The following is a 72,089-nucleotide window of genomic DNA, read 5'->3' as shown; positions in this document are numbered from 1 at the left end:
GATGTCTTCCAACACCTTAGATCTTTTTGTGCACACATTAATAGATTTCTAGGGCTCATCACTATAAATGTGTTAAAACAGCCTTAAGACCTTCCCGAAGGTCCATGATTAGTCCTTTTGGGCCTTTAATAGTTGATCTACCTACTTACATGCATCATAAAGAAATCCTAAATTGGTGTTCACGCAGATCTACTTAAGTCGCCACTAAACATAAGATAAATCACCATAGTCTTGGCAAAAGTGTTTAAACATGCATTTTGTACATTATTAAGACTCATTTAAGATAATTGTGTAACTTTCAATCAATATTTCATAAAACAAGTCATTTATCAGCATCATATAACATAAACAGATATAAACAAAAATACTCAATAATTCTTCGAACGGTGCCTTTTATTGATCTTCAATTCATGAATTTATAGACTAAAACTACCCTTCTCATACAACTGTAATGGTGTGTGCACTCAGCTGTGGACTCCTCCTAGGCCTCTGCGCATGCACCTGCGAAACCTTTCTTTCCCTATCTAAGCGCATGAAGCAAAGCCTTCCTGCCTTAGCTTCTGCCCAAGACTCTTCCATCCACCCAATCCGTTATCTTAGTTCTATTTAGTGACCTCTTTCTTTCACTAAGACTCAACTATTTATAGACATTTTTTCATAAAATGCCATGGTTCGCAGACCATTGGTGAATCTTAAAACTCACTCAGAACTTTACTTAAAACAAGGGGCTAAGCCTCTTTGACTTTTATACAACTTCGTGCTCCGCATCCACAAATCATGGAGACTTTACATCTCTTACAGAATTTGTTACAAAAAAAACTTCTAATTAATTCCTTTCTGCCCCTGGGGACCCCATCCCAATAGGACCCCAACACAAAAGATCATGACTCACCCTTAAGTCACTCAGTTGGTTGATCTACTTTCTCGCGAAGTTCGTTGAAAGCTTTAGTCAGTCCTTGGAGCTCCGTTGTACTCTTCACCGCCACCTGCTGCACCTCCTAGACCATCTTCTCCATGGTTGGCCCCTCTACTAGCAACTGTGTAGTCCTCTGTGTTTGGTGCATAGCCTTCATCTTCTCAATAATGGTCTCTGAGAATTGGCTAACTTCGTCTTACCTTCCTGTAAGCGCACGAAACACTAGACTAACGTCAATTTCCACGTTGTCGTGCTGATTTCATCATATTATTGTTGTGCTTCCCTAAGCTTCGTGCTTAATTGTTGCAACGTACGATCCTCCTGCAATGTATCTCAAAGGCTCAGTGCCTGAGTGAAGAGGTTGTCGCACACTTGAACAACGACATCTAGCCAAGCCATGAATTCCTTAATTGCCATGTTCCTTTGTTCATGAATCTCTCGCGGTGTGGTCGGATGCAACTTTAACTGCAGCTCTTCTATCTACATCCTGAGGTTGAGAGTCACCTTATTGACCTTCTCCTTTGAAGCATGCACTGCAACAACCAATTTTCTTACCTTGGTTGAAGCCTATTCATCATGAGGTATACCCAACTCAAGTACAGATCTGTAGGCTTGCTCAATTGCTATGACCCGATTCTGACGTTGTATGTGCAACTCCTCCTGCTCCTCTAGGGCTTGAGTTTTTTCCACGAAAAGTTGTTGATTGTTAACTTTGAACTCACTGACGATAGTGAGTGCATGTTGTTCTCTAATCTTGAGCTCCTCCATGACCCCGTGATGTAGCACATTTAGAGACTCAAGCGGCAATGCGATAAGGTTTAGCCCCATGTTTTTGACTGTGTGAGATACTGCACGCTGCTCCTCCATCTTCGTGCAGACTGACCCTTCAAGCAGAGGAAATACTCTGACGTCCTAAGGCCTGTCTATCTCTAATATTGCGCTCCTTCCCTATGTCAAGCTGTCTTGCGCGTGGCTCGCCTTCCCTACATCTTTCTGAACTATTCTTGCTTGGATCTGCAGCTCGCGAAGATCCTTGCAGATGCCCCCAAGGGTTTGCATATATTGCTGCTCGAATTGTTGCAACGCCTATGTCGTGGTGTCCTGAATTTTTTCGCCGATCTTGTCGAGATCACCCTCTGTCAGCACCATGGGATCCATATGCATTTTCTTGTCAGAATTTTGTTTCCTTCATTGCCCACTCCGTTTCTCCTTCGTGTGCTTCTTCAAGATAAAAGGAGTTGTTTTCTCTTCACTGCTATGTCCTCCTTACTCGAACAGTTCTTGTTCATGAGTGTGGTGGGAAGAATATTATTCGCTGTCCTCTGCATCCTTCTGCTTGTGCTCTGCCTGGGCCTTGGCATCGCACTCCTTTTTAAGACGATCATTCTCTACAGCTGTTGTAGCAAGCTCCCTCTTCTATTGCGCAGCTAAGGCTTGCACAACTTGCTGAGTAGTGTCCTTCCGCTTCTGTGCAACCGAGCTCTCTATGCCTATGCTTGTGCCTCCATCTAACTCTGTATGCGTGCACCATTCTTGCGGCCATAGCCCCATGCCTTCATGGATGTGTGTATGTGTCACCATATAAGGCAACGCGTGCCATTTCAACTAAAGGTATTTGTGTGCTTTGATCAAGAACCTTGGAAGATCGGCTTTGAATTATGCATAAGTGGAGAGCTGCACGTACAAGGTGGGGGACAATCTTGGACATTGGCTAATCACCATGTGCATGTACATATCCATGAACACCCAAAAGATATTTGTCACCTTAACGGATTTCGGATCTTTTGATGCCCACAACGAGGCAAACTGTGCTCCCTCGGGAAATTCCACTTTGTCCGGAGGGAACTGGATATTGTCTCGTAACCGCCAAGAAACCAAAACAGTGGATAGTAACAACTAGGAATAATGAAATTTTGGTTCTCCTCCTAGGCCTCGCTGCAGTTCACGAGGAACTCGTGGCATAGATACTTGGCCCAATTGTATTGAACCACCTTTGCGCACTGAGATGCAAGTGAAATGACTAGTGTGAGAACTTCATTCGTGCGACATTTTCTCATTACCTTGCCTCCTAGGATCTAAGCAGCCAACTTCACTCTCGGGTCTGATATGGATGTGATAGAATACCCTCACGAATTTTTATCAGCCCAAACTCCTTCTTAACCTTTTCTGCCAATTCTTTCTCTCCAGTTTTTCCCCCAAACTCCTTGGTAGTGTTCATGCCTTTATAAGGTAACTTTGTGATCCTATGGATCAACATGTCGGTGACAGGTATAGGCTCTCCAAGCCATAGACACCCATCATGCGCCATTATGAGGAGCTGGTGCGCATGGACCGTATTAATGCGGGTGCGGTGATAATGCAACACCAACAACAGATTGAGAAACCCTGCCTGCTCAAAACTGCATACCCACTTCATGGGGTCCAGAGTTTTAACCCCATGTCTTCAAAGTAGACTTTTTGCATGTACTTGTGAGTCACCAAGGGCACACAATTTTTGTGGTCTGTGAGGTCCCAATCTTCCATTTGAGTAATGGAATGCACGTGAATTTAGTACCCTCAGTCCCAATCTTCCATTTTTAGTAATGGAATGCGCGTGAGATTAGGACCCTCGAACACAAGTTGCTCAGGTAGCAAAGTTGTTGACATTGAAAATTTTCTCGTATCAGGATCCTTCATGACCTCAGCGTTTCCCTTACATGGAGGGATATACTCAGTCAGTCTCGTCATTTGTCCTCCTCCAGGTCAACTACTCTTTCTCGCTGCTTAACCTTTTGCTGCTTTGTCTGTGTTTCAGTATGCTTCCTCGGTGACGTGCGCACTCGCAATGACTTCTATAACTTTCCCTTTGAGACTCGTTGGTTTTCCTTCATAGCAGGTTTCTTTTCTTTAGCCCTAGTCTTCTTTGGCCTAGGTGACCTTGGTGCTGTTGGCACTGGATGCGTAGCTTCTATAGTAGACACTTCTATTCTTGGCGCATGGGACACAGCTGCTCCTGAACTCATGGCTTCGGTGCGGTTAGTGGTAGTCATTCTCACCATAAAGAAAACTCGGGCTACATGAGAACAATTTTCTTGTGACAGGAATTCTGCCCAGAACGTTCAGCTTATAGGCGACAGATAGCAAAATTCAACAACAAGTCTAAAAGCGCAATGTGTTCTTTGTTGGACCAACATGCATAATTTATAGGGTTTTTGAACTCAAATATAACCATTCCCCCCAAATTCTAAAAATAAATGTTTTTTTGGCGGCAGATCTTCAAATATTTTTACCTTAATTGCCGCCATCTCGCTCCACTTAACCCTATTCTAGCCTTCAAGTCATGAACAATAACTCCAATGATCATTTTCCTTCTAGGTTGCATGGTAACTTCCCCTTGGCGCAACTTCCTTACTGTAGCTTCACTCATTGCATCTTCGTCACTCTCCACACAGCTTGCTTGCTGCGTTGTCCGCCAAGCTCGGCAATATGGTTTATAGTCCCGCTCTCCCTTGTGACTACCTGGAGCACTAAGACTATCCTTGTTGGGAACGGGATCCCCCAACGATAGTTTTGGGGCTAAAAGCCCATGTTTTGGTCAAATTTTGTAATAAAATTGTAAAGACTTCGCATTTTTTGGTCGTAGAGCACAAAGGTGTCATAAGTCATAAAGGGTTGTCTGCCCTTATTTTTGTAAAATAAAGTCGGCTGTAAGAGATCTACCCATGGTCCGCGAACCATGGGAATGTATAAAAAGAGCTAAGCTCTAAGTAGTTATGAGAGAAGTGAGGGAAGATAAGTCTTAGAGAGTCATAGCTCTGAAGCAAGAAGTCTAAGTTTTGGGTCATAGTGTAGGTAGAGGCTCTGCAGCTGAGTGCGTAGAGGCCTAGGGTGGAAGTCCACAGCTGAGTGCATGGACCACTATAGCTATGTGCGTAGGGTGGACAGAGTTTGTAATTGCTTAAATATATCAATAAAGAGAAGTATTCTGCGATATCTGAGTCTTTGTTCTGATTAATGAATCTTGTCATTTTATATATGAATTTCCTTTATAACACTTATATGATGTGCGAATGAGTGCAATTACATTGGATAATTGAACACCATTAAGGATATATATTTACATGGTACCGGTTGTGATTATCTAATAAGATAAGTAAAACACCTAAGCTAGTTTGGAATCTGCATGGTATGCTACCGTAGCAACACGAAAGTACATGAGCTACAGGTTAGGGCTGCGTGAAGACCAATCGTACCCTTTTGAAGAGGTATTGAAGGGTGAATAAAAGGCTAGTCTGGCAAGCCCTAGAGCTAAGAGACCTGCGTCAGGACAGGAAAAGAAGGAATAAACCGACATCACAACCATCTTAGGGTGTGGGAACTTGATTCCAGCATCCCCCCATACTTCTTCAGGTGAGAATTCGGTTCGTGCTTCGCAGGCTGATGCCGAAAGGGCGAGTAGTGTAGGGATTTGTTTGGCTCGTTAATGTTGAACCTCGATCAGGCCCCAAAATGTCAGCAAATGGTTCCGTTACCGGGACTGGAATCTGCATAAGAGATGTGTGATGTCGTATCACTGGAATCCAGCTAAAAAAGAGATGAGAGACTGGTTGGATAGGAAGATCCACGAATTCGCGGCGCAAGAGAACAGAAACCCGCGACTAACAAAGGAACAGTGGCCGGACAGGTACCTATATACAGAGATTCACAAAATATTTTTGTGTTCCTTTTTATTTGAGCTATACAAGTGGATCACAAAGCTAGCATATAGCCAAGGAAGGTGGAAACTTGATGGTCCTATTGTTTGGACCCCAGAGCTAGTACAAAAAATGGAAGCATCTGAGGACAAGATTTCCTACATTGTCGATCATTGGATCAATCGCACAATAGGAGGATTTGTGACTGAATTCGTGGTCGATATATCAATCAACTACAACGAGGTGGAGCGACGTTTTTTCAAATGATTTCGAGGTAAGTACTTGAAATCTTTGAATACTAGGATTAAAATGTTATTGTGTGAAAAGCGGGGTATGCAACTACCTTGATGTTTGGAGCCACGCGAAGTAGAAAAACTTACAGAAACGAAGGGAAAAAGGGTCTTGAATATAGTCCATTGATTTCACCTCTGCTAGGCGATGACGAGGGAGTAGCACAGGTTTCTCCGCAAAGTGCTATTTAGTTGATAAGACAAGGATTCCCGCGATTGCCACCTCCATCCACACCACCTCCAACTTCACCACCATCACCTGCAACTTCACCTCTAACACCTCCACCTCCACTACAGTTCAGTATGGCAAATTCAGTGAGGCTACCTTTGTTCAAAGGCTTAGGGAATGAGGACCGAGACCAATTATGTTTTGTCGTGAAAGCTATATGGGAAGGTCATGGCGTTACAGATGATCACATGAAGAAGGCAACACTAGTTAGTGCTCTATAGGATCACGTGATAACCTGGTATGTCAAGTACTCTAATGATAACCCGAATGTTGGAGTGGCAGACATCTAGACAACACTAAATATTATACAAATATATAGTTGGATTGAGATCCACAAATATTATACAAATATATAGTTGGATTGAGATCCAATTAATTCCAAATATGAATGTGGAAGTTGCGATATTCTCTCAACCAAATCCCAAGCCATTTCTAAATTTACTATGTAAGCATTATCTCCAAGTGCCTCCCTTAATGCTTACATGTCAAAATTAACGTAAATTACAATATAGAGAATACATAATACAACAATATAACATCGCTCTTTCTTTTTCCACTACTTCGAGCTCTCACTTGACTCCGTTTAACACATGCTAATTGCCTCAAACCATCATTGATGAACTTTGCAAGATCAACAATATTGACAACTCCGCTCATTAGGGCTTCCGCTATAAGAGGTGTAAAGTAATTAACCATCCTATAGACCAATCACCATCTGTCGGATATTTTGCTTTCGGCTATCTATGAGTTGCTATGCAAACCATCTGAACAAACAACTTGACATGTTTCACACACATGAATCTCACATTGTAAGTTGTTGTAGTTTGTAAGGGTTTTTGAGTGCCGAAGACAACAAACCATAACAATATGTAAAGACAATTAAACCAATAATATATTCAGGGATTTACAAGCACCAAAAACCATCAATTTGAACAACAATTAATTGTGCACCTAACTAAAGAATAGGAAAAGAGTTCTCCACCTAACTAAAGAATACGAAAACAAACCCTTTAACGAAAAAAAACAAAACCACTCTCTCTTCCAAATAGAGACTTTCTATTGGCTCATGTTGACATTCTACTCGAGAATCCCCACACACACCTTATTGAAAAGATTGAAGAGACTCTATCTATTAGCTCATGTTGGCATTCTACCCAAGAATCCCCACACACCTTATTGTAAAGAATAAAGTATAGCATGAGGTGATGTATGCGTCATTAAATCTAAAAACGGACCCAACTAATATATACAGCTAGCAAGACGACACGTGAATTGATGGCCATTATTAAAGTATACACGGAGCATACACGTATTACGTCATATTAAAGAAGAATGCATGGTGGCATTCAGATAACAAGGTGCTTTGACGGCGGAATTTTCTTGGTTGATCGAAATCCTTGAAACGCAACAATTAGGATGACGGGGCAGGGTTCGATGTCCGATTACAATGGCCTGAGAGAGACCTGCAGGTCTACTTGAAGAAAAGTTGGGAAACTCATTTTAACCACTGAACTCCTTCGCACCAGATCTGAGATCGATATTTTTCCACACCAAAAGTAACTGTAGCCATTGCTGTCAGATGGAAGAGCTGTTGAAAATATAATTTCAACTGCTGTGCAGTGCATTTAATTCAGAAAACCGTTGTTTCCATCGCACCGCTTTTCACCAAGTTGTGGTATTCTCTGGAGGGGTAGCGATACAATCACCATTTGACGCGTGTCCACAAAATTTTTTGAAAACCACTTTTTTCCCGGAACGTAAATCTCGTTTCGTTTGTCTGAGCATCACTTGTCCGATTGAAAGGATGGTGGATGTCGGTTGATTGAAGCCAAAGCTACGTACAGTCCAGCACATGGAGCTTGCATGAAGTTTTATGTTTGACCGCTAGTTCTCCACGTGAAGTAATTAATAGAATTTACTGCGGATAGTAAAAGTTGGTAGAATTCTAAATTTTAATGTTTTTTTTAATCCACGGCAGTATGGGGCAAGAAAATGTATATGTTATATTTTTTTGTTTTGTTTTTTGTTGACTTTTGTAATGGAATGAAAAACGCACAGCAGTGCGAATATAGAAGAACAGGGGCAGCGTGGATTTTTTTTTTTGAATGTAATGCAATATAGCGCAATAGCACATGTATGTTTTTTTGTTGTTTGAAGTATAATGTAACGCACAACAATGCGAGGGTAGTTTTGTTGATTTTTTGTTGAATGCAATATGCGTAGCAACGCGAAGGGTATGTAATAGTTTTTACAGCAGTAAATGTAAGAAATATTTTTACACATAGTAGTGTAAAATTCCTACAAGAGACAGAGTAACTTTTTTTGTATGGAACTGGAAGTTCTTGGTGAATCCCTCTGTTAAGAGGAAGATCCTTTTGTAACAGGTTGTTTTATTAATTAATACAAAAGGTTTTTATGTGTGTTGAAAAGCTCTGTTCTTCTTCAGCAAACAATTTTAAGCTTCCCTGTGCAAAAACAGAGCATTGTTCTCTGTTCTTTTGTTTTGGAATTAAACAGAAAATTCCCAACAGTGGTATCAGAGCTTGTCCAGGCTCTTTGAAGGTGTTAAAGAAGCTGAAGGAAGGGTTTCCTTTCTACAATAGCTTCTCTAGCAGAGTGAAGAGTCAGTCAAAAATCCAAGGTATTTCTCAAGATTTGTTTTTTTGCTGTTGAAGACACTGAGTGATTTTTAATACACAGTCAAGTATTTTTAAGAGTGCAAGAATGGCTGGCTCTTGCACCAGCACTAGCATGGGTATCTGTAATACCCATCTCCCATAATTTAATGGGAAAAACTATGACTATTGGGCAATAACCATGAGAGCCCTGTTTGCTTCCCAAGACCTATGGGAATTTCTTGAGGATGGATTTGAAGAGCCAGCAGATGAAAATGAGGTTCATAGGTTAACTCAGGCAGAGAAAGATGTGTTGAAGAGCTATAAGAAGAAGGATTCAAAAGCCCTAGTATTTTTGTATCAAGCAGTGCATGAGAGTGTGTTTACAAGGATAGCAGCAACCAAGACATCCAAAGAAGCATGGCAAACTCTCAAGACAGCCTATCAAGGCATGGAGAAAGTGAAGACAACAAAACTACAGTTGCAGAGGAGAGAGTTTGAGAATCTTTGCATGAAGGAGTCAGATAGTATTGACTCATTCTTCACACATGTAATTGGTCTGGTCACACAGATAGGGTCTCATGGAGAGATTCTTGAATAAAGGAGGATTCTGGAGAAACTGTTGAGGGTCCTACCCTCAAGGTTCGATGTGATTGTCACCACCACAGAAGAGACAAAGGATCTCACAAATTTCTCAATTGGTGAACTACATCCATCACTGATAACACATGAGCAGAGATTGAGTAGAAATGAAAACTCATCTCTAGAGCATGCCTTCAAGACCCAAATGTCCTTTGGAAGAGGAAGAGGTCAAGGCAGAGGAAACAAGAGAGGAAGAGGTAGAAGTCAAAACAGAGGTGGAAGAAACAGTCCAGCAAATGCTCAAGGAAGAGGCAGCAATCCAAAGCATAACCAAGGCCAAGGAAACAGCCAACAAAGTTGACAACATCATGCTCAAGGACAAAAGTATGAAAAATCCTCAATGTCCAATGCTACTACTGTAAAAATATGGGCATTATGCAAATGAATGCAGGAAGAAACAACATGATATGAGTAATAGAACTAGTGCAAATTTCACTAGAGAAAATATCAACCAAAATAATTTGTTTTTACCATGTAATATGGCTAAAGAAAAGAGTGAAGATATATGGTTCCTAGACTCCAGTTGCACCAACCATATGACAGGAAACATAGCCCCTTTTTCCATGTTAGATCAGAATGTGAAGTCACAAGTCACACTAGGGACTGATAATAAAGTTTTTGTTATTGGGAAAGGAGAGGTAAAATTTTTAACAAAAAAAGGTAAAAAGAAAACCACACGAGATGTTTATTATGTTCCTGGAATGAAATGTAACTTCTTAAGTATTGGATAGCTTGTGCAAAAGGGTTACAATGTTTTCTTTGTGAATGATGTATGCACCATCATGGATAGAGCACCCAGCAAACAATGTATTGCTGAAGTGAAGATGACAAGGAACAGGATGTTCCCTCTCAGAATGAAGGCAGATTTAGAAAATAAAGAAGTAATAGCAGCAGTGACTCAAGAGGGTTACCAAAGCGAACCAAAATATGAAAATTGGTGGTGGCACTTGAGATTTGGACATCTCAATTTTGGAGGTCTTAATTTGTTGAGTAGAAAAGGAATGGTAAGAGTATTACCACTGATAAAGAAACCAGATAACCTTTGTGAAGGTCATATCTTGGGGAAAAAACATAGAGAAAGTTTTCCATCAGGGAAAAGCATAGGGCAAAAGCACCCTTAGAGATTGTCCACTCAGATTTATGTGGACCGATGGAAAGTCCATCACTTGCAGGCAGCCACTACATATTAACATTCATTGATGATTTTACATGAAAAACTTGGGTTTATTTCTTGAAGAACAAAAGTAAGGTGTTTGAAAGATTTTGCAATTTCAAGGCACTTGTAGAAAACCAGAGCGGGATGCATATCAAAGTTTTGAGAACTGATAGAGGAGGTGAGTATATCTCCAAGGAATTTCTACGTTTTTGTAGAGAAAATAGAATTCATAAGCAGTTTACAGCTAGGTACACCCCACAGCAAAATGGAGTTGTTGAAAGGAAAAATAGGACAATCATGGATATGGCGAGGAGTATGTTGAAGGCAAAGCATTTTCCAAATGATTATTGGGCTAAAGTTGTACATTGTACAGCGTACATTTTGAATAGATGCCCTACAAAAGCAGTGATGAACAAAGTGCCGGAAGAAGCATGGAGTGGGAGAAAGCAAGGAGTCACCCACATGAAAGTTTTTGGATGTGTGGCTTATGCACACATTCCAGATCAGCTAAGGAAGAATTTGGACAACAAGGGGGAGAAATGTATATTCATTGGATACAGTGACGAATCTAAAGCTTACAGATTGTATAACCCATCCACCAAGAAGCTCATTGTGAGTAGAGATGTTCAGTTCCTTGAGGAGGAAGCTTGGGATGGAAACATAGAGAAAATAGTGAATGTTAAAGGCTCTTTGTCACATGATGAAAATGATGAGGAGATGGTTGAAATACATCCCCCAATAGCAACACCAACACAAGGACAGCAAGGGACACCCTTGAGAAGAAATGAAAGTGGTTCTCCAAGCACACCACAAGGAGGAAATTGAAGTGCTTCTTCAAGCACGTGCACACCAAATGAAAGAGGTAAGAAGTTCAAAAATTTAAGTGATATTTATGAACAAGAGACAACAAATGAAGGTATGAATTCTTTGTTTGCTTTATATTTTCATGTTGATGACCCTGTTCATTTCGAAGAAGCGATTAAGGATAAGAAATGGATAGAAGCTATGGATGAGGAGATCAATGCCATAGAAAGAAACAAGACATGGGATTTAGTTGAACTACCAAAAGGAAAAGAAGTCATTGGAGATAAATGGGTCTACAAGACCAAGAGTAATGCTGAATGCAAAATAGAAAGACACAAGGCAAGATTAGTTGTGAAAGGATATAAACATCAGTATGGAGAGACTATGAGCAAAATTTTGCACCGGTTGCTAGAATGGAAACCGTGAGAGCAGTGTTGTCCATAGCAGCACAAAACAAGAGGAAAGTTGACCAAATGAATGTGAAGTCAACATTCCTAAACAGAGTGTTAAGGGAAGAGGTCTACATTGAACAACCTCTAGGCTACGAAAAGAAAGGGCGAGAACACAAAGTGTGAAGATTGAAGAAAGCTTTTTATGGGATGAAGAAAGCACCAAGAGCATGGTACAATAGGATAGATTCCTATCTACTAGAAAATGGATTTGAAAAATGTGAGGGAGAACCCACCCTCTACATCAAAGAAAACGATGGTAAATTACTGATTGTTGTGTTGTATTTTGATGATGTTATTTTCACAGGCAATGATGTTTATCTTATTGAAAATTTCAAAACAGTCATGAAAGAAGAATTTGAAATGAATGACATGGGTTTGCTGAGATACTTCTTAGGAATAGAAGTAGAACAAAGTGGAAATGGGATTTTTATCTCACAAGAAAAATATGTTAATGAAGTGTTGGAAAGATTTAACATGCAAGAGAGCAAGGTAGAAATCACTCCCACAATGATGGGATTAAAACTCAGCAAAGAGGACAGCAACAAGGATTTTGATCCTAGGTTGTACAAGAGCATAGTTGGCAGCCTCATGTATTTGACTGCAACTAGGCCGGATATAATGTATGCTATTAGTTTAATTTCCAGATTCATGGAGAGGCCAATAGAAGCAGATTGGCAGGCAACAAAAAGGATTCTGAGGTATGTTAAAGTTACAAAAGGGTATGGAATTTTATATGCTACTTCAGAATGTTCAGATTTGATTGGATACACTGATAGTGATTGGGCTGGAAGTGTAGATGATCGGAAAAGCACATCTGGTTATGTTTTTCACATGGGTTCAGGAGCCATTTCATGGGATTCTAAAAAACAGCCTATTGTATCATTGTCTACAAGAGAGGAAGAATATGTGGCAGCTACAGCAGCAAAAAGTCAAGCAGTTTAGATGAGAAGGATGTTGAGGAGCTTATGCCAAGAGAAAACAAAAGGAACTGTGATTTTTTGTGATAATAGCTCAGCTATTGCATTATCCAAGAATTCGGTGTTTCATAAGAGAACGAAACACATTGACACAAAGTTTCACTACATCATAGAATTGGTGAACAATGGAGAAATTGTCTTAGATCATTGCAGAACTCAGGAGCAGGTTGCTGACATTCTGACCAAACCATTAGGATAGAAAAGTTTTGAATTTTTGAGGAAATGTCTCGGTATGACTCATAACTCAGCAGTTGAAATTAAAGGGGAGTCTTGAAAATAAATTTCAATTGTTGTGCAACGCATTTAATTTAGAAAACTGATGTTTCCATCGCACGGCTTTTCACCAAGGAGTGGTATTCTCTGGAGGGGCAGCGAAACAATCACCATTTGACGCATGTCCACAAACTTTTTTGAAAACCACTTTTTTCCCGGAACGTAAATATCGTTTGGTTTGTCTAAGCGTCAGTTGTCTGATTTAAAGGATGGTGGATGTCTGTTGATTGAAGCCAAAGCTGCATACAGCCTAGCACATGGAACTTGTGTGAAGCTTTATGTTTGACCACCAGTTCTCCACGTGAAGTAATTAATAGAATTTACTGCAGATAGTAAAAGTTGGTAGAATTTTAAATTTTAATGTTTTTTTCTATCCACGACAGTATGGGACAAGAAAATGTATATGTTATATTTTTTTGTTTTGTTTTTTGTTGACTTTTGTAATGGAATGAAAAACACACAGCAGTACGAATATAAAAGAACAGGGGCAGCGTGGAATTTTTTTTTGAATGTAATGCAATATAGCACAACAGCGCATGGATGTTTTTTTGTTGTTTGAAGTATAATGTAATGCACATCAGTGCGAGGGTAGTTTCGTTGATTGTTCGTTGAATGCAATATGCTTAGCAACGCGAAGGGTATGTAATAGTTTTTACAATAGTAAATGTAAGAAATATTTTTACACACTGTAGTGTGAAATTTCCAGAAGAGACAGAGTAATTTTTTTTGTATGGAACTAGAAGTTCTTGGTGAATCCCTCTGTTAAGAGGAAGATCCTTTTGTAACATGTTGTTTTATTAATTAATACAAAAGGTTTTTATGTGTGTTGAAAAGCTCTGTTCTTCTTCAGCAAACAATTTTAAGCTTCCGTGTGCAAAAACATAGCATTGTTCTTTGTTCTTTTGTTTTGGAATTAAACAGAAAATTCCCAACAAGAGCTAGAGTGATTTGGGCATTAAAGAATTTTTCGCAAGCGCTAGGCATCAAAATAGAGTTCAACAAGGTTGATTCTTCAAGAAAAATTTCAAGGTGAACATGGAACTTGCTTCAGCTGACAAAAATTAAATAATTTCATTAATCCACTGATACTACAGTGTCTCGAAATCATGCTTCACTAGACCCTGTTTCACTCAACCTCCTAAACAATATATCTCGATGTGCAATAGAAATCGAAATAGAGATCTCTGCCTCCAATCAATTCTACGTTAATACTTGAACTGGCTTTTGGAGCTTGCTGCCCAAAGTAAATACTTCAATCTTAGCTAATCGATCAAATTTGCAAAGTTGAATTTGGCGCCCTTCATTGACACACACAATTTATGACTCAATCCCTGAGAAGGAAACTTGTCCTCTACTAATGTTAGATTTCTATGAAATGCTAAGGACAATAAACTTCATGTGAACTTATCTGCGGACAAGTATAGTTTATCTCTAAAGGAGAAAGTGACCCATCTTATGAGAAAAATCGGCCCTTTCACTCATCTTAGCTTCCTATGAGTGTTTGTCTGAAGAAAATTTTGAAATTTAAACTTTGTATAATTGAGCTATAATAATGAGGAAGAATTATAGTTTGAAGAATCACATCAATATCTGTTATTTCAAAAATATGTTCACTTATAATGTGTCACAATAAATGAATACTCAAACTATTATATTCTTATAGTGAAAACAAATGTAATACTGCCAACTCCATTCTCTAAGAATATTCTTTTAGTGCAAACAAATGTAATACTCCCAACCCCATTCTCAAAGAATTCGTCATACCAAAATCCTTACACTGCAAACAAACATGCTAGACCACATATCATATGACACATATCACATGATAGAGTGAAACAACCTCTTTGTAAAGGATCAAAGGAATGAGAAACTTTGGCATGGCACCTTAGTCAAATGTTCACAAACCCATGAAACTCAAGCTAACCTAGAGTCCTTGAAGAGATCCTAGTTAGTGAGAAGAGTATTACAATACAAAAGTAGATGAAATGTGGAAACACACCAAGCCTAGTTAAACAACATATCGAACTAAATTAAGCCAAGATAAATCTTCAAATAAAGATTCAAACTAAGAGAGTGTCCAACAAATAAAGACATTATAGAGAACTCAAATTAAGAGATTACATAGAACTCAAACTAACATTCTGTGCAACAAATAAAAACATTACATAAAACTCAAATTACTAAGAGAGATTACATAGAACAGTCACATATCTATTGAAATCAAAGTCTTTGAGATAGCAACATCCAAGATCCAAAATAGACAAACAAGTATATGTAACACCCAAACATTTAAAATCAAAATTATGCTCACAACTCTCAAACACACAAACCTCCATATCACTATCACTCCCCAATCATTTGTAATATATCTCTATATCACAATTTTTATTTTTATTTTTTTATACATCCACATTCTTTCAGTAACTTTTGTCTTAAATTTTAAGCCTAGCCCAAAGACAATTGATGTTATTTTCATTGTACTCATACTATGAGCAACCTTCATATAAATTTTAGTTTTAACGTTTAATTCTATGATCCCATTCCCTTATGTTACAAGTTTTAGCTTCTATATAACAAGTAATAGATTCATATATAAAATATATATTACCAATTACGCTTTCTACAATGGTTTTGGTTATAATTTCGATACAACTATATATTCCTAGTTTAATATGATGTATCTTATAATCCGTTGGCAGATATGATTGCTCTTACCTATATTTATGGTATTTAAATTTTAAATCAGGGCTTCTTTTGTATATTAGGACAGCATTATTAACTTATTTAAAATATTTTTTCCTTGCGTTTGTCACTATGGTCGTATGAATGAATATGTAGTAATTTCTATTTTGTGTGGAGCACTGGCATTCCTCTAGGTGTGCTTTGGCATGTGATAATCACATGGACACGTCTGTATTTGTGACTACAGAGCACTTTACTATGGATGGTTCTGATCTTCCATCATAAGATAGACTGTTCTAGAAAATAGGGTTTACATTAGATTATACAATGTATTCTTTCGCGTTTTCTATTCAGACATTAGGCCGAGATCCTCGGTCCGGTATTTTCTTCAACTAAAACTCTATCAGATTGCCATGTCATTCTTTTTATGACTATTTCATAGTGCTGCAAACATCCACTGATATAAATGAATGCTATATACTGTTTTGTTGCAGGTGGTTGAATGGCTAGCCCTTCGTCCAATTTAATACCTCCATGGTCTTTGCGGAGATGAAATGATTTCTTTTCAACTCCTCGAATTACATAAAAAGAAAAGTGGTCGAATGGCTACCCCTTGGTCTAATTTAAGACCTCTAGGGTCTTTGTGGAGATGAAATGGTTCCTTTTCAACTCAAAATACAGGAAAAAGAAGAAGAAGTAGGTTTGTTTGTTTGTTGGCAAGGTTTATTGTTTTCCAGCCGCTCAAATAGGCAATTTCTTCCTAAATCATTTTTGTCCGTGTATTACCCTCGCGATTTTGGTTTCTATGAAAACGGTACTGAAAGTTATTTTTTTTGGCACAGGAACTAAAATTATATTTGACATGGATTTTTCCACTAATTCTCAAGTAGTTTAAGCTTTTCGGGTTGGATGGTTTCCACCTTTACCAAATAGGTAATAACTAATAATTTAACTTTATAGCACTCAAACTTGTTTCATACTTTACCGTGTAGCTTAATTGTTATTCTTCTTAGAGAATTTGAATCTAATTTTATTACTTTTGTGGCCATATATTGCTTGCTCTTGGTCTTATTCAAGTGTTATTCAAGTGTTAAGTGAACTAAAGAATGTTTGGGACAAAACTCTGGAATACACAGGTAATATTAGAAAAATAAAACCATGGCTAATTTTACAACTTTGTTGTTCACCATTGTTATTACATGCAACTCACGGTTGCTACCAAAAGTGGTACTGTTTGTTTTAATGGACCCTGTATGATATTTGTAACATCCTCTTTTGTAACTCTTAGTTACTTACAATCCCATTTATGGAATTTAAATTCCACTCGATAGTTATAGGGAGAATTTAGGTTTAAAACTTTTGAATAAATATTTATCATGGTTTTTTTTTTCTTTTCTTTTTTCTACTATATGAATTTTGCTTTGTGTTTTTTTTTTAATTTTCTACCATATGACTTTTGTTTTGATTTTTTGGTTCTCTATATAAGGACTGTTCTGGTCCCAATCTTGTATATCTAAAGATTACTTACCATATTCATCTTGTAACTATTCAGTCATACCTTTTATTATTCTAAAAATATTTAGATTAACGGTTCTTTACATTTTATTGACATGTAACCTTAAGGAAAACCTCATTCACTTAGCATTACAGTTTTACAGAACTTTCGAGTTTTACTGAACTGACTCTGTCAATTTGAGTAACTCGGGGACTCTAGTTTCCACGTTGGAAGCCCAGTACTCATTTCTTAAGTTCTATGCTGGTCTCTTAGCAAAGCGATCGTTCCTCCGTGAAGAAAGCTATAGTCTGTTGTCATATTAAGACACTTTTTAATGGTGCAGCTTATCTCTACTTTAGACATATTTATTTTAATGGTGCAATAACACTATAATCTTAATGTGTATGTTTTCTGCTAATTTCTGATAAAATTGCTTGTCAATTTCTGACGTAATTGATTTGTATGTATATTATTTTCTTTATTATTATTTTTTTTTTATATATATCCATATATGTACAAAGTTTATTCTAACAAATTTTAATTTGATTTTTCACTTTTGTGAGTATAACAAGATGCAATCAGTGTTAAGTGGACTATTAAAAAATAATGTGAAATTAGTGATTTAATGGAAATGGTTATAGATGAATGACTTACTTAACTAAGTTGAATCCCAAAAAGATGATATCTTGGAAATGGTCATAGATTAATAACTTACTTAACTTAGTTGAATCCCAAAAAGTGATATCTAATATAATGCAATTCTAAAATCCCTCAATACTTAAATTCAAAACAGTGAAGGGAACTCTACTTGAATGGTTCATGACCCAAAATACTTGCTAAGGTTTTGCAAGGCTATTTGGGATGGGTGACCTCCTCGGAAGTCCTAGTTAATAGTTGCAAGCCCAAAAGTGATGATTGATACTATATGATTCATTTCAATAGTTTCAATGGCACTTTTTACCCATCCTAAAGTGATGATTGATACTATGTGATTCATTTCACTAGTTTCAATATTGACACTATCTCATTCATTTCAATAGTTTCAATCCCACTTCTTCACCCTTTTGAGCATAACCTCATGAGTGCTAATGGGACTATTCCAAAATAATGAGAAGTTAGTAAGTTATGACTAAATGGTCATTTAGGGGTAAAACTCCTCTTTATTTTTATTTTACTACTATATGAAAAAGTAGTTTTTTTATTATTTTTCTTTGGCATAAAAATCCTCTTTATTTGTATTTTACTATTATATAAAAAAGCATAACACCAAAAACATGACCAATGTTTGAACGGTTTTTCAACTATACCATAAAAATTGTGATAAATAATATATATACTATTTGCAAACTTAATATATAAAAATGAACACAATTTAGAATTATAGAATTGATTCACGTTGAGTGTGATTCATTTCACAATTTTCAATCACACTTTGATGATTGACACTATGTGATTCATTTCACTACTTTCAATCTCACAATTTAGAATTATAGAGTTGACCCTGGACGAGAAACGGTGATAAATAATGTATACACAGTCTGATAAATAATATATATATTGTTTGCAAATTTAATATATAAAACTAAAGGTAATTTAGAATTATAGAATTGACTCAGGTTGAGAAATTAAAATAAAAAATGCTCAGCTTCTTTGTGAGTTACTTCAAGATAAAATTATTTTTCACAAAACCATTAAAATTAACACAAAGACACGTAACCAATGTTTGTTTTGAGGGGACCTTAAAAATTAAAAATTGTGATAGATAATATATATACAATTTTCAAACATAATATATAAAAATAACACAATTTAGAATTATGGAATTGACCCGGGTTGAGAATTTGTGATAAATAATATTTATACCGCTGGTGATAAATATAATATATATATATAGTTTGTAAACATAACAAATAAAAATAAACACTACTTAAAATTATAGAATGGACTGGGGTTGAAAAATTAAGATAGAAAATGCTTAGCTCTTCAGAGCCAACACATCTCTCACTAAAGGCATCTCAACAAAAGTCATCTCTTTAAGGATCTCACTCTAGCCACCAGCTGTAAGATATATACCATTTAGGATAAGATGAACTTGAAATAAATTTATAAAAATATAAAAATTATTTGCCTAACCAAATTTAGAATTGAATTGAGTATGGGTAATTGTTTAGGTGTAATGTAAGAAAGTTTGTAATAATTTTTATATGGTGAATTTATATTAATATTAATTTGTTGAATTTATAAGACATGAAAGATTTGTAAACATTTACATGTCTACTCTATTAAATAATAATAAAAAGTTAAAAGTATTATAGAATTCAATATGGAGAAATGCATAGTCTATATTAAAAATAATAAAAATATTAAAATTTAATTTGTTATATTGTAGTTTGCTTTCCTTTTATTAATAAAAATTAAGAATAACTTTTTGCATAAAAGAAAATCATAATATACACATCACCATAAAAATACAAGTACTAGGTACAAGTTAAGATCATTTTTACCTTATAAATTAAAATAGCGATTTTGTAATCATATTTAATTTAATTACTAAAAGAAAAACTTAAATACTTAGGATAAGCTTAAAATATAACAACATTTTTTACCATGGATATTCAATGGCACTTTACCAAGTAGTAAGTATAAGTTAAGATATTTTTTACCTTATAAATTAAAATAACTATTGTGTAACCATATTTAATTTAATTACTAAACATATAAAAACTTTAATACTTATGATAAGCTTAAAATATAACAATATACCATGGATATTCACTCCCACCTTACCATACTTTACCATAGATATAATTAACTTGTAAATAGGATTTGTTACACTATAATAGACTAATACCATGGTTCATCAATAACACATGCCAAAAAATTTGAGATATATCTAAACCCTCTATCTATAACATTAAAATATGTGTAACATATAAATTGTAACAATAAATTAAGATCCATTTTATCATAGAAATTAAAATAATAATTTTGAAACATATTTATATTTTGTTAATAAATAGATCTTTAACCATGGATATTTGCCTTCACTTTACCATTTCGCTCATCAATACCACATGTCAAAAAATGATTTCTCATTTCACAATCAAAATAATTTGTAAATATATATTTTTATTAATTTTTGAGTCACTCATTATGGAAGAGATGTTGTAATGTTATATTATGTTATGTTATTTAAACACTTTTAACATAGGGAAATTACATAAAAATTAAAATTAAAGTAAAAAATTAAAATTAAATTTATTAATTATTAATATTTAAATCTGTTTAGATGTATATTAATTCAGTAATCATCAAACTTTAAAACTAACAAAATTGATACTTATTCAAAATCAAATTAAATTACATTAATAATATTATTTCTTTAATAATTTTTTTTACAATTTAAAATTTTTCAAATTTTGTGTTTTTAATGCAAGATTAATAACCATCCATAATTTTATTACTAAAATAGTATTTTTTTAATAATGTAATTATAAGCATTGTAATAGAATAATGTATTTATAACAATACCATACTATGCCGGAGCAAATGACCTCATGTTAAACCTAGACGTTTTGAAATAATTATGTAAAAACTATGCTGATTGATAGGCTTGATTAGTTCAGTCCGTTCGTGCTCATTTTTCATTTTGTCAGCTCAAGTATGGCAATATTGATTTAATGTTTAAAAAATACTATTACGTTTTAGGATAAATTATCCAAATACTCATATAAGTTATAATCCTTGTTACAAAGAATCACTCTTAAGAGTTGGGAAATCTATTCCAATGGTTCGGGTGCTTTGGAAATGTATGAGAATGTTCTTTTTTAGGGAGCTGCAATGGGAGCTTGGGAAATTTCGGGGAGCTTTGAAGACTTTTTTTTTGGAGTTCCAGCATGTTGAAACCTTGACAGCAAGAAAGGCCAAAGACATCCTCAAAAACCATATCCTTATTTGAGAAACTGGAGCAATCTCTTGATATCTGGGATGTCATGCTCACGAGTATGGTTGTTTATGTATATATATATATATATATATATATATAGCAGAAGATTGTGTGTGCATATTGTAGATTGTGTGTGCATATTGTATGTGGTAGTCAATGCTTAAACATTAGAGTTGCTTTACTTTTCTCTTAAGAATAACTAGAGAAACATATGTAAAATTGTTCCCATGTATTTTTAAGCTAGATTGTTTCAAAGACGGGTAATTTGTCATAATAAACTTGACATTTTAATATTATATATATATATAAGGGAGTGACTCAAGGAGAGAAACACCCAAAGAACATATTTATATATAAGAGAGATTATATATTATATATTTATATATATAAATTGATTTTAATATTTGAATATTTGATTCAATATTAATTTTGATTATTATATAAATTATATAATTAATTTTTTATTTTTTATTTTTTATTTTTTTATCATGTAATATTACCACTCCACATTAGCTGTTTTCTTTGTACAAGTTCTCAATGTTCCGAGAAACTCATGCAACATAGGTTATAATACAAGATACCAATTAATGAGGTTATAATACAAGATACCAATTATGTTATTTTAATACTGAGGTGTTGTTTTTGAGTTTTATGGTATATAAATGATTTAAGAACATCACCTATTTGTCTTAGTAGAATTTTTTCCTATGAATCACAATATACATAATATAGGTAATCCATTGACATATATCTCCTACATCTAAAAATATTATAAAATACTAATTATCTAACCAATAACTAAAAAATTATAATAATAAAATCAAGATTATCAATGAATTACTCATTAAAACATTACTTTTCAAAAAGTTAATAAGACATAGCAAATCTATATTTAAAGAATTATGAATAGAGTTTTCTAATTTTTTTATAATTATTAGTTTGATGGTAGAGAGTTAAACTTCATGGAATATGTTAGAATATTCATAATAGTTTATACTAGTTAAAGGTTGAGATTTATCTTCAAAATAGCTATGTCTTTTTTCTCTTTTAATTAAAGTGATTAATTTAAAATAAATGTGATGTGAACAAGTTGCATATGAAGAGATTTATGGTTTTTCTAGCATGCCATATTGATTATCAATGATATTGGCACATAGTATTGTAGCAAAGTCCATTTACAAACTAAGAATCCCCATGTTAAAGTGGACATAAATCTCCTTATTTAAGAATCTTGTGCCATGTTTTTTAAATGTATATATGTTTAATCGAAATATGGTTAATATATGTTCCATCTTAGTAATAAGTTTATCCAAATTTTCATTATATTTGGGTGTGTATATTAATTTCTTTGATTTATTGGTTCTTATCCAAAAAAAATTAATAATTTTGTAACTTTATTGATTCTTATCTTTAAATAGTAATAATTTAAAAGAAAGTTATAATTTAGTTATTTTCTATGGTTTTTTGTTTGTTTGTAAAATTTAGTAATGTGATATATATTTTGTGGTAAGTGTTTTGATGTTAGAAGTGTTTTCTAACAAATTAATTAATATGGTTGTGCTAGTTACACTGATTGGTTGTGTATTATGGAATATGGATCTCATAGTTTTAATTTATTTGTCAATAATTATATGAATATACATGTCTATTTTGGAATAGGGCTTTTAAAATTTTAATTTTATTAAAATTCCCAAAATTATTATTAATATTTTAATTTAAGTTGACTTAGTTTTTGAATTGATATAAAATATGTGCCGGAAGAATTTTTATTGAAGCTAAACTCCAATTTGTCAATTTGTTTCCATCTTAAAAGTAAGTTTTTCCAAATTTTCATTATATTCAAGTTTGGATATCTATTTCCTTGATTTAAAAAAAGTGTAGAATAATTGATGAAAAATAAAGAATAGAGATTCATTATTTTAAAAAAATTATATTTCCCTTAATTAATGAAAAATAAATAACACTACAGACATGTTACATGACATTTAAAAAAAATAAATGAAAAACATATCTGAACTATTTAATGAAAAACAAAAATGAATATTCAATATAAATCTTAGTTAAATGTTTCCCAAAAAGCACATATATGCAAAGTAAATTAAGTGTGGAGTAAATACAAGAAAGAAAAAAAGGATTATAAGGTTCATTTAGTGTAAATCCATATCCTTGCCCAAAATTTTTGTTTAAGGTATAATGTTCCATCTTCCTAAATTCTTATTCTATATATGTAACGCCCATCAACACCAAATTCTCAGCATAAAAAAATCCTTTTACAACTTAACAGGGATATTAACAAGTTTATACACATTTCCCTTTGGAGGAAATATCTTTCGTGAAATTGTTACAATGTAAACCTAGGGATTAATCTTGAGTTCTCTTATGCTATAACCTAGTCGTTAAATAGTGTGCAATATATTATACTTTGTAAAGACAACATATGGATCCAAGGTTTGCTTGATGGTTATTTCCATTACTTATCTATGGTTCCCCGGGGTTCCCACCTCAGATGGTTGTCGATTCCAGGAAGGCATTCATGCCTCCATCTGGCATTATATGTATTCACTCCTCCACCAAGCCTACAAAACACTTCTTTGATTGGAAACATTTGATCTTATTGAGCTCAATCAAACGAGTCAGTTTACGTGACGGTGGTTAAGGGTAACCACCCTGGTCCAGGGATCTCTGATCGCCCCATCATTCAGTCGGTTCACTATGCAATATTGTCCCAAACCCTACCTCCATGAGGGTTCGAGTTCAAATATGCTCAAACAATTTCCTCTAGCCAGAACAGGTATTCTATCAATGTTTTGGATGCAGCTTTATGCGCTGTAATATTCTCTTGGTGACCCATTTACCCTTGAGGTTTGGCTACAACATTTTGGCACAAGGAATGGGCAGAAGGTAAAGTTCCATCTAGAATACAATTTTCGTCTCCTCAAGACAAGCGAGTTTTGGTTTCATGTAGTTCTATCAGTTAAATGCCTACTTAACCAAGAATCCTTTTGTGTGAGGGGTTTGGTTTCACGATGCCATGACTTACTGCCCGAGGTCACCTCAGGTCGGGCTACCTTATCCAACAATAATTTCTTGATTAATTATCTTATTTATATCAATTCATGCATTGCGTTGTTAGCTGGTGGATTGTCTTGGCATTTTACAAGTGAAGGTTTTTACCCTAAAGCATCTTCGTTTCTTTGCGCACGACTAAGGCATTATCTTATCAATTTCAATTATTGTACACGTGATATTTCTTTGATTGGATTTCACTTACTATAGTCTTTCCAAGCCGACATAGCATGAATATTTGTTTTCCTTTGACTCCTTTACGTTTGGTTATCAGATTTGTTGAAAAGGGGTTAAATTTTCTTTTATATATAACCTAAAGGGGTTTCTTTAACTCGCAGAGTGTAAATTGACTTGTCTCCATGGAAGGGTTATTGTATACAATTATTATTTTGAATACTGTAATATTAGGATTTTGTTGGCTTAGGGGGTTGTGACACAGGTTGAGAGTTAGTTGTGCCAACCAATAAAACCCTAAACTACTCGCCTTTTCAGTAACAACCCACGTAGTGCTCACCAAAAGCATTATGTGGGGATGCAAGACCCAAGTTTCTGCATCCAAAGACTAGATCTCTTTCTGCACAGATCAATAGATTTCTAGGGCTTGTCACTATAAATGTGTTAAAACAGCCTTCAGACCTTTGCGAAGGTCCATGATTAGTCCTTGTGGGTCTTTAATAGTTGATCTACCTAATGACATGCATCATAAAGAAATCCTAAATTGGTGTTCACGCAGATCTACTTAAGTCGCCAGTAAACATAAGATAAACATAAGATAAATCACCACAGTCTTGGCGAAAGTGTTTAAACATGCGTTTTATACATTATTAAGACTCATTTAAGAAAATTGTGTAACTTTCAATCAATATTTCATAAAACAAGTCATTTATCGGCATCATATAACATAAACAGATATAAACAAAAATACTCAATAATTCTTCAAAAGCTTCCTTTTATTGATCTTCAATTCACAAATTTATAGACTCAAACTACCCTTCTCATACAACTTAGGGGTCTGCGCACTCAGGTGTGGACTCTTCCTAGGCCTTTGCGCACGCACCTCGAAAGCCTTTCTTTCCCTATCTAAGTGCACGAAGCAAAGCCTTCATGCCTTAGCTCTTGCCCAAGACTCTTTCATCCACCCAATCCGTTATCTTAGTTCTATTTAGTGACCTCTTTCTTTCACTAAGACTCAACTATTTATAGATTTTTTTTCATAAAATGCCATGGTTCGGAGACCATTGGTGAATCTTAAAACTCACTTAAAAATTTACTTAAAACAAGGGGCTAAGCCTCTTTGACTTTTATTCAACTTCATGCTCCGCATCCACAAATCATGGACACTTTACATCTCTTCCAAAATTTGTTACAAAAAAACTACTAATTAATTCCTTTGTGCCCCTCGGGACCTCATCCCAATAGGACCCCAACACAAAAGATCATGACTCACCCTTAAGTCACTTAGCTGGTTGATCTACTTTCTGGCGAAGTTCGTTGAATGCTTTAGTCAGTCCTTGGAGCTCCATTGTACTCTTCTCCGCCACCTGTTGCACCTCATGGACCATCTTCTCCATTGTTGGACCCTCTACTAGCAACTGTGTAGTCGTCTGCGTTTGGTGCATAGACTTCATCTTCTCAATAATGGTCTCTGAGATTTGGCTAACTTTGTCTTACCTTCCTGTAAACGCGCGAAACATCGGACTAACGTCAATGTCCACGCTGTCGTGCTGATTTCATCATATTATTGTAGTGCTTCCCTAAGCTTCGTGCTTAGTTGTTGCAACATAGGATCCTCCTGCAATGTATCTCAAAGGCTTAGTGCCTAAGTGAAGAGGTTGTCGCACACTTGAACAATGACATCTAGCAAAGCCATGGATTCCTTAATTCCCATGTTGCTTTGTTCAGGAATCTCTTGCGGTGTGGTGAGATGCAACTTTAACTGCAGCTCTTCTATCTACATCGTGAGGTTGAAAGTCACCTTGTTGACCTTCTCCTTTGAAGCACGCACTGCAACAACCAATTTTCTTACCTTGGTTGAAGCCTATGCATCATCAGGTATACCCAGCTCAAGTACAGATTTGTAGGCTTGCTCGATTGCTACGACCAGATTCTGACGTTGTATGCGCAACTCCTCCTGCTCCTCTAGGGCCTGAGTCTTTTCCATGAAAAGTTGTTGATTGTTAACTTTGAACTCACTGACGACAATGATTGCATGTTGTTCTCTAATCTTGAGCTCCTCCATGACCCCGTGATGTAGCACAATTAGAGACTCAAGCGGCAACGCGATAAGGTTTAGCCCCATGTTGTTGAGTGTGTGAGATACTGCACGGTGCTCCTCCATCTTCGTGTGGACTGACCCTTCAAGCAGAGGAAATATTCTGACGTCTTGAGGCATGTCTATCTCTAATACTGCACTCCTTCCCTATGTCAAGCTGTCTTGCACGTGGCTTGCCTTCCCTACATCTGTTTGAACTCTTCTTTAATGGATCTGCAGCTCGCGAAGATCGTTGCAGATGCCCCCAAGGGTTTGCATATATTGCTGCTCAAATTGTTGCAACACCTATGTCGTGGTGTCTTGAATTTTTTCGCCGATTTTTTCGAGATCTTGTCAGCACCATGGGATCCATATGCGTCTACTTCTCAGAATTTTGTTTCTTTCGTTGCCCACTCCGTTTCTCCTCCATGCGCTTCTTCAGGAAAAAAGGAGTTGTTTTCTCTTCACCGCTATGTCCTCCTTACTCGAACAATTCTTGCTCATGAGTGTGGTGGGAAGAATATTATTTGCTATCCTCTGCATCCTTTTGCTCGTGCTCTGCCTGGGCCTTGGCATCGCACTCCTTTTCGAGATGAGCATTCTCTACAGTTGTTGTAGCAAGCTCCTTCTTCTATTGCGCAGCTAAGGCTTGCATAGCCTCCTAAGTAGTGTCCTTCCGTTTCGGCGCAACCGAGCTCTCTATGCTTGTGCTTGTGCCAGAATCTAACTCTGTATGCGTGCACCATTCCTGTGGCCATAGCCCCATGACTTCTTGGATGTGTGTATGTGTCACCATATAAGGCAATGCGTGCCATTTCTACTAAAGGTATTTGTGTGATTTGATCAAGAACCTTGGAAAATCGGCTTTGAATTATGCATAAGTGGAGAGCTGCGTGTACAAGGTGGGGGACAATCTTAGCCATTGTCTAATCACCATGTGCATGTCCATATCCATGAACACCCAAAATATATTTGTCTCCTTAACCCATTTTGGATCTTTTGATGCCCACAACGAGGCAAACTGTTCTCCCTCGAGAGATTCCACTTTGTCTGGAGGGAACTCGATATTGTCTCATAACCGCCAAGAAACAAAAACAGTGGATAGTAAGAGCTAGGCATAATGAAATTTTGGTTCTCCTCCTAGGCCTCACTGCAGTTAACGAGGAACTCGTGGCATAGATACTTGGCCCAGTTGTATTGAACCACCTTTGCGCACTGAGATGTGAGTGAAATGACTCGCGTCAGAACTTCATTCGTGTGACATTTTCTCATTACCTTGCCTCCTAGAATCTAGGCAGCCAACTTCACTCTCGGGTCTGATATGGATGTGATAGAATACCCTCGCGAATTTTTTATCAGCCCAAACTCCTTCTTCACCTTTTCTGCCAATTCTTTCTCTCTAGTTTTTCCCTCAAACTCCTTGGTAGGGTTCATGCCTTTATAAGGTAACTTTGTGATCCTATGGATCAACATGTCGGTGATAGGGATAGGCTCTCCAAGCCATAGACACCCATCATGCACCAACACGAGGAGCTGGCATGCATAGACCGTATTAATGGGGGTGCGGTGATAATGCACCACCAACAACAGATTGAGAAGCCCTGCCTCCTCAAAATCGCATACCCACTTCATGGGGTCCAGAGTTTTAACCCCCATGTCTTCAAAGTAGACTTTTTGCATGTACTTGTGAGTCACCAAAGGCAGAAAATTTGTGTGGTCTGAAAGGTCCCAATCTTCCGTTTTGAGTAATGGAATGCACGTGATATTGGGACCCTCGGTCCCAATCTTCCATTTTCAGTAATGGAATGCATGTGAGATTAGGACCCTCAAACACAAGTTGTTCAGGTAGCAAAGTTGTTGACATTGAAAATTTTCTCGTATCAGGATCCTTCATGACCTCAGCATTTCCCTTACATGGAGGGATATACTCAGTCAGTCTTGTCATTTGTCCTCCTCTAGGTCAACTACTCTTTCTGGCTGCTTATCCTTTTGCTGCTTTGTCTGCGTTTCAGTATGCTTCCTCGGTGACATGCGCACTGACAATGACTTCTTCAACTTTCCCTTTAAGACTGGTTGGTTTTCCTTCGTAGCAGGCTGCTTTTCTTTAGCCCTAATCTTCTTTGGCCTAGGTGACCTCGGTGTTGTTGGCACTGCATGCGTAGCTTCTACAGTAGACACTTCTGTTCTTAGCGCGTCAGACACAGCTCCTCCTGAACTCATGGCTTCGGTGGGGTTAGTGGTAGTCATTCTCACCATAAAGAACTCTTGGGCTACACGAGAACAATTTTCTTGTGACAGGAATTCTTCCCAGAATGTTTAGCTCATAGGTGACAGATAGCAAAGTTCAGCAACAAGTCTAAGAGCGCAAAGTGTTCTCTGTTGGAACAACATGCATAATTTATAGGGGTTTTTGAACTCAAATATGACCATTCCCCCCAAATTCTAAAAATAAATGTTTTTTTGGCGGCAGATCTTCAAATATTTTTACCTTAATTGCCACCATCCCGCTCCACTTAACCCTATTCTAGCCTTCAAGTCATGAACAATAACTCCAACGATCATTTTCCTTCTAGGTTGCATGGTAACTTCCCCTTGGCGCAACTTCCTTAGTGTAGCTTGACTCATTGCATCTTCATCACTCTCCGCATAGCTTGCTTGCTGCCTTTTCCACCAAGCTGGGCAGTATGGTTTATAGTCCCACTCTCCCTTGCAACTACCTGGAGCACTAAGACTATCCTTGTCGGGAACGGGATCCCCCAAGGATAGTTTTGGGGCTAAAAACCCATGTTTTGGTCAAATTTTGTAATAAAATTTTAAAGACTTCGCATTTCATGGTCGTAGAGTGCAAAGGTGTCATGAGTCATAAAGGGTTGTCTGCCCTTATTTTTCTAAAGTAAAGTCGGCTGTAAGAGATCTAGCCATGGTCCGCGGACCATGGGAATGTATAAAAAGTGCTAAGCTCTAAGTAGTTTTGAGAGAAGTGAGGGAAGATAAGTCTTAGAGAGTCATAACTCTAAAGCAAGAATTCTAAGTTTTGGGTCATAATGTAGGTAGAGGCTCCGCAGATGAGTGCGTAGAGGCCTAGGGTGGAAGTCCGTAGCTGAGTGCATGGACCCCTATAGTTGTGTGCGCAGGGTGGACAGAGTTTTTAATCGCTTAAAGATATCAATTAAGAGAAATATCCTGCGATTTCTGAGTCTTTGTTCTGATTAATGCATCTTGTCATTTTATGTATGAATTTCCTTTATAACGCTTATATGATGCGTGAATGAGTGCAATTACGTTGGATAACTGAACACCATTAAGAATATTTGTTTACACAATACTGGTTGTGATTATCTAATAAGATAAGTAAAACACTTAAGATAGTTTCGGAATCTCCATGGTATGCCACCGTAGTACCACGAAAGTACATGAGCTACAGGTTAGGGCTGCATGAAGACCAATCGTACCCTTTTGCGGAGGTATTGAAGCTTGAATAAAAGGCTAGTCTAGCAATCCCTAGAGCTAAGAGACTTGCGTCAGGACAGGAAAAGAAGGAATAAACCGACATCACAACCATCTTAGGGTGTGGGAACTTGATTCCAGCATCCCCCCATACTTCTTCAGGTGAGAATTCAGTTTGCGCTCCGCGGGCTGATGTCAAAGGGCCGAGTAGTGTAGGGATTTGTTTGGCTCATTAATGTTGAACCTCGATCAGGCTCCAACATGTTAGCAAATGGTTCCGTTGCCAGGACCGGAATCTGCATAAGAGATGTGTGATGTCGTATCACTGGAATCCAACTAAAAAAGAGATTAGAGACTGGTTGGATAGGAATATCCACGAATTCGCGGCGTAAGAGAACAGAAACCCGCGACTGACAAAGGAACGGTGGCTGGACAGGTACCTATATACAGAGATTCAAAAAATATGTTTTTGTTCCTTTTCAGTTGAGCTATACAAGTGGATCACAAAGCTAGCATATAGCCAAGGAAGGTTGAAACTTGATGGTCCTATTGTTTGGACCGCGGAGCTAGTACAAAAATTGGAAGCATCTGAGGACAAGATTTCCTATAGTGTCGATCATTGGCTCAATCACACAATAGGAGGATTTGTGACTGAATTCATGGTCAATACATCAGTCAACTACAACGAGGTGGATCGACGCTTTTTCAAAGAATTTCGATGTAAGTACTTGAAATCTTTGAATATAGTCCATTGATTTCACCTCTGCTAGGTGACGAAGAGGGAGTAGTGTAGGTTTCTCCGCAAAGTGTTATTCAGTTGATAAGACAAGGATTCCCGCGATTTCCACCTCCATCCACACCACCTCTAACTTCACCACCATCACCTGCAACTTCACCCCTAACACCTCCACCTCCACTACAATTCAGTATGGCAAATTCAGTGAGGCTACCTTTGTTCAAAGGCTTGGGGAATGAGGACCTAGACCAATTCTGTTTCGTCGTGAAAGCTGTTTCGGAAGCTCATGGGATTACAGATGATCACATGAAGAGGGCAACACTAGTTAGTGCTCTATAGGATCACATGCTAACCTGGTATGTCAAGTACTCTAATGATAACCTGAATGCTGGAGTGGCAGACATCTAGACAACACTAAATATTATACAAATATATAGTTGGATTGAGATCCACAAATATTATATAAATATATAGTTGGATTGAGATCCAATTAATACCAAACATGAATATGGAAGTTGAGATATTCTCTCAACCAAATCCCAAACCAATTCTAAATTTACTATGTAAGCATTATCTCCAAGTGCCTCCCTTAATGCTTACATGTTAAAAATAACATAAATTACAATATAGAGAATACGTAATACAACAATATAACATCACTCTTTCTTTGTCCACTACTTCGAGCTCTCACTTGAACTCCGTTTAACACATGCTAATTGCCTCAGACCATCATTGATGAACTTTGCAAGATCAACAATATTGACAACTCCGCTCGTTAGGGCTTCCGCTATAAGAGTTGTAAAGTAATGCACCATCCTATAGACCAATCACCATCTGTCGGATATTTTGCTTTCGGTTATCCATGAGTTGCTATGCAAACCATCTGAACAAACAACTTTACATGTTTCACACACATGAATATCACATTGTAAGTTGTTGTAGTTTGTAAGGGTTTTCGAGTGCCGAAAGCAAAAAACCATAACAATATGTAAAGACAATTAAACCAATAATATGTTCAGGGATTTCCAAGCACCAAAAACCATCAATTTGAACAACAATTAATTGTGCACCTGACTAAAGAATAGGAAAACAGTTCTCCACCTAACTAAAGAATAAGAAAACAAACCCTTTAATGAAAAAAACAAAACCACTCTCTCTTCCAAATAGAGACTATCTATTGGCTCATGTTGACATTCTACTCGAGAATCCCCACACACACCTTATTGTAAAGAATGAAGAGACTCTATCTATTGGCTCATGTTGGCATTCTACCCGAGAAACCCCACACACCTTATTGTAAAGAATAAAGTATAGCATGAGATGATGTATGCGTCATTAAATCTAAAAATGGACCCAACTAATATATACCGCTACCAAGACCACACGTGAATTGATGGCCATTGTTAAGGTATACACGGACCATACACGTATTACGTCATATTAAAGAAGAATGCATGGTGGTATTCGGATAATAAGGTGCTTTGACGGTAGAATTTTCTTGGTCCATCGAAATTCTTGAAGCGCAACAATTAGGATGATGAGGTAGGGTTCGATATGTCCGATTACAATGCCCTGAGAGAGACCTGCAAGTCTGCTTGAAGAAACGTTGGGAAACTCATTTTAGCCACTGAACTCCTTCGCACCAGATCTCAGATCGATATGTTGCCATACCAAAAGTAACTGTAGCCGTTGCTGTCAGATGGAAGAGCTGTTGAAAATATAATTTCAAATGCTGTGCAATGCATTTAATTGAGAAAACGTTGTTTCTATCGCACCGCTTTTCACCAAGCAGTGGTATTCTCTGGAGGGGCAGCGATACAATCACCATTTGACGCATGTCCACAAATTTTTTTGAAAACCACTTTTTTCCCGGAACATAAATCTCGTTTGGTTTGTCAGCGCATCAGTTGTCCAATTGAAAGGATGGTGGATGTCGGTTGATTAAGCCAAAGCTGCGTACATTCCAGCACATGGAGCTTGCATGAAGTTTTATGTTTGACCGCCAGTTCTCCACGTGAAGTAATTAATAGAATTTACTGCGAGTAGTAAAAGTTGGTAGAATTTTAAATTTTAATGTTTTTTTTAATCCACGACGGTATGGGACAAGAAAATGTATATGTTATATATTTTTGTTTTGTTTTTTGTTGACTTTTGTAATGGAATGAAAAACGCACAATAGTGCGAATATAGAAGAACAGGGGCAGCGTGGAATTTCTTTTTGAATGTAATGCAATATAGCGCAGTAGCACATGGATGTTTTTTTGTTGTTTGAAATATAATGTAACGCACAACAGTGCGAGGGTAGTTTTGTTGATTTTTCATTGAATGCAATATGCGTAGTAGTGTGAAGGGTATGTAATAGTTTTTACAACAGTAAATGTAAGAAATATTTTTACACACAGTAGTGTAAAATTTCCAGAAGAGACAGAGTAATTTTTTTTGTATGGAACTGGAAGTTCTTGGTGAATCCCTCTGTTAAGAGGAAGATCCTTTTGTAACAGGTTGTTTTATTAATTAATACAAAAGGTTTTTATGTGTGTTGAAAAGCTTTGTTCTTCTTCAACAAACAATTTTAAGCTTCCCCGTGCAAAAGCAGAGCATTGTTCTGTGTTCTTTTGTTTTTGAATTAAATAGAAAATTCCCAACAGTGGTATCACAGCTTGTCCAGGCTATTTGAAGGTGTCAAAGAAGATGAAGGAAGGGTTTCCTTACTGCAACAGCTTCTCCAGTAGAGTGAAGACTCAGTGCAAAATCCAAGGTATTTCTCAAAAAAAAAAATTGCTGTTGAAGACAGTCAGTGATTTTTAATACACAGTCAAGTATTTTTAAGAATGCAAGAATGGCTGGCTCCAGCACCAGCACTAGCATGGGTACCTGTAATACCCAACTCCCACAATTTAATGGGAAAAACTATGACTATTGGGCAATAACCATGAGAGCCTTGTTCGCTTCCCAAGACCTATGGGAATTTGTTGAGGATGGACATGAAGAGCCAGTAGATGAAAATGAGTTTAATAGGTTAACTCAGGCAGAGAAAGATCTGTTGAAGAGCTATAAGAAAAAGGATTCAAAAGCCCTAGTATTTTTGTATCAAGCAGCGCATGAGAGTGTGTTTCCAATGATAGCAGTAGCCAAGACATCCAGAGAAGCATGGAAAACTCTCAAGACAACCTATCAAGGCATGGAGAAAGTGAAGACAGCAAAACTACAGTTGCCGAGGAGAGATTTTGAGAATCTTTACGTGAAGAAGTCAGATAGTATTGAATCATTCTCCACACATGTAATTGGTCTGGTCACACAGATAAGGTCTCATGGAGAGATTCTTGAAGAAAGGAGGATTGTGGAGAAACTGTTGACAGTCCTACCCTCAAGGTTTGATGTGATTGTCACCACCATAGAAGGGACAAAGGATCTCGCAAATTTCTCAATTGATGAACTACATGCATCACTGATAACACATGAGCAGAGATTGAGTAGAAATGAAAACTCATCTCTAGAGCATACCTTCAAGACCTAGATGTCCTTTGGAAGAGGAAGAGGTCAAGGTAGAGGAAACAAGAGAGCAAGAGGCAGAAGTGAAAACAGAGGTGGAAGAAACAGTCTAGCAAATGCTCAAGGAAGAGGCAGCAATCCCAATCAGAACCAATGCCAAGGCAACAACCAACAAAGTGGACAACATCATGCTCAAGGACAAAAGTATGAAAAATCCAATGTCCAATGTTACTATTGTAAAAAAATATGGCATTATGCAAATGAATGTAGGAAGAAACAACATGATATGAGTAATAGAACTAGTGCAAATTTCACTAGAGAAAATATGAGCCAAAATAATTTGTTTTTAGCATGTAATATGGCTAAAGAAGAGAGTGAAGATATATGGTTCCTAGACTTCGGTTGCAGCAACCATATGATAGGAAACATAGCCTTGTTTTCCATGTTAGATCAGAATGTGAAGTCACAAGTCACACTAGGGACTGATTATAAAGTTTCTGTTACGGGAAAAGGAGAGGTAAAAGTTTTAACAAAAAACGGTGAAAAGAAAACCATAGCAGATGTTTATTATGTTCCTGGAATGAAATGTAACCTCTTAAGTATTGGACAACTTGTGCAAAAGGGTTACAATGTTTTCTTTATGAATGATGTATGCACCATCATGGATAAAGCACCCAGGAAACAATGTATTGCTGAAGTGAAGATGACAAGGAACAGGATGTTCCCTCTCAGAATGAAGGCAGATTTAAAAAATAAAGAAGTAATAACAGCAGTGACTCAAGAGGCTTACCAAAGCGAACTAAAAGATGAAAATTGGTTGTGGCACTTGAGATTTGGACATCTCAAATTTGGAGGCCTTAATTTGTTGAGTAGAAAAGGAATGGTAAGAGGATTACCATTGATAGAGAAATCAGACAACCTTTGTGAAGGCTGTATCTTGGGGAAACAACACAGAGAAAGTTTTCCATCAGGGAAAATCGTAAGGGCAAAAGCACCCTTAGAGATTTTCCACTCAGATTTATGTGGACCGATGCAAACTCCATCACTTGTAGGCAGCCACTACATATTAACATTCATTGATGATTTTACAAGAAAAACTTGGGTTCATTTCTTGAAGAAAAAAAGTGAAGTGTTTGAAAGATTTTGCAATTTCAAGGCACTTGTAGAAAACAAGAGCGGGTTGCATATCAAAGTTTTGAGAACTGATAGAGGAGGTGAGTATATCTCAATGGAATTTCTACGTTTTTGTAGAGAAAATGGAATTGATAAGTAGTTTATAGCTAGGTACACCCGCAGCAAAATGGAGTTGCTGAAAGGAAGAATAGGACAATCATGGATATGGCGAGTATGTTTTTTTTTTTTTTCTCGTTAATACTATGCTATGCTAATATTTACATTAAAACAAAAAAACGGTTACAGCCATGAAGTCATGTGCTAGAGGCCATGGATGGCACTCTGGACTTACAGTGCTCAAAAAACCACCCATGCAGGGCCCATACCACTCAATTGTTTACCCACGCAGGGGCCTTGACCTGAAAACTTATCACCCGCACAGGGGCAACCTCCTTGAGACCAGACACCCACGCAGGGCCACTTCCACAGAAATTGAAAGCCCACGCAGGGGCACTACCACAGACATTGAAAGCCCACGCAGGGGCTTTGGACCTTAGAGTAACAGTGAGGGCAGAAGTAGTCATTCCGTTCAGAGGCGTGGATAAGAAAAAGAAAATCTTCATCAAACTCCCTCGCAGGGGCGTTGAGACATACTGAGCAGTAAAATTCACATACGAAACCGAGACAATCAAAACATACCAGCTGCCGTAGACAAAAACAGAGCATCGAAGACAAGGAAGAGAGTGAGCACGTGGTCGACTAATCGTCCGGCTCCTCGTCCGGCTCCTCCTCATATATCCAGCACAATCCTTCCGGGGGGGCCCCAATCAGCCTTGGCTTTCTTTGACGAAGGCGTTGGCTGAGTCACTGGGGGTTCGATGTCTGGCCTCGGGCAGTCCTCCGGCATTCCTTCAGCTGCTCTGGAGCTTTTAGCCTGATGAGGCTGTGGGCGGGGCTGCTCCCCGACCTCCTCCACCGGTTCTTCCAGAAAAAGAACAGAGACATGGGCATTAATGCGCGAATTGGCCTGGGAGCTGTTAAAGGAGAAAACCGTGGTTCCAAACGCTGGGAGAGGATTGGAACCCGCTTCAGAATTGCCAGCATCCATGAATTGGCGCGATTGCAACGGGTTCGATTCCTCGACTCGGTGACATAAACAACGGCAATAGCGAGAAGAGACATTATCAACAGATGGGCGCGAAGTTCCGCCTCTACCTGAGCCTCGACAGCTGATGAGGCATTTCCTGAGCTTGACCATGGTGGTCTTCGATACCAGATATTGAAACGGAGCAGGGTGAACAGACACACACCCGTAGCCCACGCTAGCAGGCTTGCTCCCAAATCCAAGTGCAACAGGGGCGCCTTGAACCAGACCTCCGGAAACTGACAACCAAAATCCCAATTCCCCCCACTGTAAATGATCCACAACGAAACATTCCTCATCTTCATTGAATTTATGCTTCTCTGCAACGTCTCGGCCCTCGCCCTCCATAACTGCACACAACAACCAAGGCTCTGATCCGGACTAGGTCTTAAGTTGTCGTCCTTTCCCTCCACAGCACACACGCTTGCAGTCCCCGACGGTTGCTCGCAGTGAATGCTCCTCTTAAACCTGGTACTGCCCATGGTGACCAGGTGGCGGTCCCATTTCCTCGCCCGTGGCACCCGCATCCGGGGGATATGGCGAGTATGTTGAAGGCAAAGCATTTGCCAAATGATTATTTGGCTGAAGCTGTACATTGTGCAGCGTACATTTTGAATAGATGCGCTACAAAAGCAGTGATGAACAAAGTTCTAGAAGAAGCATGGAGTGGGAGAAAGCAAGGAGTCACCCACATGAAATTTTTTGGATGTGTTGCTTATGCACACATTCCAGATATGCTAAGGAAGAAGTTGAACAACAAAGGGGAGAAATGTATATTCATTGGATACAGTGAGGAATCCAAAGCTTACGAAATGTATAACCCATCCACCAAGAAGCTCATTGTGAGTAGAGATGTTCAGTTCATTGAGGAGGAAGCTTGGGATGGAAACATAGAGAAAACAGTGAATGTTAAAAGCTCTTTGTCACATGATGGAAATTATGAGGAAATGGCTGAAATACATCCCCAAACAGCAGCACCAACACAAGGACAGCAAGGGACACTCTTGTGGAGAAATGAAATTGCTTCTCCAAGCACACCATAAGGAGGAAATTCAAGTGCTTCTTCAAGCACTTGCACACCAAATGAAAGAGGTAAGAAGTTCAGAAATTTAAGTGATATTTATGAACAAGAGGCAGCAAATGAAGGTATCAATTCTTTGTTTGATTTATATTGTCATGTTGATGACCCTGTTCATTTCGAAGAAGCAATTAAGGATAAGAAATGGATAGGAGCTATGGATGAGGAGATCAATGCCATAGAAAGAAACAAGACATGGGATTTAGTTGAACTACCAAAAGGAAAAGAAGTCATTGGAGTTAAATGGGTCTGCAAGACCAAGAGTAATGCTGAAGGAAAAATAGAAAGACATAAGGCAAGATTAATTGTCAAAGGATATAAACAGTAGTATGGGAGAGACTATGAGGAAACTTTTGCACCGGTTGCTAGAATGGAAACCGTGAGAGCAGTGTTGTCCATAGTAGCACAAAACAAGTGGAAAGTTTACCAAATGAATGTGAAGTCAGCATTCCTAAACGGAGTGTTAAAGGAAGAGGTCTACATTGAACAACCTCTAGGCTATGAAAAGAAAGGGCAAGAACACAAAGTGTGCAAATTGAAGAAACCTCTTTATGGGCTGAAGCAAGCACCAAGAGCATGGTACAGTAGGATAGATTCCTATCTACTAGAAAATGGATTTGAAAAATGTGAGAGAGAACCCACCCTCTACATCAAAGAAAAGGATGATATATTACTAATTGTTGCGTTATATGTTGATGATGTTATTTTCACAGGCAATGATGTTTATCTTATTGAAAATTTCAAAACAATCATGAAAGAAGAATTTGAAATGAATGACATGGGTTTGCTGAGATACTTCTTAGGAATAGAAGTAGAAAAAGGTGGAAATGGGATTTTTATCTCACAAGCAAAATATGTTAATGAAGTGTTGGAAAGATTTAGCATGCAAGAGAGCAAGGGAGTAATTACTCCCACAGTGATGGGATTAAAACTCAGCAAAGAGGACAGCAGCAAGGATTTTGATCCTAGGTTGTACAAGAGCATTGTTGGCAGCCTCATGTATTTGACTGCAACTAGGCCAGATATAATGTATGCTATTAGTTTAGTTTCCAGATTCATGGAGAGGCCAAAAGAAGCACATTGGCAGGCAGCAAAAAGGATTCTGTGGTATGTTGAAGGTACAAAACGGTATGGAATTTTATATACTACTTCAGAATGTTCAGATTTGATTGGATACACTGAGAGTGATTGGGCTGGAAGTGTAGATGATCGGAAAAGCACATCCGGTTATGTTTTTCACATGGGTTCAGGAGCCATTTCATGGGCTTCTAAAAAACAACCTATTGTAGCATTGTCTACAGCAGAGGCAGAATATGTGGCAGCTACAGTAGCAACATGTCAAGCAGTTTGGATGAGAAGGATGTTAAGGAGCTTATGCCAAGAGCAAACAAAAGGAACTATGATTTTTTATGAAAATAGCTCAGCTATTGCATTATCCAAGAATTCAGTGTTTCATAAGAGAACGAAACACATTGACACAAAGTTTCACTACATCAGGGAATTGGTGAACAATGGAGAAATTGTCTTAGAACATTGCAGAACTCAGGAGCAGGTTGCTGACATTCTGACCAAACCATTGGGACAAAAAAGTTATAAATTTTTGAGGAAATGTCTGGGTATGACTGATAACCCAGTAGTTGAAATTAAAGGGGAGTGTTGAAAATATAATTTGAACTGCTATGCAGTGCATTTAATTCAGAAAACCGTTGTTTCCATCGCACCGCTTTTGACCAAGCACTGGTATTCTCCGGAGGGGCAGCGATACAATCACCATTTGACGCATGTCCACAAACGTTTTTGAAAACCACTTTTTTCCCGGAACATAAATCTCGTTTGGTTTTTATGAGCGTCAGTCGTCCGATTGAAAGGATGGTGGATGTCCATTGATTGAAGCCAAAGCTGCGTACAGTCCAGCACATGGAGCTTGCATGAAGTTTTATGTTTGACCGCCAGTTCTTCACGTGAAGTAATTAATAGAATTTACTTCGGATAGTAAAAGTTGGTAGAATTTTAAATTTTAATGTTCTTTCAATCCACGGTAGTATGGGACAAGAAAATGTATGTGTTATATTTTTTTTTTTTGTTTTTTGTTTACTTTTGTAATGGAATGAAAAACGCATAGAAGTGCGAATATAGAAGAACATGGTTAGCATGGGAATTTTTTTTTGAATGTAATGCAATATAGCACAGTAGCGCATGGATGTTTTTTTGTTGTTTGAAGTATAATGTAACGCACAACAGTGCGAGGGTAGTTTTTTTTATTGTTCATTGAATGCAATATGCGTAGCAACACGAAGGGTATGTAATAGTTTTTACAGCAGTAAATGTAAGAAATATTTTTACACACAGTAGTGTAAAATTTCCAGAAGAGACAGAGTAATTTTTTTTGTATGGAACTCGAAGTTCTTGGTGAATCCCTATGTTAAGAGGAATATCCTTTTGCAACAGGTTTTTTTATTAATTAATACAAAAGGTTTTTATGTGTGTTGAAAAGCTCTATTCTTCTTCAACAAACAATTTTAAGCTTCCCTGTGCAAAAACAGAGCATTGTTCTTTGTTCTTTTGTTTTGGAATTAAATAGAAAATTCCCAACAAGAGCGAGAGTGATTTGGGCATTAAAGACTTTTTTGCAAGCACTAGGAATCAAAATAGAGTTCAATAAGGTTGATTCTTTAAGAAAAATTTGAAGGTGAACCTGGAACTTCCTTCAGCTGACAAAAATGAAATAATTTCATTACTCTACTGATACTACAGTGTCTCGAAATCATGCTTCAGCAAACCCTGTTTAACTCAACCTCCTAAACAATATATCTCGGTCTGCAATAGAAATCAAAATAGAGATATTTGCCTCCAATCAATTCTACGTTAATAGTTGAACTGGCTTTTGGAGCTTGCCGCCCAAAGTAAATACTTCAATCTCAGCTAATCGATCAAATTTGCAAAGATGAATTTGGCGCCCTTCACTAACACAGACAATTTATGACTCAATCGCTGAGAAGGAAACTTGTCCTCTGCTGATGTTAGATTTCTATGAAATGCTAAGGACAATAAAATTCATCTAAATTTATCTGCGGAGAAGTATAGTTTATCTCTAAAGGAGAAAGTGACCCATCTTATGAGAAAAATCTGCCCTTTCACTGATCTTAGTTTCCTACAAGTGTTTGTCTGAAGAAAATTTTGAAATTTAGACTTTGTAGAATTGAGCTATAATAATCAGGAAGAATGATAGTTTGAAGAATTCCATCAATATCTGTTATTTCAAAAATATGTTCACTTATAATGTGTCACAATAAATGAATACTCAAACTATTATATTCTTCTAGTGCAAACAAATGTAATACTCCCAACTCCATTCTCTAAGAATATTCTTTTAGTGCAAACAAATGTAATACTCCCAACCCCATTCTCAAAGAATGCGTCATACCAAAATCCTTACTCTACAAACAACCGTGCTAGACCACATATCACATGACACATATCACATGATAGGGTGAAACAACGTCTTTGTAAAGGGTCAAATGAATGAGAACTTTGGCATGGCACCTTAGTCAAATGTTCACAAACCCATGAAACTCAAGCTAACCTAGAGTCCTTGAACAGATCCTAGTTAGTGAGAAGAGTATTACAATACAAAAGTAGATGAAATGTGGAAACACACCAAGCCTAGTTAAACAACCTATGGAACTAAATTAAGCCAAGATAAATCTTCAAATAAACATTCAAACTAAGAGAGTGTGCAACAAAATAGAACTCAAACTAACATTCTGTGCAACAAATAAAAACATTACATAAAACTCAAATTACTAACAAATATTACATAGAACATTCACATATCTATTGAAGTCAAAGTCTTTGAGATAGCAACATCCAAGATCCAAAATAGACAAACAAGGATATGTAACACCCAACATTTAAAATCAAAGTCATGTTCACAACTATCAAAGACACAAACCTCCATATCACTATCACTCCCCAATCATTTGTAATATATCTCTATATGAAAATTTTTATTTTTATTTTTTTATACATCCACCTTCTTTCAATAACTTTTGTCTTAAATTTTAAGCCTAGCCAAAAGATAATTGATGTTATTTTCATTGTACTCATACTATGAGAAACCTTCATATAAATTTTAGTTTTAACGTTTAATTCTATGATCCCATTCCCTTATGTTACAAGTTTTAGCTTCTATATAACAATAGATTCATATATAATATATATATATTACCAATTACGCTTTCGACAATGGTTTTGGTTATAATTTCGATACAACTATATATTCCTAGTTTAATATGATGTATCATAATATCCGTTGGCAGATATGATTTCTCTTACCTATATTTATGGTATTTAAATTTTAAATAATGGCTTCTTTTGTATATTAGGACAACATTATTAACTTATTTAAATAATTTTTCCTTGCGTTTGTCACTATGGTCATATGAATGAATATGTAGTAATTTCTATTTTGTGTGGAGCACTGGCATTCCTCTAGGTGTGCTTTGGCATGTGATAATCACATGGACACATGTCTATATTTGTGACTACAAAGCACTTTACTATGGATGCTTTTGATCTTCCATCATAAGATAGACTGTTCTAGAAAATAGGGTTTACATTAGATTATACAATGTATTCTTTCCCGTTTTCTATTCAGACATTAGGCCGAGATCCTCCGTCCGGTATTTTCTTCAACTAAAACTCTATCACACTGCCATTTCATTCCTGTTGTGACTATTTCATAGTGCTGCAAAAATCCACTAATATAAATGAATACTATATATTGCTTTGTTGAAGGTGGTTGAATGGCTAGCCCTTTGTCCAATTTAATACCTCCAAGGTCTTTGTGGAGATGAAATGATTTCTTTTCAGATAAAAATCACACTTTGAATTAAATGAAGGAGTTGCAGCTCACAGGTGTGTACAACACCTGGAAGACTGCACTCAAAACAAAGAGGAGACTCTCACTCTCGTTCACTCTACATTACATCAAATGATTATTACAATATTAAATACATCACTGAAAAATAGGTAGTTTTAAACAACCTCCTAAACTCTAGGAACTAATCCTAAACTAAGGAGATACGTTACAACCATATACCCATTTCTCCATTATTTTGAACTCCCCCCCTAATGGAGAAAGGGTTATTCTGCACTCCTAATTTCCCTCTAAATAATTCAAACTTTACTCGCCCTAAAGGCTTAGTAAAAATATCAGCTAAATTATCACAAGTATTACAATACTCCACACATATTTCTTTTGACTGTATCTTTTCTCGAACAAAATGAAACTAAGTGTCGATATGTTTAGTATTTTTATGGAAAACTCGATTGTATGCAAGCTTTATTGTGCTCTGGTTGTCACTTTTGATGTTGGTTGCTTCTTTCTGACTTTCTCCTGCATCGCTAAGCAATCTCCTCAACCAGATGGATTCGCATGTTGCTGCACACAACGCCTGGTACTCAGCTTCACATGATGATAATGCTACAGTACTTTGATTTTTGCTACTCCACGAAATAAACCCAGATCCAATACTAAATGCATAACATGTGATGGATCTAGGATCATCCACGTCACCTGCCCAATCAAAATCTGAATAACCTACTAAAGTAACATATGAAATGTTAGTGTATAAAATACCATAATTACAAGTACCACTAAGGTACCTCAACACACATTTTGCTGCAATCCAGTGACTTTCAAGTGGTCTGGACATAAATTGGCTCAGCACATTAACAGAATATGACAGATCAGGTCTAGCTGTCGTGAGATATATCAAACTTCCCACTAGTTTTCTATACAAAGTGGCATCCACCTGTTTTGTGCCGCCATCACTGCTTAACTAGAGATTCTGCTGCAATGGTTTTGCTGCTATTTTACACTGTTCCATTCTCAATCTTTCCAACAGGGTTTTGGCATACTTTCCTTGAGTTAGAAAAGTTTGACCAGAATCTTTCCACACCTCCAAACCGAGGCAATAATGAAGATCTCCAAGGTCTTTCATTTCAAATACCTGTGACATTTGCTGCTTGATTTCTTTGATCAAATTATTTGCATTTCCGGTTATAATCATGTCATCCACATACAAAGAAATCAAAATGACTTGCCTCTGTTTATTTATCTTGGTATACAGGTTTGGGTCATTGAGGCTCCTATGAAAACCATGTTGTATAAAAAATGAATCAATTTCCTCATACCATGATCTGGGTGCTTGTTTCAAACCATAAAGTGCCTTATGCAATTTACATACTAAATTCTCCTGCCCCTTTTTCACAAAACCAGGAGGATGCACTAAATAAATTTCTTCCTTTAATTATCCATTCAGAAATGCAGACTTAACATCTAGCTCGTGTAGCTTCCATTTATGTTTTGTTGCTAACAAAATTAGCATTCTGATTGTATTTAATTTAGCTACAGGGGCAAAGGTGTCATCAAAATCTATGCCTTCTTGCTGTGAATAACCCTTTGCTACCAGTCTAGCTTTGAATTTTTCTACACTCCCATCTGCATTTATCTTAGGTTTATACAGCCACTTACAACCTATAGGGGTTTTTCCTTCAGGAAACTCAACTAAATCCCAAGTATGATTTCTATATATTGATTCAATTTCCTCATGCATTGCAGCCCTCCATTCATCTGATTTACTTGCTTCTTCATAATTTGAAGGTTCTACAATGTTTAAAATTTTGGACATTAAAGCATAGCCTTTCAATCTTTCAGGTTGTCTAGTCTTCCTACTCGATCTTCTAGGTAGAGGACTTATCTCAACTCTATCTGTTTTAGCACTTTCTAGGCCTGCATCATCACTTATTACACTATCTGCTGCTACTTCTTCCTGTTTCTGCTCCTGCTCCTGCTCTTCATCTTCGTCACTGTTCATCTCGATCAACAATGTAATGTGGCTGTCACTGTTAGAGTCTTCCTTTTCATCTTTAGTCTGTTCATGAAAGATAACATTTGTGCTTGCAAAAACTTTATGAGTGCCAGGATTATATAACTTGTATGCCTTATACTCTGTGCCATATCCTACAAATATACATTTCAAGGCTTTGGGGTCTAACTTATTTCTATCTGCTTTTGGTATATGAGCATAAGCTTTAGATCCAAATATTTTTAGATTACTAACTGCTGGTTTGAGTCCAAACAATGCTTCAAAGGGGGTTTTGAAGCCTAGACATTTAGTAGGACTCCTATTCTTTAAATAAATAGCAGTATTAATGGCTTCTGCCTAAAGACCATTTGATATACCTTTACCTTGAAGCATACTTCTGGTGCACTCCATAGGAGTTATGTTCTTGCATTTTGCTACACCATTCTGTTGTGGAGTGTGTGGCAGTGTGAATTGCTGCATAATCCCATGCTGCTTGCAGAAGTTCATGAACTCCCCTAACCTATATTCCCCGCCTTGGTCCGAGCGGAGAATCTTTATCCTCTTTCCAGTTTGGTTCTCTATCACAGATTTGAATTCTTTAATGTACCGAAAGGATTGACTCTTTTTACTTAAAAAATACACCCATGAAAACCTAGTGCAGTCATCTGTAAACAACAGAAAATAATATGCACGTCCTAAGGACCTAGTTTGCATAGGTCCACAAATATTTGTATGCACTAGTTCTAGGATGTCTCTTTCCTTTATGTTGACATGCAAAGGGAATTCTTCTCTATGCATTTTCCCTAATGCACATCCATCACATTCCAGCTTCACATTATGAAAAACAGGGAGTCCATCGACCATACCTTTCTTCTGAAGTAAGATGAGGTCTTGCAGATTGAGATGTCCAAATCTCTGATGCCAGAGATTTTCAACTGATGATCCAGCTGCAACCATTGCTTGTCGTGGCATACTCTTTGCATCGAATCTGTACAAATTCCCCATGCGCACTCCTGTTGCAATTGTTTCCATCTGGCTATCCTTAATGACACAACCATTCTTAAAGAATTGCACCTGCATGTCCTCGTCTGTAATCATTGAGAGAGAGATCAAGCTTTTCTTAATTCCTCGAACATATAGTACATTTTTGAGATGTTTAATGTCGCCACTAGGTAGCTTCACAGGAATATCTCCACTTCCTTTGATCTCATACCCATTGTCATCTCCGAGATAAATTTTTGATCCACATGCAGATTCTTCAAGAAATTCAAAACAGTCCTTCTTGCCGGTCATGTGTGAGGATGCGCCAGAGTCGACATACCATATGTCGTCCTCATCTCCCTTTGATGCTGAAAGAGCACAATCGACTGTGAATAGTCGAAGATCATGGCTGTGGTCCTCCTCTTCTCCAGCAAAACAGCCCTCATGTTTCCTCTGTTTGCTTTTTCTTTCATCCGCTTGCCTCTTATAGCATTCTTTAATCTGATGACTAGGTTTCCCACAATAAAAACATCTCTTAACATAATTATCAGTCATACCTTTGAATGGTCTCTTTTGAAAAGAGCTGGCCCCCTTCTGCTGCTGCTGCTGCGATTGCTGGTGCTGATGTTGGTACTGATGTTGGTGCTGGTGCTGCTTTCCTCTGAACTGTCGCCTCTTCCCCATCAGAGATAGGTCATTGCTCTGAGTTTTCAGATTTTGTCTTCGCTCCTCCTCCTGGAGCAGAATCATTGTCAGCTCATCAAATGGAGGGGCTTTCTCCCTCGCCGCCAGTCCTATGATGAATATCTGATGTTCATCAGTCATTCTGTTCAATGTGAGTGTAACTAGATCTGAGTCGGACACCTTTTCTCCAATAGCTCCCAGTTTGTCTCTCAGATCCTTGACTCTCGCCATGAATCCAGCAACAGACTCATTCTCGTCCATCTTTAATGAAAACAACTTTCCCTTAAGTGCCAGAACACAATTTGTATTCTGAGTCTCATACAGGCTCTTGATCGTTGTCCATATATCAGCGACTCACTTGGAATCTCTGATATGTGGGATAATATTGTCCTTAATGGACATCTTCAGTATAACTTTTTCTTTCGTTTCTCTTTTATCCCAGTCTTGTTCTTGGGTCGCTGTTCCAGATTTTGGCTCATTTCCCTCAACGATCACCCATGCATTTACGCTCTCGAGCAAAGTTTGCATTTTGAATTTCTAGTTGGAGAGATTGGTTCCATCGAGTTTGCCAGACTCTTGGAGGTTGCCAGATTGGCGCGACTGTCTTCAAAAAATCACGTCAATTGCTCAACCCTTTCTCCGGCTTAGAGATGATCAGTCATCTGAGACCCTTCGCTCCAGGTGTTACTGCAGTTCCACCTGATCACACACACACACATTTACATGCACTCCTACCACTACAGAAATGTAACTAATGATACATCCCTAAAAAAAAATGAGGCTTCTCTAACCTAAGCTGTGATACCAACATAAAAATCACACTTTGAATTAAATGAAGGAGTTGCAGCTCACAGGTGTGTACAGCTCCTCGGAGACTTCACTCAAAACAAAGAGGAGACTCTCACTCTAGTTCACTCTACATTACATCAAATGAATATTACAATATTAAATACATCACTGAAAAATAGGTAGTTGTAAACAACCTCCTAAACTCTAGGAACTAATCCTAAACTAAGGAGATACGTTACAACCATATAACCATTTCTCCATTATTTTTAACTTTTTCAACTCCTCGAATTACATAAAAAGAAAAGTGGTGGAATGGCTACCCCTTCGTCTAATTTAAGACCTCTAGGGTGTTTGTGGAGATGAAATGGTTTCTTTTCAACTCAAAATACAGGAAGAAGGAAAGAAGAAGTAGGTTTGTTTGTTGGCAAGGTTTATTGTTCTCGAGCCATTCAAATTGGCAATTTCTTCCAAAATCATGTTTCTCCGTGTATTACCCTCCCGATTTTGGTTTCTATGAAAACGGTACTGAAAGTTATTTTTTTTGGCACAGGAACTAAAATTATATTTGACATGGATTTTTCCACTAATTCTCAATTAGTTTAAGCTTTTGGGGTTGGATGGTTTCCACCTTTACCAAATAGGTAATAACTAATAATTTAACTTTATAGCACTCAAACTTGTTTCATACTTTACCGTGTAGCTTCATTGTTATTCTTCTTAGAAAATTTGAATCTAATTTTATTACTTTTGTGGCCATATATTGCTTGCTCTTGGTCTTATTCAAGTCTTAAGTGAACTAAAGAATGTTGGGACAAAACTCTGGAATACACAGGTAATATTAGAAAAATAAAACCATGGTTAATTTTACAACTTTGTTGTTCACCATTATTATTACATGCAACTCACGGTTGCTACCAAAAGTGGTACTGTTTGTTTTAATGGACCCTATATGATATTTGTAACATCCTCTTTTGTAACTCTTAGTTATTTACAATCCCATTTATGGAATTTAAAGTCCACTCGATAGTTATGGGGAGACTTTAGCTTTGAAGCTTTTGAATAAATATTTATCATGGTTCTTTTTTCTTTTCTTTTTTCTACTATATGAATTTTGCTTTCTGTTTTTTTTAAATTTTCTACTATATGAATTTTGCTTTGATTTTTTGGTTCTCTATATCTGTTCTGGTCCCAATCTTGTATATGTAAAGATTACTTACCATATTCATCTTGTAACTATTCAGTCATACCTTTTATTATTCTAAAAATATTTAGATTAACGGTTCTTTACTTTTTATTGACATGTAACCTTAAGGAAAACCTCATTCTCTTAGCATTACAGTTTTACAGAACTTTCGAGTTTTACTGAACTCACTGTGTCAATTTGAGTAACTCGGCGACTCTAGTTTCCATGTTGGAAACCCAGTACTCATTCCTTAAGTTCTATGTTGTTCTCTTAGCAAAGCGATCGTTCCTCAGTTAAGAAAGCTATAGTCTGTTGTCATATTAAGACACTTTTTAATGGTGCAGCTTATCTCTACCTTTAGACATATTTATTTTAATGGTGCAATAACACTATAATGGTAATGTGTATGTTCTCTGCCAATTTGTGATAAAATTGTTTGTCAATCTCTCACGTAATTGTTTTGTATGTATATTATTTTCTTTATTTTTTTGTTTTTTTTAAATCCATATATGTACAAAGTTGATTCTAACAAAATTAAGTTGATTTTTCAATTTTTTGAGTATAACAAGATGCAATGAGTGTTAAGTGGACTATTAAAAAATAATGTGAAATTAGTGATTTAAGGCTATCTCTCATGGAAATGGTTATAGATGAATGACTTACTTAAGTAAGTTGAATCCCAAAAAAATGATATCTTGGAAATGGTCATAGATTAATAACTTACTTAACTTAGTTGAATCCCAAAAAGTGATATCTAATATAATGCAATTCTAAAATCCCTCAATACTTAAATTCAAAAAAGTGAAGGGAACTCTAATTGAATGGTTCATGACCCAAAATACTTGCTAAGGTTTTGCAAGGTTATTTGGCATGGGTGACCTCCCGGGAAGTCCTAGTTAATCTTGCAAGCCCGAAAGTGATGATTGATACTATATGATTCATTTCAATAGTTTCAATCACACTTTGATGATTGACACTATGTGATTCATTTCACTAGTTTCAATATTGACACTATGCGATTCATTTCAATAGTTTCAATCGCACCTTTTACCCATCAATGCTTGGGAATATTCAAAAATCACCTAAAGTTATGATTGATACTATGTGATTCATTTCACTAGTTATGATTGACACTATGTGATTCATTTCACTAGTTTAAATATTGACACTATCTCATTCATTTCAATAGTTTCAATCCCACTTCTTCACCCTTGTGACCATCACCGCATGAGTGCTAAGGGGACTATTGGAAAATCATGAGATGATTGCTAAAGAGACTATTCAAAAATCATTAGAAATTAGTAAGTTATGACTAAATGGTCATTTAGGTGTAAAACTCCTCTTTATTTTTATTTTACTACTATATGAAAAAGTAGTTTTTTTTTTCTTATTTTGCTTTGACATAAAACTACTCTTTATTTGTATTTTACTATTATATAAAAAAGCATACCACTGTATTTTTCTGTGAGATCAAGATAAAACTATTTTTTCACAAAACGTTAAAATTAGCACCAAAAACATAACCAATGTTTGAAGGGTCTTTCAACTATACCATAAAAATTGCAATAAATAATATATATACAATTTGTCACAAATAATATATATATACTATTTGCAAACTTAATCTATAAAAATGAACACAATTTAGAATTATAGAATTGATTTAGGTTGAGTGTGATTCATTTCACAATCGTCAATCACACTTTGATGATTGACACTATGTGATTCATTTCACTACTTTCAATCTCACTTCTTCGCCCCTATGAGCATGAGTTATAGTACATGGTCATAGATTCATGACTTACTTAACCCAATTGAAAAACCCCTCAATACTTAAACTTTAGTATTATTAAACGTTATTGAAAAACCCGTCAATACTTAAACTTTACTATTAATAAACCTTACTACTTTAAGAGAATGATTTCATGAAAGAAGGAAAATTATTCTCACACAGAGAACAACAAATATATTGTTTTTCTTATTTTTCTTTAGCATAAAACCCCTACTTATTTTTATTTTACTACCATATGAAAAAGCATACCACTATATTATTTTATTTTTTTTCTTATTTTTTTTAAGCATAAAACTCCTTTTTATTTTTATTTTACTACTATATGAAAAAACTTACCACTATTTTTTAGTTATAGTCAAAATAAAACTCTTTTTCACAAAACATTAAAATTAACACCAGAGACATAACCAATGTCTTGAAGGGTCTTTCAACTATACCATAAAAATTGTGATAAATAATATATATACTGTTTGCAATATATAAAAATGAACACAAATTAAAATTACAAAATTGACTCTGGATGAGAAACTGTGATAAATAATATATATACTGTTTGCATGTTATAAAAATTGACACAATTTAGAGTTATAGAATTGACCCTGGATGAGAAACTGTGATAAATAATATATATACTGCGTTATATAAAAATGAACACAATTTAGAATTATAGAGTTGACCCTGGACGAGAAACTGTGATAAATAATATATACACAATCTGCGATAAATAATGTATATACTGTTTGCAAATTTAATACATAAAACTAAAGATAAGTTAGAATTATAGAACTGACTCAGGTTGAGAAATTAAAATAAAAAATGCTCAGCTTCTTTCTGAGTTACTTCAAAATAAAATTATTTTTCACAAAACAATTAAAATTAACACAAAAACACGTAACCAAGGTTTTGTTTTGAGGGGACCTGAAAAATTAAAAATTGTGATAGATAATAGATATACAATTTTCAAACTTAATATATAAAAATGAACGCAATTTAGAATTATAGAATTGACCCGGGTTGAGAATTTGTGATAAATAATATACCACTGGTGATAAATAATATATATATATATAGTTTGTAAACATAACCTATAAAAATAAACACTACTTAAAATTATAGAATTGACTGGGGTTGAAAAATTAAGATAGAAAATGCTTAGCTCTTCAGAGCCAACACACCTTTCACTAAATGCATCTCAGCAAAAGTCATCTCCTTAAGGATCTCACTCTAGCGACCAGCTGTAAAATATATACCATTTCATCTCCTTAAGGATCTCACTCTAGCGACCAGCTGTAAAATATATACCATTTAGGATAAGATGAATTTATTTCAAATTTATAAAAATATAAAAATTATTTGCCGAACAAAATTTAAAAATGAGTATGGGTAACTGTTTAGGTGTAATGTAAAAAAGTTTGTAATAATTTTTATATGGTGAATTTATATTAATATTAATTTGTTGGATTTATAAGACATGAAAGATTTGTAAACATTTACATGTCTACTCCATTAAATAATAATAAAAAGTTAAAAGTATTTTAGAGCTCAATATCGAGAAATGCATAGTGTATAATAAATTAAAAATAATAAAAATATTAAAATTTAGTTTGCTATATTGTAGTTTTGCTTTGTCTTTATTAATAAAAATTAAGAATAACTTTTTACATAAAAGAAAATCATAATATACACATCACAATAAAAATACAAGTACTAGGTACAAGTTAAGATCATTTTTACCTTATAAATTAAAATAGCTATTTTGTAATCATATTTAATTTAATTAATAAACACAAAACTTAAATACTTAGGATAAGCTTAGAATATAACAACATTTTTTACCATGAATATTCACTCGCACTTTACCAAGTAGTAAGTATAAGTTAAGATAATTTTTACCTTACAAATTAAAATAACTATTGTGTAACCATATTTAATTTAATTACTAAACATATAAAAACTTTAATAGTTATAATAAGATTAAAATATAACAATATTTTTTACCATGGATATTCACTCCCACCTTACCATACTTTACCATAGATATTATTACCTTGTAAATAGGATTTGTACACTATAATAGACCAATACCATGGTTCATCAATAACACATGCCCAAAAATTTGAGATATATCTAAACCCTCTATCTATAACATTAAAATATGTGTAAGATATAAATTGTAACTATAAATTAAGATCCATTTCATCATAGAAATTAAAATAATAATTTTGAAACATATTTATATTTTATTAATAAATAGATCTTTAACCATGGATATTTGCTTTCACTTTACCATTTGGGTCATCAATACCACATGCCAAAAAATGATTTCTCATTTCACAATCAAAATAATTTGTAAATATATATATTTTTTTAAATATATCTTTATTAGATTTTTTAGTGAGACACTATGATGCTCAGTATGGAAGAGATATTGTAATGTTATGTTATTTAAACACTTTTGACTTAGGGAAATTACATAAAAATTAAAATTAAAGTAAGAAATTAAATTTAAATTTATTAATTATTAATATTTAAATTTGTTTAGATCTATCTTAACTCCGTATTTATCAAACTTTAAAACTAATCAAAATTGATACTTATTTAAAATCAAATTAAATTACATTAATAATATTATTTCTTTAATAGATTTTATTTACCATTCAAAATTTTTCAAATTTTGTGTTTTTAATGCATTATATTGTGCAAGATTAATAACCATCCATAATTTTATTACTAAAATAGTATTTTTTAATAATGTAAATTATAAGCATTGTAATAGAATGATGTATTTATAACAATACTATACTATGCCGGAGCAAATGACCTCGTGTTAAACCTAGACGTTTTGAAATAATTACGTAAAAACTATGCTGATTGATAGGCTTGATTAGTTCAGTCAGTTCGTGCTCATTTTTCATTTTGTCAGCTCAGGTATGCCAATATTGATTTAATGTTTAGAAAATACTATTACGTTTTATGATAAATTATCCAAATATCCATAAAAGTTATAATCTTTGTTACACTGAATCGTTCTTAAGAGTTGGGAAACTAGGTGCTTTCGGCAGTTTTGGAAATGTATGAGAAAGTTTCTTTTTTAGGGGAGCTGCAATGGGAGCTTGAGAAATTTTGGGGAGCTTTGAAGACTTTTTTTTTGGAGTTCTATCCTGTTGAAACCTTAGCAGCATGAAAGGCCAAAGACATCCTTAACAATGATATCACTGGAGCAATCTCTTGATGGGTTAAGGAAGCCTGGGCACCTCGATGTAAGGGTGATATCTGGATGTCATGCTGATGAGTATTTCTTTGGTTGTCTATGTATATATATATATACATATGTTAGAAGATTGTATGTGCATATTGTATATGGCAGTCAATGCTTAAACATTAGAGTTGCTTTACTTTTTCTCTTAATAATAACTAGAGAAACATATGCAAAATTGTTCCCATGTATTTTTAAGCTAGATTGTTTTAAAGACTCGTAATGTGTCATAATGAACTTGGCATTTTAATATATATATATATATATATATATATATATATATAAGGGAGTGACTCAAGGAGAGAGACACCCAAAGAACATATTTATATATAAGAGAGATTATATATTATATATTTATATATATAAATTGATTTTAATATTTGAATATTTTGATTCAATATTAATTTTGATTATTATATAAATTATATAATTAATTTTTTATTTTTATTTTTTAATTTTTTTATCATATAATATTACCACTCCACATTACATGTTTTATGTAAATTTTGGAAAAACCTCTAGCCATTCCTATTTCCAATGTTCCCTAGTTCCAGAAACTCATGCAACATAGGTTATAATACAAGATACCAATTATGTTGTTTTAATACGAGGCCATGTTTTTCAGTTTTATGGTATATAAATGATTTAAAAATATCACCGATTTGCCTTCGTAAAAGTTTTTCCTATGAATCACGATATACATAATATAGGTAATCCATTGACATATATCTCCTACATCTAAAAATATTATAAAATACTAATTATCTAACCAATAACTAAAAAATTATAATAATGAAATCAAGATTATCAATGAATTACTCATTGAAACATTATTTTTCAAAAAGTTAATAAGACATAGCAAATCTATATTTAAAGAAATATGAATAGCGTTTTCTAATTTTTTTATAATTATTAATAGAAAACTTTTTTATAATTATTAATAATTATTAGTTTCATGGTAGAGAGTTGAACTTCATGGAATATTTTAGAATATTCATAATAGTATATACTAGTCAAAGGTTGAGATTTATCTTCAAAATAGCTGTCTTTTTTTCTCTTTTAATTAAAGTGATTAATTTAAAATAAATGTGATGTGAACAAGTCCCATATGAAGTGAGTTATGGTTTTTCTATCATGCGATATTGATTATCAATGATATTGGCACATAGTATTGCAGCAAAGTCCATTTACAAATTAAGAATCCCCATGTTAAAGTGGACATAAATCTCCTTATTTAAGAATCTTGTGCCATGTTTTTTAAATGTATATATGTTTAATCTAAATATGGTTAATATATGTTCCATCTTAGTAATAAGTTTATCCAAATTTTCATTATATTTGGGTGTCTATATTAATTTCTTTGATTTATTTGTTCTTATAAAAACAAATTTAATCATTTTGTAACTTTATTGATTGTTATTTTTAAATAGTAATAATTTAAAAGAAAGTTATAATTTAGTTGTTTTCTATGGTTTTTTGTTTGTTTGTAAAATTTAGTAATGTGATATATAATTTGTGGTAAGTGTTTTGATGTTAGAAGTGTTTTTCAACAAATTAATTAATATGGTTGTGCTAGTTACAATGATTGGGTGTGTATTATGGAATATGGATCTCATAGTTTTAGTTTATTTGTCAATAATTATATGAATATACATGTCTATTTTGGAATAGGGTTTCTAAAATTTTAATTTTATTAAAATTCTCAAAATTATTATTAATATTTTAATTTAAGTTAACTTAGTTTTTGAATTGATATAAAATATGTGTGAGAAGCATTTTTATTGAAGCCAAACTACAATTTGTCAATTTGTTTCCATCTTAAGAGTAAGTTTTTCCAAATTTTCATTATATTCAAGTTTGGATATCTATTTTCTTGATTTAAAAAAGTGTAGAATAATTGATGAAAAATAAAGAATAAAGATTCATTATTTTAAAAAAATTATATGTCAGGTAATTAATGAAAAATAGAGAACCCTAAGGACATGTTACATGACATTTAAAAAAAATGAATGAAATGAAAAATAGAGAACACTAAAGACATGTTACATGACATTTAAAAAAAATGAATGAAAAGCATATCTCAACTATTTAATGAAAAACAAAAATGAATATTGAATATTTGGTTAGTTAAACGTTTCCGAAAAGCACATATATGCAAAGTAAATACAAGAAAGAAAAAAAGATTATAAGGTTCATTTACTGTAAATCCATATCCTTCCCAAAATTTTTGTTTAAGGTATAATGTTCCATCTTCAAAAATTCTTATTCTATATATGTAACGCCCATAAACACCAAATTCTCAGCATAAAAAATTCCTTTTACAATTTAACAGTGATATTAACAAGTTTATACACATTCCCCTTTGGAGGAAATATCTTTCGTGAAATTGCTACAATGTAAACCTAGGGATTAATCTTCAGTTCTCTTATGCTATAACCTAGTCGTTAAATAGTGTGCAATATATTATATTTTGTAAAGACAACATATGGAACCAAGGTTTGCTTGATGGTTATTTCCATTACTTATCTATGGTTCCCCAGGGTTCCCACCTCAGATGGTTGTTGATTCCAGGAAGGCATTCATGCCTCCATCTGGCATTATATGTATTCACTCCTCCACCACGCCTACAAAACACTTCGTTGATTGGAAACATTTGATCTTATTGAGCTCAATCAAACGAGTCAGTTTACGTGCCGGTGGTTAAGGGTAACCACCCTGGTCCAGGGCTCTCTGATCGCCCCATCATTCAGTCGGTTCACTATGCAATATTGTCCCAAACCCTACCACCATGAGGGTTCCAGTTCAAATATGCTCTAACAATTTCCTCTAGCCAGAACAGGTATTCTATCAATGTTTTGGATGCAGCTTAATGCGCTTTAATATTCTCTTGGTGACCCATTTACCCTTGAGGTTTGGCTACAACATTTTGGCACAAGGAATGGGCAGGAGGTAAAGTTCCACCTAGAATACAATTTTCGTCTCCTCAAGACAAGCGAGTTTTGGTTTCATGTAGTTCTATCAGTTAAATGCCTCGACTCATTTCTACTTAACCAAGAATCCTTTTGTGTGGGGTTTGGTTTCACGATGCCATGACTTACTGCCCGAGGTCACCTCAGGTCCGGCTACCTTATCCAACAATAATTTCTTGATTAATTATCTTATTTATATCAATTCATGCATTGCGTTGTTAGCTGGTGGATTGTCTTGGCATTTTACAAGTGAAGGTTTTTACCCTAAAGCATCTTGGTTTCTTCGCGCACGACTAAGGCATTATCTTATCAATTTCGATTATTGTACACGTGATATTTCTTTGATTGGATTTCACTTACTATATTCTTTCCAACCCGACCCAGCATGAATATTTGTTTTCCTTTGACTCCTTTACGTTTGGTTATCAGATTTGTTGAAAAGGGGTTAAATTTTCTTTTATATATAACCTAAAGGGGTTTCTTTAACTCTCCTAGTGTAAATTGACTTGCCTCCATGGAAGGGTTATTGTATAAAATTATTATTTTGAATATTGCAACCGTGCGCACAGTCATTAGGATTTTGTTGGCTTAGGGGGTTGTGACACAGGTTCACAGTTAGTTGTGCCAACCAATAAAACCCTAAACTACTGGCCCTTTCGGCAACAACCAGCGTAGTGCTCACCCAAAGCAGTATGTGGGGATGCAAGAATCAAGTTTCTGCATCCAAAGACTAGTGTGATGTCTTCCAACACCTTAAATCTGTTTCTACACAGATCAATAGATTTTTAGGGCTCGCCACTATAAATCTGTTAAAACAGCCTTCAGACCTTTGCAAAGGTCCATGATTAGTCCCTGTGGGCCTTTAATAGTTGATATACATACATGCATCATAAAGAAATCCTAAATTGGTGTTCACGCAGATCTACTTAAGTAGCCAGTAAACATAAGGTAAATCACCATAGTCTTGGCGAAAGTGTTTAAACATGCATTTTGTACATTATTAAGACTGATTTAAGATAATTGTGTAACTTTCAATCAATATTTCATAAAACAAGTCATTTATCGGCATCATATAACATAAACAGATATAAACAAAAATACTCAATAATTCTTCGAAAGCTGCCTTTTATTGATCTTCAATTCACGAATTTATAGACTCAAACTACTCTTCTCGTACAACTGTAGGGGTGTGTGCACTCAGCTTTGGACTCCTCCTAGGCCTCTCCGCACGCACATTCGAAGCCTTTCTTTCCCTACCTAAGCGGACGAATCGAAGCCTTCCTACCTTAGCTCCTACCCAAGACTCTTCCATCCACCCAATCTCTTATGTTAGTTCTATTTAGTGACCTCTTTCTTTCACTAAGACTCAACTCTTTATAGACTTTTTTTCATAAAATGCCATGGTTCGCAAACCATTGGTGAATCTTAAAACTGACTCAGAACTTTACTTAAAACAAGGGGCTAAGCCTCTTTGACTTTTATTCAACTTCATGCTCTGCATCCACAAATCAAGGAGACTTTACATCTCTTACAGAATTTGTTACAAAAAAACTACTAATTAATTCCTTTCTGCCCCTAGGGACCCCACCCCAATAGTACCCCAACACAAAAGATCATGACTCACCCTTAAGTCACTTAGCTCGTTGATCTACTTTCTCACGAAGTTCGTTGAATGCTTTAGTCAGTCCTTGGAGCTCCGTTGTACTCTTCTCCACCACCTGCTGCACCTCCTCGACCGTCTTCTCCATGGTTGTCCCCTCTACTAGCAACTGTGTAGTCCTTTGCGTTTGGTGCATAGCCTTCATCTTCTCAATAATGGTCTATGAGAATTGGCTAACTTCGTCTTACCTTCCTATAAGCACGCGAAACACTAGACTAATGTCAATGTCCATGTTGTCCTGCTGATTTCATCATATTATTGTTGTGCTTCCCTAAGCTCCGTGCTTAATTGTTGCAACGTACGATCCTCCTGTAATGTATCTCAAAGGCTCGGTGCCTGAGTGAAGAGGTTTTCGCACACTTGAACAACGACATCTAGCCAAGCCATGGATTCCTTAATTCCCATGTTTCTTTGTTCATGAATCTCTTGTGGTGTGGTCAGATGCAACTTTAACTGCAACTCTTCTATTTACATCCTCAAGTTGAAGGTCACCTTGTTGACCTTCTCCTTTGAAGCACGCATTGCAACAACCAATTTTATTAATTGGTTGAAGCCTATGCATCATCAGGTATACCCAACTCAAGTACAGATTTGTAGGCTTGCTCAATTGCGACAACCAGATTGTGACGTTGTATGCGCAACTCCTCCTGCTCCTCTAGGGCCTGACTCTTTTCCACGAAAAGTTGTTGATTGTTAACTTTGAACTCACTGACGACAGTGAGTGCATGTTTTTCTCTAATCTTGAGCTCCTCCATGACCCTGTGATGTAGCACATTTAGAGAATCAAGCGGCAACGCAATAAGGTTTAACCCCATGTTTTTGACTGTGTGAGATACCGCACGCTGCTCCTCCATCTTCGTGCAGACTCACCCTTCAAGTAGAGGAAATATTCTGATGTCCTGAGGCCTGTCTATCTCTAATACTACACTCCTTCCCTATGTCAAGCTGTCTTGCGTGTGGCTCGCCTTCCCTACATCTTTCTAAACTCTTCTTTCTTGGATCTGCACCTCGCAAAGATCCTTGCAGATGCCCCCAAGGGTTTGCATATATTGTTGCTCGAATTGTTGCAACACCTATGTCCTGGTGTCCTAAATTTTTTCGCCGATCTTGTCGAGATCACCCTCTATCAGCACCATTGGATCCATATGCGTCTGCTTGTCAGAATTTTGTTTCTTTCATTGCTCACTACGTTTCTCCTCCGTGCGCTTCTTCAGGATAGAAGGAGTTGTTTTCCCTTCACTGATATGTCCTCCTTACTCGAATAGTTCTTGATCATGATTGTGGTGGGAAGAATATTATTCATTGTCCTCTACATCCTTCTGCTTGTGCTCTACCTGGGCCTTGGCATCGCACTCCTTTTCTAGACAAGCATTCTCTACAGCTATCATAGCAATCTCCTTCTTCTATTGCGCAACTAAGGCTTGCATAGTGTGCTGAGTAGTGTCCTTCCGCTTCTGTGCAACCGAGCTCTCTATGCCTGTGCTTGTGCCTGCATCTAACTTTGTATGCGTGCACCATTCCTGCGGCCATAGCCCCATGACTTCTTGGATGTGTGTATGTGTCACCATATAAGGCAACATGTGCCATTTCTACTAAAGGTATTTGTGTGCTTTGATCAAGAACCTTGGAAAATTGGCTTTGAATTATGCATAAGTGGAGAGCTGCGCGTACAAGGTGGGGGACAATCTTTACCATTGGCTAATCACCATGTGCATGTCCATATCTATGAACACCCAAAAGATATTTGTCTCCTTAATTCATTTTGGATCTTTTGATGCCCACAACGAGGAAAATTGTGCTCCCTCGGGAAATTCCACTTTGTCTGGAGGGAACTGGATATTGTCTCATAACCGCCAAGAAACCAAAACAATGGATAGTAATAGCTAGGCATAATGAAATTTTGGTTCTCCTCCTAGGCCTCGCTGCAGTTCACGAGGAACTCGTGGCATAGATACTTGGCCCAGTTGTATTGAACCACCTTTATGCGCTGAGATGCGAGTGAAATTACTAGCGTCAGAACTTCATTCGTGCGACATTGCCTCATTACCTTGCCTCCTAGGATCTAGGGAGCCAACTTCACTCTCGGGTCTGATATGGATGTGATAGAATACCCTCGCGAATGTTTTATGAGCCCAAACTCCTTCTTCACCTTTTCTGCCAATTCTTTCTCTCCAACTTTTTCCCCAAACTCCTTGGTAGGGTTCATGCCTTTATAAGGTAACTTTGTGATCCTATGGATCAACATGTCGGTGATAGGTATAGGCTCTCCAAGCCATAGACACCCATCATGCGCCAGGACGAGGAGCTGTCATGCTTAGACCGTATTAATGGGGGTGCGATGATAATGCAGCACCAACAATAGATTGAGAAGCCCTGCCTGCTCAAAATCGCATACCCACTTCATGGGGTCCAGAGTTTTAACCCCCATGTCTTCAAAGTAGACTTTTTGCATGTACTTGTGAGTCACCAAGGGCAGACAATTTGTGTGGTCTGCGAGGTCCCAATATTCCATTTTGAGTAATGGAATGGGTGTGAGATTAGGACCCTCGGTCCCAATCTTCCATTTTTAGTAATGGAATGCGTGTGAGATTAGCACCCTCGAATACAAGTTGCTTAGGTAGCAAAGTTGTTGACATTGAAAATTTTCTCGTATCAGGATCCTTCGTGACCTCAGCGTTTCCCTTACATGGAGGGATATACTCACTCACTCTTGTCATTTGTCCTCCTCCAGGTTAACTACTCTTTCTGGATGCTTATCCTTTTGCTGCTTTGTCTGTGTTTCAGTATGCTTCCTCGGTGACGTGCGCACTGACAATGACTTCTTCAACTTTCCCTTTAAGACTGGTTGGTTTTCCTTCATAGCAGGTTGCTTTTCTTTAGCCCTAATCTTCTTTGGCCTAGGTGACCTTGGTGCTGTTGGCACTGCATGCGTAGCTTTTGCAGTAGACACTTCCGTTCTTAGCGCATCGGACATAGCTACTCATGAACTCATGGATTCGGTGGGGTTAGTGGTAGTCATTCTCACCATAAAGAACTCTTGGGCTACAGGAGAACAACTTTCTTGTGACAAGAATTCTTCCCAGAACGTTCATCTTATAGGTGACAGATAGAAAAATTTAGCAACAAGTCTAAGAGCGCAAAGTGTTCTCTGTTGGACCAACATGCATAATTTATAGGGGTTTTTGAACTCAAATATGACCATTCCCCCCAAATTCTAAAAATAAATGTTTTTTTGGCGGCAGATCTTCTAATTTTTTACCTTAATTGCCGCCATCCCGCTCCACTAAACCGTATTCTAGCCTTCAAGTCATGAACAATAACTCCAACGATCATTTTCCTTCTAGGTTGCATGGTAACTTCCCCTTGAAGCAACTTCCTTAGTGTAGCCTCACTCATTGCATCTTCGTCACTCTCCGCACAACTTGCTTGCTGCGTTGTCCACCAAGCTGGGCAGTATGGTTTATAGTCCCGCTCTCCCTTGCAACTACCTGGAGCACTAAGACTATCCTTGTCAGGAACGGGATCCCCCAAGGATAGTTTTGGGGCTGAAAGCCCATGTTTTGGTCAAATTTTGTAATAAAATTGTAAAGACTTTGCATTTCGTGGTCGCAGAGCACAAAGGCGTCATGAGTCATAAAGGGTTTTCTTCCCTTATTTTTGTAAAGTAAAGTCGGCTGTAAGAGATCTACCATGGTTCGTGGACCATGGGAATGTATAAAAAGAGCTAAGATCTAAGTAGTTTTGAGAGAAGTGAGGGAAGATAAGTCTTAAAGAGTCATAGCTCTGAAGCAAGAAGTCTAAGTTTTGGGTCATAGTGTAGGTAGAGGCTCTGCAGCTGAGTACGTAGAGGCCTAGGGTGGAAGTCCGCAGCTGAGTGCATGGACCCCTATAGCTGTGTGCACAGGGTGGACTGAGTTTGTAATCACTTAAAGATATCTATAAAGAGAAGTATTCTGCGATTTCTGAGTCTTTGTTCTGATTAATTCATCTTGTCATTTTATGTATGAATTTCCTTTATAACGCTTATATGATGTGCGAATGAGTGCAATTACATTGGATAACTGAACACCTTTAAGGATATCCATTTGGGAATCTGCATGGTATGCTATCGTAGCAGCACGAAAGTACATGAGCTACAGGTTAGGGTTGCGTGAAGACCAATCGTACGCTTTTGTGGAGGTATTGAAGGGTGAATAAAAGGCTAGTCTGGAGAGCCCTAGAGCTAAGAGACCTGCGTCAAGACAAGAAAAGAAGGAATAAACCAACATCACAACCATCTTAGGGTGTGGGAACTTGATTCCAGCATCCCCCCATACTTCTTCAGGTGAGAATTTGGTTGGCGCTTCGCGGGCTGATGCCGAAAGGGCGAGTAGTGTAGGGATTTGTTTGGCTCATTAATGTTGAACCTCGATCAGGGCCCAAAAAGTCAGCAAATGGTTACGTTGCCTGGACCAGAATCTGCATAAGAGATGTGTCATGTCATATCACTAGAATCCAACTAAAAAAGAGATCAGAGACTGGTTGGATAGGAAGATCCATGAATTCGCAGCGCAAGAGAACAGAAACCCGCGACGGACAAAGGAACAGTGGTTGGACAGGTACCTATATACAGAGATTCACAAAATATTTTCTTGTTCGTTTTTAGTTGAGCTATACAAGTGGATCACAAAGCTAGCATATAGACAAGGAAGGTGGAAACTTGATGGTCCTATTGTTTGGACCGTGGAGCTAGTACAAAAATTGGAAGCATCTGAGGACAAGATTTCCTACATTGTCGATCGTTGGCTCAATCGCACAATAGGAGGATTTGTGACTGAATTTGCGGTTGATACGTCAGTCAACTACAACGAGGTGGAGCGACGCTTTTTCAAACGGATTTGAGGTAAGTACATGAAATCTTTGAATACTAGGATTAAAATGTTATTGTGTGAAAAGCGGAGTATGCAACTACCTTGATGTTTGGAGCCACGCGAAATGGAAAAACTTACAGGAACGAAGGGAAAAACGGTCTTGAATATAGTCCATTGATTTCACCTTTGCTAGGTGACGAAGAGGGAGTACCGCAGGTTTCTTCGCAAAGTTCTATTTAGTTGATAGAAAAGGATTCCCACAATTTTCACCTCCATCCACACCACCTCCAACTTCACCACCATCACCTGCAACTTCACCCCTAACACCTCCACCTCCACTAGAGTTCAGTATGGAAAATTCAGTGAGGCTACCTTTGTTCAAAGGCTTGGGGAATGAGGACCCAGACCAATTTTGTTTCATCGTGAAAGCTATATGGGAAGCTCATGGCGTTACAGATGATCACATGAAGAAGGCAACACTAGTTAGTGCTCTATAGGATCACGTGCTAACCTGGTATGTCAAGTAATCTAATGATAACTCGAATGCTGGAGTGGCAGACATCCAGACAACACTAAATAGAGAATTTAGTAGGCCTAAATATGAGCCATAGTTAATTGTGGGGTTCAAGGAAATCGCGATGCAGACAGGCGAGACACCTTGGGAATTAGATCAGAGGTTGAAGTGTAAGATCTGTGAAGCTAGCATGAACTTAACAAATAGACAACATCGTGAATGGTTTGTGGCTTTGCTCCTGCCACACTTAAGGGTTGCATTCTAAAAATAAAAGATAACAACTCAGGAAAAGGCCTTGGAGATTTCCATGAGATTGCATGAAACACCAATAGATCCAAATCTGGGTGTTCAACAGATCCATGCATAGTTGAAGATTCTTTGCCTCGAGATGTAGAGTTTGGAGGAGGACAGAACGGTTCAACCAGAGGTGTGCAAAGAGGTATGGTGCCTGAAATGCAAGAGTTAGGGGCATGACAAAGACCATTGTGGGCTCTTTGTGAATTATATTGCAAGAGGAGAACTGATGCCTTTGAGGATGGAGGCTCAGGAAGGACTAAGAGGGGCGTCTGCATTGTGGTGCGCTATACGTTAGGTAGCAGTAAAACATGCCATAGACAACTGTCATTTGCTGCAGAAATTTGTACAGACACTGCAACAACTATTCTGTAACTTTTGTAGGTCAGTTGGGCATGATGAGCATAACTTCAAGAGTTATGAACTAATGATGGATAGAAGTCCTGCCTATATGGTTCAGGAAGAAACGCGGCCCCCTGACCAGAGCGGGGGGATGTCGCGGACAAGATTTTAGGGGCACAGAAGAGGCCGAGGTGGAGGAGGACCTAGCAGAGTTTGGGGACAGTTAATTTGCTACAATTGTGGAGGATGAAGACATTATGTTCATGATTGCACTAATCCCACATGTTCGTCGTGCAAGTACTGCACTCTTTTTTATCATGAAACGGAAGACTTTCCTACGTTGATAGCAAGGATATGTGACAAAGGGGCGCTACCACCTCATCCAACTCAGAACCTGTAGATGATGAGGTCTAAGCCGCGCGAAGAGGACCTGAGCATGATTATGGTGCTTAGTAGTGGAATCACAATAGGAGATGACAAGGGGAACAACCTGAAAATAGTGCATGGGTTTGTAAAGCCCCGACGAAGGAGGCTGAGTTTGATTTGGAATGTGCACATGAAACATTCATGGAAGCAAAGAAAAGCTTCATTGAGGCCTCCACCATAGGAAACAAGGAAAAGTCTGATCAGGTGATGAACCCTTCTATGCTTACAATCTTCTTGGAGACCTACATGAAGTTACTGTACGATACCAAAGCTGTGAAGGGATTACAAGAGCTCATAAACACATAAGCCGGAAACACTCCGGGTGAGTTGCCTGTAGTAAGAAAGATTGGTAAGCATAAAAAAAGGATAGAACAGGAGATGAGACTGACTTTGCAGATAGGAGAGTATGAAATGGATCAGGTTATTTTGGACCTAGGGTCAAATGCGGACGTCCTACCAAAACAGACATGGGAAAGGATGGGGAAACCCGCATTGCAATGGTCTCTGATTCAGCTAAGGATGGCGAACCAGCAAAAGATCATCCCTATGGGACGGCTACACGGGGTGCTTGTAGATATTGAAGGTGCAAGCGCGCTGGTTGACTTTGAAGTAATAGAAATTGTGGATGATAGAAACCCCTATCCTGCGCTCCTTGCAATTGATTGGGCTACTGATATGAATGGGGAAATCAGCCTGAAGAAGTGAAAGATGATATTTGAGAAGAAATTGCTACACATAATAGTACCCCTGGATCCTGCTGAAGGATTGCGCTACATGGAACCAGTCCGCGATTATGAGGGAAAAACCGATCTGGACTATATTTACAATATAGCAGTGCGAGACCAAGACTGGGTGAATCCAGTAGCGGACAGATGGATTACATGGGACCATGAGAGTTCCTACACCTAGGACTCCGATGAAGCATTAGAGCGTTGGCAAAATCAGTTACATGAGGTGACTACATTGAGCTGCAACATGATGACCCAGTCGCTACGTTGTGTGTCGTCACAGGTAAGGAATCTGCCCACTTATGATAGTCTAAATGATATAGATATGTTTCTGGATGCATTTGAGAGAGAGGTACCAAAAAAGCAATGCTTCTAGTCGTTGGACTCGGCATTGCGCGCTACACCCGCGAGATGGTGGGATATGCACAAGGGAATATTTGGTGATTGGCGTGAATGTAGGAGGATGATGAGAACACACTTTTGGAAACTGAAGGTGCGAATAGTAGACAAGTATGACGGGTAGGATGATCCACCAAATGGACTTAGGATTATGGAGAGAAGCCCCAACCTGAATGGGTTCACTTGTTCTATCACACTCTGGATGTTGTCCCAATGAACTGGTATGTAGAAACAGAGCTTCGACATGGTGCATGTGAATGGAATATCCTGCACAAAGGATTCATAATGACATTCAATTTTGAAGATGGGTTTGACTGTATTGATGAGGCGCTAAAAGAATTGAAAGCAATAATCTTTAGGATACCTTAGGATCCTTTGGACCTGATTCAGCCTGAGTGGGCTACTCAGCTAAGTCATGTGTTGGAATGATATAACGTGACCATTGAAGAAGAAGATGAGGATGTGCAAAAGATTAACATCCCTGAAACAGAAGGCCATTATGAGGTTGAAGGACCAAAGATTGAGAATCTTGACATAACCATGCTGCTGAAAATGAAACCAGTAAAAATTGGTACGAAGGTAGAACCCAAATTCGTGAATATTAGAGACTACTAGGATGATGCGATGGTGGATAAGTTCGTCGAATTACTCTGCGAATACCAGGATTTATTCCCTACCAGGTTTACGAATCTGAAGGGGATAACCAGGGACCTAGGTGTTATGAAGATCACATTGAAGCCCGACGTGAAACCGGTTAAGCAAAGACCTTACCGTCTCAATCTGAAGTATAAGGAGAAGATTCGCTTAGAGCTAGACAAGATGCCCACAACAGGAATCTTTGAACCTGCGGAAGGATCTGATTGTGTAAGCCTAATGGTGGTACAGGAGAAGAAGCAGAAGGATGAATTAAGGATATGCATGGATCTCAGAAAGTTAAATAACTATTGCGTACATTATCCTTTCCCAACTCCATTCACTGATGAAGTGTTGGACAATGTAGGTGGCCGGGAAGCATACTCCTTCACTGATGGGTTCTCTGGGTACCACCAGATCAAAATCATGCCAAAGGATAGGAGTAAGACAACCTTTGCGACTGAGTGGGGTTGTTTTCAATACATTGTAGTGGTGTTTGGATTGAAGAATTCCCTTCCGATCTTCTCACACGTAGTCATTGCGGCATTCAAGGAATTTATTCATAAGTTCCTTGAGGTATATTTTGATGACTGGCCTGTGTTTGTACTGGTGAAACGCCATGTCGCCAGTTTACGCCTGATTCTAGAAACTTGTAAAAGATACCAGATTTCACTCAATCTAAAGAAGTGTCTGTTTTTTGATCCTTTTGGGACCCTGTTGGGTCATGTGGTTTGCAGATAGGGACTGATGGTAGATCCCATGAAGATAGCAGTGATACTAAACTTGGAAGCACCAAGGAGTGTGAAATAGCTATGCGCTAACCTAAGACACATGAGATATTATAGAAAGTTTATCAAAGGCTATGCCCAGATCACCATGCCTATGGAAAAATTGTTGAAGAAAGATGTTACCTTCTGCTGGAATGAGGACTGTAAGAAGAGATTGGATGTATTGAAATAAAATATGGTGACCGTGCCAATTCTAGTCTTCCCAAATTGGAAAGAGTTTCATGTACATATCGACGTGTCATGTATAGCACTGGGAGCAGTATTGACACAGGATGGCGGAGGAGACTTCGACTATCCTATGACGTTTGCAAGTCAAAGACTATCTAGAGCATAGAAGAACTATTCCACCACCGAGCGCGAAGGGTTATCTATGGTTTATGTGCTCTAGAAGTTTAGGCACTACTTGATGGGAGGCCATTTTAAGATGTATACAGATCACTCCACACTGAAGTACTCGGTAAATAAGCCTGTGTTGGGGGGGATAATATACAAGTGGCTGTTAGTGTTCCAGGAATATGATTTTGAAGTTATTGTGAAGCCTAGATCATTGAACGCGGAACCCAACCATCTGTTGTGCATCGAAACAGGGGAAGAACCTACTAATTTGGAAGAAGGAATGCCTAACGTGCATCTATTTGTAGTGCATGTCGCAAATGGTCATTTTGAGGATATAATAGACTTCCTAATGACAGGGACGACCCTGGAAAGATACACCTTCTACCAGAAGAAGGAATTAGTGGCGCACGAGGTAGATTTCTCTATCAATGCTCGACATATGTACAAAGTGGGGTCTGATGAGATATTGTGATGATATGTACCAGAGTTTGAAAGAAGCATCATCCTTGCAGATGCTCATGGGGGCGTTGGGGGAGGACATTATGCAGGGAGAGAAACCACACAGAAGATTCTACGTGCAGGGTTGTGGTGGCCAACCCTCCATTAGGACTCAAAAGCGTATTGCAAGGTGTGTGATGTGTGTCAAAGGACTAGCAAGCCATTACAAAGGGATGAGATTCCTTTGAATCCATAGATGACGTTGCAACCCTTTGAGAAATGGCCGATAGATTTTGCAGGACCCATTCAGCCCCAAGGAAAGACAAGAGCAAGGTACACTATCATTGTGACAGAGTATTTGACTCGTTGGGCAGAGGCACAGCCTGTGAAGGATTGCAGAGGTGTGGGTGCTACAAAATTCCTCCTTGAGTATGTACTGATGCGATTTGGCTATCCAAAGATCTTGATGAGTGATCCTGGTATGCACTTTCCGAATGAGATGATCAGTGTGCTGACAGAGGAATTTCAGGTTTATCAACAGAAGAGCACACCTTATCACCTGCATGCTAATGGAACAGTGGAAACATTCAATAATGTGTTGGAGAACACACTGACCAAGGTTTGCAATGGTCAGCGAAGTGATTGGTACCTACACATACCTGCAGTGCTATGGGCTTATTGAATGACATGCAAGAAGTTGACTGAAAAACTCCCTTTATGCTTGTTTATGGTGTTGAAGTGGTAATGCCTATGGAATATATTGTGCCTAGTTTGCGCATAGCAGCGCTCATAGGTATGACTGATCGAGGAGCCCTTGAGGAAAGGCTCACAAAGCTGGATGAGCTTGAGGAAGAGAGATTTCTAGTTGGATTTCACTAACAGGTCCAAAAGCAACGCGAAAAATCATGGAATGATCGACACATTAAGCTCTGCACCTTTAAGGTAAATGACCTAGTTTTGTTATATGACAGTAAGTTTGATAAATTTCCAAGGAAATTCAGGATTCACTCGTTAGTGCCCTATGTCATTAAGGAAATTAACGATGGAGGAGCAGTACAATTAGTCAAATTGAATGGAGAATCCTTCCCATGAAAGGTAAATGGAAGTCGATTGAAGCCATACACCGGCGGTTTGGCCATGTGACTAGATGAAGGTAGCACAGTCTTAGCACTCTAGGTAGCTCAAAGGAGGCACGAGAATATAAAATACACTACTCGGATTGGGGAGATGTGTGATTTTAGGACTATGCGAAGCAAGGAAGTGTCATAGGGTTTGCGGCAATGCGAAGGGAGCTACTCTACCCAAGGAGAAACCACGTACGTCGGCTAGAAAGTGAATGTTAAAGTCACTGTTCATGATTTGATGGTAGAAGTGCCGCCAAGTGGAGCGGGCGACCAACATTTAAGATGAAATGTATGGATCAGATCCTTGAAAATCTACTGCCAATCTGGCATTAATGAATTGAATTTGTGGGGAATGGTCAGATTTGAATTCAAAATGACCTATAAATTAAAAGTGGTTGTCCAGCAAAAAACACTTGGTATTTTGAGAATTGAGTTGTTCAGCTATCAGGCACCCATGAACCGAGAATTCTTTGAGACTTTGAAAGAAACTCCAGCATTTGTAAACTTGCCAGAGACATCACGATCACTGTTAGAAAGCATTATGTTGGTATCCATAGAAGTTAAAGATACCGAAGTAGAAGAATCGATGCGAGAAGTTGAGATGGAGGAAGAAGTAGCTGCTCTAGAGGTCACCATGGTGCTAGTCGAAGTCCCTAAATCATCGAGAATGCCAAGACGGAAGCCGACCCCAACCAAAGAGACCGGTGAAGAATAAAAAGGGTAAGCAGTCTGCCATACGAGTGTGTGCATCACCAAGGAGAAACCCACCAAAATCCACTACATAGGAGAAAGGCAAGGCCATAAATTTGGAGCCGGAGGAGGAAGACATTGAAGACATCCCGATGGATGATGAGGATGTGGGAGTTGAAGTAGAGGAGGTTGAAGCCCACGATGCAAACCCTATTACTCTATTGCTAGAGTCTGTCCCTTCGCGCAAGCCCAAGACCAAGGTACCAAAGGACATTGATGAGAGAAAGACCTCGTTGCAAAGCCCTCTACTACTAGACGGAATTGTTTTCGACAAACCATGCTTCCACGAGTGCTGCTGCTGAAACTTGAATACTGGGACTTGTATGATGAAGTGAAGTTCCCACACCCGGCGACTGAGCAGCTAATGCACCACATCATTGATACCAATAGTGGAATGATCGCATTAGAGCTACAGAGGTGGCTCAAAGGAGTAGACAAGGTAGGGTTTCTCAACTTGCTTTGGGTGCCACACTACAGCCGCACCCCAGTGACAGTTTTGGTCATCAATAGATGCTATGCTTGGTGGATGATGGGTGTTTGTGGCTGGAGGAGCCGATACCCATTATGGATAGATTGATTCACCAGATAACGTGATTGCCATATATAGGAGAGAATCCGACCACAATATTTGGCGAAAAAGGTAGTGAGCAGGTTCTTGCAGAATCGATGAAAGAAAAATTTAAACTGGTGAGGAAGTCACGCGGATACACTATATCCAGCATCTGCAACCATGCTATGAAGGAAGCCACACAAATATTAGCAGGGAAGGTGATGAGGAAGTGTCACACTGAAGAGGTGTCAGTGCCTGTTGTTGCACTAGTAGCACAATGTGTTGAAGTAGTCCAGTTTAGCTAGCCGGACTACCTTCGCAGAGAGTTCATGGTGAATTTTCGCGAAGCATAGGGCCTCCGGAAGACGTTGCACTACGCGTGGCTCTTGTTGTCAATTGTGCTAGTAGAGTGGGAGCTTCCAGAGGATAGCTAGTTCCCTTTGGTCGTGCCAGACCTCCCAGAAGCAGTGAATTATGCTTCGCTATGGGCAACCAAGGATGCGTAACGAGTCAGGGACTGCAATATCTTTTAGATCTTGATGGAGATGAACATCTGCATGGCCATCAATTGCAAAACGCAATTATCACCTATGGTTTACGCTAACCTACAGGACTATGCCGAATTTAAAGTAGACTTCCATCGTGTATCCATCAGGGCGCGGAAGGACCCTACAAAAAAATGGTATGACTTGCCTTACCTCGCAAAGGATGATGCCATTGATGTGGTACTTGATTAGCCAGCAGAGTGGCGCACTACAACACACTTGGCTATGGGAGGAAGCAAGTCCACTACATAGTAGAAGAAGGAGGAGGCCAAGCTTAAGATGACCTAGTTGTTCGAAAGGAGGAAGAAGGAGGCTGCTGATAAGGCCTAGGTGGTGCGTGAGGCCACACAGCAGATAGTAAATTAGATAGGTGGGACAGAGCGGGGCTCTGACAAAGGCGCGAGGTCACCTTCACCTCAGACGTAGGAGGAGACAAAACAGCACAACGTAGACTCTCAAGAGATGTCTGCCCACATCAAGTGCCCAAGGGAGTAGGAGAAAGGAGGCTCCAGGAAGAAATAAAAGGATACCAAGACATCATTGGAACCCACCACGCTAACATAAGATGATCCGCATGATATCAATAACACAGTGAGGGATGTCACCGCTCCTATAAGATAAAATGCATGGTGTATGGAGAATGGAGATACCCTCAAGGGTCTTCTCAAGATCCTTGGCTGACTATAATATTACCTGCAATTGTCACAACGCTACATCCATGTCCATAAGCAATTACTAACTATCAAAGCAAAATAGATTCATTACCATAAGTCTCTGTGTAGGTTTGCTGGAGAGCACAATGCAGCTAGGTGGAAGTCCCCTGAGCTGCCTCTAGATCAAGTCTTGCACATAGAAGAGACAAGCATAATCACAACATACAAACTTGGTAATTAATATATTAATATATAAAAGACATATTGTTACACATAACTAAGCTACTCATGCTAAAAGGGATTGGATAGAAAAATAATGAATGATAGTACCAACACCACGAAGTAGAAAGTACAACTACAGTTCTAGATTAACATTGGAAGAGTGATTACAACCAACTGTTGCATCAACTTTCCCTTATCCCTCTGCCTCCTCTCTCTCTGCCCCTTCTTACCAACTTCTTATGCTTAGATTTGAGACTATGCTCGACAATCAAGTAAGATATCCTTTCAAATGATCCGACCTATATCACAATAGCCCTAGCTTTGCTTTGTAGCATTTGAGTTAGGGTTGCCAAGTTCCTCCATGAGTTTCTTTAGGTAAAAGCAATGATGTTGCCATGCTTTTGAGTTCTTTCCCATTTGTCTCCTTCATTATGATTAGAAATCCCTCAAATAGGTCAAACTCTAGATGTTTCCTTGCTTTTCTTAGTAGATATAGGAGGGAATATAGTGATATTTATGAGTCAATTTTCTCCTTTGACCTCTAGATTCTCATTAGGATCCACTAACGTTGTCCCCGAACCAACAAGTAGAATTAGTAGGGTCACTAACGCTCCCTTAGGCTTACAAAGAAGCTTGCATGTTGTCAGTGTATAGACAACGTTAGTGTGGAAACAAGGCCTGTTATTTTTGCTATTTCTTCAGCCATCATGTCTTTCTCCTCTGAGTTGATGAGGAGGTCATTAGGCTGTATAAAAGATGCCCCCTGAAGTGTGAGATAAAAGGCTATGACAATGGCTTAAATACTTTACATAACTATAATTTTCCTTCTTTGAC

This window comes from Pinus tabuliformis, chromosome 4_1 (genome assembly GCF_031772625.1).
Source record: "Pinus tabuliformis cultivar Carrire ecotype Pingquan chromosome 4_1, CPIR1, whole genome shotgun sequence".
Taxonomy (NCBI): Eukaryota; Viridiplantae; Streptophyta; class Pinopsida; order Pinales; family Pinaceae; genus Pinus; species Pinus tabuliformis.
The sequence above is the reverse complement of the archived record's forward strand: the minus strand, read 5'-3'. Positions refer to the sequence as shown.